Source organism: Muscardinus avellanarius (assembly GCF_963383645.1).
Source record: "Muscardinus avellanarius genome assembly, chromosome: 7".
Lineage (NCBI taxonomy): Eukaryota > Metazoa > Chordata > Mammalia > Rodentia > Gliridae > Muscardinus > Muscardinus avellanarius.
In genome coordinates, this window is record NC_137793.1 from 77649049 (window position 1) to 77721137 (window position 72089).

The 72089-nt window shown below is 42.5% G+C and overlaps 1 protein-coding gene and 2 pseudogenes across 3 annotated transcripts; 2 read left to right on the forward strand and 1 right to left on the reverse strand.

The window, feature by feature from the left end:
• Positions 1–7893: 7893 nt before the first annotated feature.
• Positions 7894–41408, reverse strand: FLVCR1 (FLVCR choline and heme transporter 1; the record flags this gene model as incomplete). Its single annotated transcript, XM_080698708.1, has 10 exons — positions 7894–7971; positions 8791–8858; positions 16912–17023; positions 17249–17354; positions 19687–19797; positions 21537–21640; positions 22641–22708; positions 25374–25514; positions 33522–33666; positions 40671–41408. 10 exons carry the CDS (start codon positions 41406–41408, stop codon positions 7894–7896), a joined length of 1671 nt encoding a protein of 556 aa, XP_080554834.1.
• Positions 41409–56382: 14974 nt separating this feature from the next.
• Positions 56383–57073, forward strand: LOC308264959 (large ribosomal subunit protein uL13-like; annotated as a pseudogene). Its single transcript has one exon. The product of its transcript is annotated as a large ribosomal subunit protein uL13-like (transcript).
• Positions 57074–67520: 10447 nt separating this feature from the next.
• Positions 67521–70429, forward strand: LOC308265110 (annotated as a pseudogene). Its single transcript has 3 exons — positions 67521–67649; positions 69281–69833; positions 70414–70429. The product of its transcript is annotated as an uncharacterized misc_RNA (transcript).
• The last annotated feature ends 1660 nt before the right edge of the window (positions 70430–72089 follow it).

Sequence of the window (72089 nt, forward strand, 5' to 3'; positions counted from 1 at the left end):
CATCATATCCATGCATTCTAAATGTATTTATTTATTTTTTACAGTACTGATGATGGAACCCAGGGGCATTCTACCTCTGAGCTGCACTCCCAGCCCTATTTTTTATATTTATTTATTTATTTATTTATTTATTTATTGTGGGTCTAGGGATAAAGCCCAGGGGCATTTGACCTCTGAGCTACACCCCCTGCCCTATTTTTTATTCTTTATTTTGAAACTGGGTCTCACTGAGTTGCAGAGGGCCTCACTAAGTAGCTGAGGCTATTCACGAACCTCGATCCTCCAGTCTCAGCCTCCCAAATGCTGGAATTACAAGCATGTGCCACCATGCCCAGCTCCTATGTTTTTTTTTTATTCTTTATTTTTTGAAACAGGGTCTCACTGTGTTTCAAAAGGCCTCACTCAGTAGCTGAGTCTGTCCACGAACCATGATCCTCCTGTCTCAGCCTCCCAAATGCTTGGATTACAAGCCTGTGCCACCATGCTTGGTTCATTCTAAAATTTAATACAAGTCCAATGTTTCCTTATTGGTTTTCTCTCTGGGTAACATATCTGATGTTGAATGTGGAATATTGAAATCTTCTAGTATTATTGTATTGCTATTTCTTCCTCTAGATATGTAAATATTTGCTTTATATATCTAAGTACTATAGTATTGGATACCAAAATAAATGCAGTATAATACATTGCTATGTTCTCTTGATGAGCTAACTGCTTTATAATTATTTTTTGTCCCTTGTTACAATTTTTTTACTTAAAGTCTATTTTACCTGATAGCTATCCCTGCTCTCTTTTGTTTTCCATTTGTATGAAATATTTTTTGTTGTTTTTAATCTCTTCATTTCCAGTCTTATGTGTATCCCTTATGATGAAGTGACTCAAAGGAGCATATATGCTTTGCTTTGTTTTGTTTTGTGGTACTGGGGCGTAAACCCAGGGGCATTCTACCGCTGAGCTATGGCCCCAGCCCTATTTTATTTTATTTTTTGAAACAGGTTTTCACTACATTGTGGAAGTCCTCATTACTTTGCAAAGGCTGGTTTTAACTTTCAATCCTCCTGTCCCAGCTTACCAGGTACTAGAATTACAGACATGCACCACTACACCCAGCTATTACTGTTTTGTAATCTACTCAGCCATCCTATGCCTTTTTATTTAAAAATTTAACCTATTTACATTTAAAGTAAATATTTATAGGTTAAAACTTACTATTGAGCTGGGCGTAGTGGCACATGCTTGTAATCCAAGTACTTGGGAGGCTAAGACAGGAGGATCCGAGTGCACAGCTAGCCTCAGCTTCTTAGGCCCTCCAAAACTTAGTGAGATCCTGTTTACAAATAAAGAATAAAAAATCAGGCTAGGAATGTAGCTTGGAGGTAGAATGCCCCCTGGGTTTAATCCCCAGCACACACACACACACAAAAAAACCCAACAAAAATGAAAACAAAAAACAACAAATCTAATAGTCTGATGGATATTCCCTTGTAGATGATGAGTCTTTTTCTTACTGCTTTCAAAATTCTTTTTGATGGTTAGAGTATAATGTGCCTTGGCAAAGTTTTGTTTAGGCTGAGCCTGATGGCCGATCTTTAAGCTTCATGTAGATAGATGTCTGTATCCCTTCCACATTTGGAGATTTTTTTCCACATTTTCAGATTTTTATATTTTATATTTTTAATTTTTATTTCATTTTATTTTTTGCAGTACTGGGGATTGAACCCAGTGACATTCTACCTCTGAGCCTCACCCCGCAGCCCAATTTTTTATACTTTATTTTGGAACAGGGTCTCACTAAGTTGTGGAGGGCCTCACGAAGTAACTAAGGTTAGCAGTGAACCTGTAATCCTCCTTTCTCAGCTTCTCAAGTACTGGAATTATAAGCACACACCACCATGTCAAGCTCAGAAATGCCAGGCCATTTAAAAATCTATTTCTTTAGCGTTTATTACTTGAGTATTATTGTGTTCTTTTGTGGTGTCATGTGTGCTGACTTTTCATGTTCCTTGAAGTCGTGCATTGCTGCGTTTGCATTTGAAGATGTAATCACCTCTTCTAGTCTTTACTTTCTGGCTTTTGAGAGAGAACTGCCTTTAATAAACAGCCTGGCCAGAAATCCTGAAATTCTCTCAGATCTTACCTATGGATTCACTTGCTCCATACTTTTTAGGGGTAATTATTAAGATTGTATATCTAGCCAGGCATAGTGGTACGTACCTGTAATCACAGTACGAGGGAGGCTGAGACAGGATTATAGATTTGAGGCCAGCCTCAGCAATTTAGCAAGGCTGTTTCAAAATATAAATTAGGGCTGGGAATATAGCTCAGAGGCAGAACACCCCTGGGTTCAATCCCCAGTACCGCGAGGGGGCGGGGAATGTATATCTTCCCTCAGTCCTGCAAAGCCAAATCAGTGCTCAGATCTTTTTCATTTTCCCTAGGATAAAGCCCTGAAACTTTCAAGTCTGGTGCCTCCTCCCAGCACTGCAGTTTGCATAAGACTTTTGCAGTCACTCACTACAGGGGTGTTTTCAAGGACCTGACCTCAGGAGAGTGAAGGGTGAGGTGTACAGAGTATTTGGGGAGGGAGGATTGATAGACAGGACTTTTTATAGCTCATGGACTGGCTTCCTGATGGAGTGTGTGGACTAGAGTACATTCTTAGACCTTTTTTCCTCTCCTAGTCCTTCTCAACACTCAGCCATGCTAACCACCTCAGTGTTTTGGTTGGCGCAAGAAAGAGGTGGGCATCTCAGAAAGCACTCCACATAGCTGGGGGAAGTAAGTGTGCACGCTCTCCTACTCTCCATGAGAGAAATCCAGGCGGGCAGATTCTCTCTCAGCATGTTCTTACCTTCAAGCATCTATTCTCAGATCTTTTGCTTGAACTGTGTGCTAAAACCCCTATTTAGGCTTGTGGACCCCCCAAAAGTTCTCCTGTCTGTGGGTAGTTATTGTAATTATCCTACAAGAAGATGATAGTAGTTGTTAGGTTTGCGTGGTAAAGAGACGAGAGAGACCAGGGAGTGCAGTGCCAATTTTATTGCGGTCCTCTCAGGGATGGGGGCGGGACAGTCCCTAAGACCTGCGGGGCCATCTAAGGCTAGAGAGAAAATGCCTCTCTTTTTAAGGTATGTGTCTTGGGGGCGGGACTATGTGTGGTTATACCGCTTCTCTCGCGATATCTATCGTCTGCCTCGCCATATCGCCTGCCTGCCTCGCTATATCGCCGGCCTGCCTAGCAGAGTCTCCTCCTCCTTCTCCAGAGTCCCGCCTCCTGCGGGAAGAGGGAGGGACCCCACTTGTCAGTAGTGACCTCCTATTCTGCCATCTTTTTTGACATCACTCACTGAAGACACTTATAAACAAATAAAATATTTCAGTTTCTGTTTTATTAGTGCCGACCCTGGTGGATTTTGTTTCCCTTCCTTTTTTCCTTTCCTTTCCTTTCTTCTTTCTTTCTTTCTCTTTCTTTCTGTACTGGGATGGAACCCAGGGGCATTCTACCTCTGGGCTACACCTCCACCCTTTTTTATTCTTTTTTAAAAAATATTTTTATGGTGCATTATAGTCAAACATCTCAATGGAATACAAGACTTGTGAGGATATACAAGCACACATCACCCAATTAGCCTTTATCCAGTCCCCATCCCACTCCCTCCCCCCTCGATCCCATGATTGATTTAGTGATTGACTTTGAAATGTTTGAGTACATCATGTGCTTTAAAGAGTTTCCATCTTCCCCCCTCCCATCCCCTCAGATAGGTCACCTTAATTGCTCCTCTATAGGGTCCCTTCTTCAACTGGAGTTCCTCCTTTTACCCATTTCTCCCTAGTTTTCGCATATTAGGAAAAGCATCTGATTTTTTATTTTTTTGTGACATTTCCCTGTGGATGCTACCCTGCAGGCTCTGTCTGGGCCTCAAAAGCCCCGGGACCAGCCTTGCCATATGGCAGGCTCCAATTCCGGCCTCACTAGCCCTGCCACTGGCCTCGCCACACGGCAGGCTCTGATCCCAGCCTCGCTGGCCTCGGCCTCACTGCCCAGCAGGCTCCAATCCCGGCCTCGGAGGCCCCAGCATTGACCTCACCTCACTGGCCCCGGCACTGGCCTTATTCTTTATTTTGAAACAGGGTTTCACTGAGTTGCAAAGGACCTAAGTAGCTGAGGCTGTCCGCAAACTCTGATCCTCCTATCTCAGCCTCCTGAATGCTGGGATTACAAGTGTGCACCACCATGCCTGGCTCTCCTTGTGTTTCATTAACTACCTTTTCTCTCCTTAATTCATTCTGAAGTCTTAATAATCCTTGTTACTCCCTCAAATACTAGAGTACCAGAACACTTTTTTTTTTTTAGTACTAGGAATTAAACCCAGGGGCATTCTACCTCTGAGCTACACCCCAGCCCTATTTTTTTTTATTCTCTATTTTGAAACAGGGTCTCACTAAGTTGCAGTGTGCCTCACTAAGTAGCTGAGGCTGTCCACAAAACTGCGATCCTGTTTAAGCCTTCTAAGTACTGGGATTACAAGCGTGTGCCATCACACCCAGCTACCAGAATACTTTTTTAAAAAGGCAAACAAATTAACATTAAAAAAATAAAATTTATTATGAGTCTAAAACAATGAAGAACAAGCATACAGATAAATTGTAAAAAGAGCAAAATTAGAACATGGATAATGATAAGAAACAAGACACAGGCATTCTTCCAACTATTATACACAAACATTTTTACATACAAACATTTTTTAAAGACACTTCTCCAATATCCTGATAAGGCAAAGGCTATATTTGCAACATTTACAAATACAATAGCTTTTGAAAGCATCCAATCTTTTTCCTAAATCATTTGATTAAAATTTATACAAGAGATGTTTACCTGCTCCATTTTCCCAAAGTTATACAAATTTGTTTGACGTATTCTATTTCCATACAAAATGCAGAAAAGAAGTTATTAATTCATTTTTCATTTTTCACACCATACTTTACCTCTTTCCATTGCAAAGAAAAATACAACATTATTCCCACTTTTGTTCAAAACTCTAGAACTCAACAAATACACGATTTTTTTTTTTTTTTTTTTTTTTTTGGTGGTATTGAGGATGGAACCAAGGGCTTTCTACCTCTGGGCTACACTCCCAGACCTATTTTATATTTTATTTGGAAACAGGGTCTCACTAAGTTGCTGCGAGCCTCACTAAGCAGCTGAGGCTGGCTTTGAACCTGTGTGATTCTCCTGTTTCAGCCTCCCAAGCGCGGGGATTACAAGTGTGTGCCACCACACCCGGCTTACAAATACATGAATATTTTAAACACTTACAATCTAAAAACAAAAACAATTATTTAGGAGAGGGACCTTAAAATACATTTTTGGGAATTTTTTTTTTTTTTTTTTTCGGGTCTGGGGATGGAACCCAGGGGCATTTGACCTCTGAGCTACATCCCCTGCCCTATTTTTTATTCTTTCTTTTTGAAACTGGGTCTCACTGAGCTGCAGAGGGCCTCACTAAGTAGCTGAGGCTGTCCACAAACTGTGATCCTCCAGGTCTCAGCCTCCCGAATGCTGGGATTACAAGCGTGCGCCACCACGCCCAGCTCATTTTTGGCAATTTTAACCTGTGATATAAATATCAAAAGAAGCTAGGGATTGCATATGTTCTGCCTGAGAACTGCAGATTGACTAAAAAGGCTAAACAGAGATATGAAGTCCCTTGTTTCCACAAGGTAACAATCACAATCATTTTTCCAATTGCCCAGAACATTTTTCTCTAGCTATAAATAAGTTCCTTTGATACAATGCTTTAGTCTACGCCATGATGACTGATATCTAATTTTTTTAAAAGATCTTTGCGATCAAAATGGGCACATTCATTTCATGATTCAGGAAACTACTGCCCAGAGAGATGAAGTTACTTGTCTACAGTTATAGCGCCAGACAGAAATGACCCAGGACATGGGACCACACAGTTCTTGATTCTTAGCTATGTTCTTTGACAATATATTTGCCAGCATCAGAATTTCATACATAGTCATTTGATTACAGAGAACACTATCATTTCAATATAAATCAATGCGTACATTCTGCCTAAATCAAAATGGCTACTCACTTCAAGGGTATTTATTACCTGATTGGCTTTTTTGTGTGCGCACATGGACATAATATAAATATTGTGATTATCAAATATCATTACTGTAGAGACAGTCCCCTATATAAGTTAGAATCAGGACGTGAACAACACTTATTTATATTTTTGTAGAACCAGGGATTGTACCCAGGAATATTCTACCTCCAAGCTACACCCCCAGCCCTATTTTATTTTTATTTTAAGACAGGGTCTTGCTAGGTTGATGAGAGTCTCCCCACTTGCTGAGGCTGTCCTGGAACCTCCGATCCTCCTTTCTCAGCCTGCCAAGTATTGGGATTACAGGCATGGGCTACCATGCCCGGCTCATCAACATTTCTATTCTCACTGTAAACAAAACACAGTGGTAGGCACTGTGGAAATACATTTGGTCCTATTCTCCTTACCCTGAGTGTATCAAAGAGCAGACTGTTCAACAGAGTGTTGGGGAGAAGCGGCCACCACCACCCCCAGCACACTAACAGAACATGTACTTGGGCACAGTGTTCCTCCAAGGAGAACGGTCACAAATTGACACTGCCAAACCAGATCAGCTGGCATTTCATGAGCTCCACTAAATGTGGCCACTTGTGCTACCGGAAGTTATTAAAGATTTTCTTACCTCAGGAATCTTCAAGGCAAAATATAGGATGCTGTACAAGAATTCATGAAATAACCAGTAATACATATAATGAAATTTTCTTGCTAGAAAATTACATACTGAAAAAAGATGACAGCAAAAAGAGACAATGGGTATAAAACTGCTCTACTTCAAGTGGGACTGAAAAAATATAGTGTTAGCATTTGTCTATGATAAGAAGGTGTCACAGAAAAGAACTCAATGTATCTGCGTCTGAGCTCCTTAGCTTAATTAGAACATAATTCTAAGATGAAAGCCATGATAGAATCTGTACACAGAACATTTTCTGTGGCCATTTATAGTAACTGTTACAATGTACTTTACAGCAAGAGTAAAAGAAATGGGAAAAAACCTTAGATGCTGTCTGGAAGCCCGATCCCAATGCTCTCTGCGGGTGAGTTAGTAGGATCATGTCGGTCGATGTCTCATACTCACTCTGAGGTGGCCTGGACAGTAGGTCAGTACTGTAGGAACCTAGCTAATTAGGAATATACTGGACACATGATCCTACTGAATATTTATATATATAAACTACATGTACTTTTATGTGTCTTATGAGGACTGGACTCCTGTATTATCATTTTAGAAAGTCCTCTAAGCTTCCATATTTTACAAAAAGAAAAAATAAAGAGAAAACCTTATTTTCTGAAAAACAAAAGCTGAGCGAGGCAGCATACACTTTTAATTCCAGTACTTGGGAGGCTGAGACAGGTTCATGGCCAGCCTCAGCTACTTAAGTGAGGCCCTCCACAACTTCGTGAGACTCTGTTTCAAAATAAAGACTAAAAATAGGGCTGGGAATATAGCTCAGAGGTAGAATGTCCCTGGGTTCAATCCCCAGTACCAGAAAAAGAAAAAGAAATATCAAGAAGGTTACTTTCAGACACAATATATGCCCCAAACGGGACACTAATTATATAAATGGTAGTGTTAACATGATGAAAGACAAAGTGTTTAAAGCAAAAGATTGTTTAAATGAACAATTAAGCAAAATAATAACTGTTTACAGTTCACATAGTGATTTTCAAGTAAATGTTAATCTCTAACACCTATAAACCCAGCCTACTGTTCCTAACAGTAAAAGTCATCATGCTCTATTCCAATTGCTGAAAGACAGTAACCTTTCCTTTCACTTCAAATTGATGATGATTCTGACTGCTTGGATAATGCAACCATTTCTGGTTTCTGATCAGTGGGACTATCAACTGGTACCTGTAAAAAATAAATCAGCATATAAAAATATATTATCACCTAGCAAATGATATATATACTGAGGGTGGAACCCAGGGGCTTTTCTACCTCTGGGCTATACTCCCAGACCTATTTTTATACTTTATTTGGAAACAGGGTCTCACTAAGTTGCTGAGAGCCTCACTAAGTAGCTGGGGATGGCTTCGAACATGTGTGATCCTCCCGTCTCAGCCTCCCAAGCGCGGGGATTACAAGTGTGCGTAACTACACCTGGCTATGCTTGGCTATTTTAACATGTTAAAAGTTGATAGCCGGGCATGGTGACGCACGCTTGTAATCCCCGCGCTTGGGAGGCTGAGACAGGAGGATCGCACAGGTTTGAAGCCAGCCTCAGCTACTTAGTGAGGCTCTCAGCAACTTAGTGAGACCCTGTTTCCAAATAAAATATAAAAAAAGGTCTGGGAGTATAGCCCGGAGGTAGAAAGCCTCTGGGATCCACCCCCAGTACTACCAAAAAAAAAAAAAAAGTTGACTCAGAGCCAGGTGTGGTGGCGCAGCTTGTAATCCCGGTGCTTGGGAGGCAGAGACAGGAGGATCGCGTAGGTTCGAAGCCAGCCTTGCTGGCTTAAGAGACCCTGTTTCCAAATAAAAGTATAAAAAGATAGGTCTGGGAGTGTAGCCTGGAGGTAGAAGGACTTCCAGGAACCCCAGTACTACCAAAAAAAAAAAAAGTTTAAAAATTGACTCAGAAAAAAATATCTAGCTAAATCAGAATGATTTCATACTTATTCTCTATAAACTTTTCTCAATAGTATAATCCTAAAAGTATTCATTACTTACAGCTTTAATTTCAGTGTTTGCAATTCCTATATTTATGTTGTGTCTTCTCAGATCTGACTTGATTAATGCTGAAACAAAGAGTCAGTGAAGTTACCATAAATTATGAATATTTTTCTTTGTGTAACACAAAGTCTTTTCTGGCATTATCAAACATAACACACCACAGTGCAATAATATTCAATAGTGTCTCCGTAGCCTGAAAAAAAAATTGCCTTGCTAAGCCTTTAACTTAATTAGAAATTAGTGAACAAATATGAGATTCAAGGATAAAAAGCCCTAAAAGATTCTCTAAGGAAATATTCACATGTAAACAATTATTATATTGCATGGTAACTGATAGTGCTGATATAACAGGGTACAGTGGGAGCACGGGAGAAAAAATACCCATGTCAGCCAAAGGAAACTACAGAAGGAGTGCCAGAGGAGATGCACCTGAATAGAAACCTAAGCCATAAAACAGTATATAAGAAAGCAAGGCAGGAAGAATTTAGCCTATTCTTCACACTAGAGGTGGTTTGGGATGGTTGGAGAATCAAGCACAGGGCGAGGCTGCAGGATGACAGGTGCTGTACAACATGGAAAGAGTTTGCCTTCACTGTCCGGCACCATGGCTCTACACTTCAGGAAGCCCTACCTGACAGCAGTGTGGAGGCTGATCATCAGTGACAGGACACAGGAAGCCCGCCAAGGGGCTGTCCTGCTAAGAGACAGTAAATGCCTGCGTGTGTAAAGACGCCTGTGATCTCAGCACCTGGGAGGCTACTTGTTGAGGACAATCTCAGCAAGCGGTGAGTCTCTCACCAACCTAGTGAGACCTGTTTCAAAATATCCGAGAGAGAGAAGAGAGAGAGAGAGAAGAGAGAAGAGAGGAGAGAGGGAGAGGGAGGGAGAGGGAGGGACAGGGAGAGAGAGAATATGAATAATATGAAATAATGACATTAGAGACAGGTTTCAGAGATATTTTAGAATAAAACCGGTAAGATTTGGAGACTTGATAGTATAAAAAAATATGGGGAAGAGAAGAAAGAAGATTATGAGCTTCCTTGCTTGGGCAACAGAACAAATTGGAGCCCTTTTTACTGAAACTGAAAATACAGGAGGAATACAGGTGAGGAGAAGGAGGTAATTCAGTTCTGGACAGTTTGAACATAAAATGCCCATGGAACATCCAGCTCAGAAGATATGATTGGCCTGAAATATAACAGAGGTCAGTGTCTAGAGATAATTTGTAGGTCACTAGTGTTAAAGAGATAACAAAAATTATAGACTAATAAAAAAGATTACAGAATAAGGAAAGGATAAAGCCAGCTGTGGTGGCGCACGCTTGTAATCCCAGCATTCGGGAGGCTGAGACCAGAGGATCGCGGTCCGCGGACAGCCTCAGCTACTTAGTGAGGCCCTCTGCAATTTAGTGAGACCCTGTTTCAAAATGAAGTATACAAAATGGGGCAGGGGGTGTAGCTCAGAGGTCAAATGCCCCAGAACCCCCCCCCATATACACACACACAAAAGAATAAGGAAAGGATGTTTGTGGACAGTTAGGTAATTTAATTAGTCATAAACCAAAGTAGAAATGAAAGATGAAAGTAAAATTATTTTACTTTCAGCATTCTAAAACTTAGCCTGATGCTTCCATTGCTGTGTTCTGCATCCATTTACTTTTCACCTATATGTATTTTTATATTAAAATGGGTTTCTTGTGGATAACATATAGCTGGGTCTTTTGTTTTGGTCAACACTGACAGTCTTTTAATTGGTACATTTAAGTTCTGATGTTCAAAGTAATTATTTATAAATTTGAATTAATATCTACTATATTTGTTACTATTTTCTATTTGTTGCCCTTGTTGTTTATCCCTATTTTTATCTTCCATATTTTGTCTGCCTTTTATAGGTTTGATTGAATATTTTGTGTTATTCCATTTTCTCTCCTTTTTTAGCATATTACTTTAGTGGTACTGAGGATGGAACCCTGGGGCATTCTACCTCTGAGCTACACCCCCAGCCCTATTTTTTATTCTTTATTTTGAAACGGGGTCTCTCTGACTTGCAAAGGGCCTCACTAGGTAGCTGAGGCTGTCTGTGAACCGCGATTCTACTATCTCAGTCTCCCGAAAGCTGGGATTACAAGTGTTCACCATCACGCCCGGCTTTTTAATTCTTTATTTTGAAAGAGGTTCTCACTAAGTTGTGGAGGGCCTCACAAGTTGCTAAGGCTGGCTATGAACCTGTGATCCTCCTGTCTCAGCCTCCCAAGTACTGGGATTACAAAGGTGTGCCCCCATGTTTGCCTTAACTCCATTTTATTCTTTATTTTGAAACAGAGTCTCACTGAGTTGCGGAGGGCCTAAGTTGCTGAGGCTACCTGTGAACCGGTGTTCCTCCTGTATCAGCCTCCCAAGTACTGGGAATACAGGCCTGCGACACCGTATCTGGCTTTAATTTTTTTTTTTTTTTTTAACTTTTTAAAGTGGTTACTCATGCTGCGTGTGGTGGCACATGCCTGTAATCCCAATACTTTGGGAGGCTGAAACAGGAGGATCACAGGTTTAAGGACAACCTCAGCAAGTAGTGAGACTTTCATCAACCAAGTGAGACACTCAAAATAAAAAATAAAGTAAGGCTGAGGTGTAATAGTTTGGAGGTAGAGTGCACCCAGGTTCAATATTCAGTACCAAAATAAAATAAAATAAAGTGGTTACTCTAGAGTTTACAATACATATTTATAGCTAATCCAAGTCCTCTTTCAAATAACATATTGTTTTACAAATAAAAGGAATTCCTTATATAATTAAAGAATCCTAATTTTTCTGACCTATCCCTTAAGGTGAATGCTGCCATCCATTTAGCTTATAAGTAAGCATAAATAACACATATAATCAAATACAATGTTATTATTTTCTGAACTGGTATCTGTTAACCCATTAAGTCTAATGTTTCCAATCTTGAAACTATTTCTTTTATTTTTTGTGCAGGTCTGGGGATGGAACCCAGGGGCATTTGACCTCCAAGCTATCCCTCCTGCCCTATTTTTTATTCTTTATTTTGAAACAGGGTCTCAATGAGTTGTGAAGGGCCTCACTAAGTAGCTGAGGCTGTCTGCGAACCGTGATCCTCTGGTCTGAGCCTCCCAAATGCTGAGATTACAAGCGTGGGCCACCACATCCGGCTCTTGAAAATATTTCAACAAAACTGATACGGTGTCTTAAAATAGTTGGAAATCACAATCTAAAGCTTACATATTTTCAATATACTTTCTCATATTCAAATGCTCTAATCTTTCTTCATCTTATTCTTTCTTTTCCATGGTACTAAGGATCAACCTTAGTACTCAGGTCCTTGTGCAGGCTAGGCAAACATTCTACCACTTACCTCGATTCCCAATCCTTTCTTTCAATTTTCTCTCTCTCATCTCTCTTTTTTTTCTTGTAGTACTGGGGCTTGAACCCCACCCCCCCCGGGGGGGGCATTCTACCTCCAAGCTACACCCCCAACCCTATTTTTTGGTCTCACTAAGTCATGGAGGGCCTTACTCAGTAGCTGAGCTGGCTGTGAACCTGCCATACTCCTGTCTCAGCCTCCCAAGCACTGGGATTACAGGCGTGCACCACCATGTCCAGCTCCTTTCATTTCTGAAAGGATAGCTTTATGGGACATAGTACTCTTGACTGAGAGCTTTGTTCTTTTACTCCTCATTATCATCTTATTCTCTCCTGTCCTACGAGTTTTCTGCTAAGACATCTTCCATTAGTCTAATGGGAATTCTGTTATATGCGATTTGAGATTTTTCTTTTCCTGCTTTGAGATTTCTCTTTGACTTTTCCAGTTTCATTATAATGTGTCTTGGAGAAGATCTCTCTGAGTTGAGTCTAACTGGAGTTGATTTGGATATCCGTATTTCTCCCTCAGACTTTGTAAATTATTAGCTATTATGATTATTATTTTTTTTTCGGCACTGGGGATTGAACCCAAGGGCATTCTTCCTCCAAGCTACATCCCTAGCCCTATTTTTTATTCTTTATTTTGAAACAGGGTCTCACTTAGTTGTGGAGGGCTTCCCTAAGTAGCTGGGACTGGCCTCAAACATGTGATCCTCCTGTCTCAGCCTCCCAAGTCCTGGGATTATAAGCATATGCCATTATGCCCAGCTTATTATTTTCTTAAATATGTTTTCTCTGGCTTTCACCATCTCCTCACCCTCTGGAGCTTTCTTCACCCTCTTTCATTTTTTTTTTTTTCTTCTGAATAGGTTAATTTAAAAGGCCTGTCTTTTTTTTTTTTTTTTTTTTGGAAATTCTTTCTTCTAATCCATTAGTCTATTGCTGTAGCTATCAACTATATTTTTAAATTTCATTCATTGAATTATTCAGCTATACAATCCTGTTTTTTTTTTTATGGTGGATTTCTTCTTCAGAATATGTTTCTTAGCCAGGCGTGGTGGCGCATGCTTGTAATCCCAGCATTCAGGAGGCTGAGACTGGAAGAGCTACTTAGTGAGGCCCTCCGTAATTTAGTGAGACCCTGTTTCAAAATAATTAAAAATAGGGCAGGGGGTGTAGCTCGGAGGTTGAATGCCCTGGGTTCCATCCCCAGACATGGTGGCACACACCTGTAATCCCAGTGCTTGGGAGGCTGAGACAGAAAGATGGCAGGTTCACAGCCAGCCTCTGCAACTTGGTGAGGCCCTCCACAACTTAATGAGAATCTGTCTCCAACTAAAAATCAAGATAGGCCTGGGGATGTAGCTTGGAGATAGAATGCCCCCAAGTTCAACCCCTCAGTCACACACACACACACACACACACACTTCTTGATTTCATTGTTTGATTATATTATCTTGGGTCTCACTGAGCTTCCTTCAGATTATTTCCAATTCCTTTTCTGATATTTCATAAAATTCCTTTCCTTTAGGGTCAATTACTAGGGAATTATTGTGCAATCTTAAGAGCTGTGTGTTTCCCTGCTTTTCCACATTTCCTATGTCCGTGTGTGTGTGTGTGTGTGTGTGTGTGTGTGTGTGTGTGTGTGTGGTACTGGGGATGGAATCCAGTGGCATTCTACCTTCAAGCTACACCCCCTGGTCCTATTTTTTAGTCTTTTTAAATTTATGATGATGATGATGATGATGATTACTACTACTACTACTACTACTATTATTTTGCGGGTCTGGGGATGGAACCCATGGGCATTCTACCTCTGAGATACACCCTCTACCCTATTTTTTATTTTGAAACAGGGTCTCACTAAGTTGAGGAGGGCCTCACTAAGGAGCTGAGGCTGTCTGTGAACCGCAATCCTCCAGTTTCAGCCTCCCGAATGCTGGGATTACAAGTGTGGGCACCACACCCGGCTAGCTGTTTATTAATTATTGTAGTCCCTTTTTGTGAAGGGGATGAGCAACCATCAACTGAGCCATTTTGCTGGCACAATGACACAGGTATAAACAAATGGACACAAGAAACATGGAAAAGCAAAAAACATGAAACCTTTGCCAGGAGACAGTAATTTTCTAGTAATTGACTCCAAAGGAAGCTTGTAAAAAAAAAAAAAATTGTTTTTTGGTACTAGGGGTGGGGCCCAGGGGCTTTTCTACCTCTGGGCTATACTCCCAGACTTATTTTATATTTTATTTGGAAACAGGGTCTCACTAAGTTGCTGAGAGCCTCACTAAACAGCTGGGGCTGGCTTTGGACCTGTGCAATCCTCCTGTCTCAGCCTCCCGAGTGCTGGGATTACAAGCGTTCATTTTATTTTCTTATTTTGAAACAGTGTCTAAGTTGTGAGGGCCTTGCTAGGTTGCTGAGTCAGCCTCTCAAGTACTATGAATACAGGCCTGCACCACCATGCCCGGCCTGCCCGTTCATTCTTGCATGCTGTCCACTTTACCCATTATGGCACTAACCATGTTAATCAGAGTTGTTTTAATACAGCAGCCTGATAATTCCAGCATCCATACTATATCACACTGTGGTTATGAAGTTTGCTTTACTTTTTCAAATTGTGTTTTTTGCCTTGTTATGTATCCTTCAATTCTTTTCTTCATGGCCAGATATGATATACAGGATTAAAAATACTGCTTTAAAAAAGCCTGTAGTAATGTGGTGGTAAGGCACGGAGTCCTCTAAGTAGGCCCACGCCTCTGACTGTGAACTTTACATGTGCTTCCTGTCTCTCGCTCACCTGCCATCATCTTAGATGGGACAGGATGGCTAGAAGGGCCTGGACTTGCACACATTTTTCCTTCTCCCATGTGGATGGCTAGAGTGAGCTGGACTAGGGTATTTCCCTTGCCCCAGGTTAGTTTGACTCTGATAAATCCCAGCAGGTTAGATGCTGGTTAAACAGTTTCTTCTGAGGACACATCTATTAAGAGTAGAGTGTTCTGATATATTCCAAAATGGTTTGTTTGTTTGTTTGTTTGTTCCCCTCCTTCCAGAAGTAGGAGGTAAGGAGGTAAGAGTCGCAGAAACCTGAGGGCCCTCATGGGTGGGCTTCCCCTGGGCTTTTATTTCTCCTGGCTCCAGAATTGAGCCTCCAGCAATTCATCAGTTACAGTCTAGCCTTGGTTCCCATTGGTTTCAGCTCCTGGGTCTCTGTTCCAGTAAATTGTGATTCTTCATTTTTATTAGTCTCACCAATTTTGGAGGCAATGGTAGAGACTATGACCTCATTTCCTGTATGGATCTAACAAGAGAACTAGCTAACCATTCCACATGTTATCTCCATGTAACTTCCACCACAGCTATCACATTATAGTTACAAGTAGCTAGTAAGGCCCTTTGCAACTCAGTGAGACCCTGTTTCAAAATAAAAAATAAAAAACAGGGTTGAGTGTAGCTTGGAGGTAGAATGCCCCTGGGTTCCATCTCAAGTACCAAAAAATAAATAAAAATAAAAATAAAGAAAAGAAAAGAAAGGCTTTTTAATACCCTATTACTATTTTAGTGAGGGAAACAGGAGTTCAGAGGTTGTGATAATATATATATTTTTAAATTTTGATGACAGTTCCTGATTCCTACTTCCTTCCCAGTACATAGAAACTAGAACTTTTCTTCCCTAAGATCGAGGAGAGAAACTCTAATCTTCTCCTACCTTCTCTGACCTTCCCTTGATAGTAGGGCATAAGGCTCCCCCACATTCCAGAGGGTTCCTGTTCCCTACGCTGGAGAGAGGACTGCTTCATAGAAGATTCCAAGAAGAATCTGAGCAGACAGGCCTTGCTGGGTTCTCGACCTGGTTCCCCCACAACTGTGCCTCTGCAATGACATCTCAATAAAACCCCGAAGCACGAGGTCTGGGGAGCTCCAGGGCACTAAACACATGGGGAGTCACTGGGAGGTGAATGAGAACTCACACATGTGCCGGGAGGGTGGCCCACCCAACTCCACAGGGACAGGAGCTCCAGCACACGGGTCTCTTCTAGACCTAGCCCTGTCTTCCTCTCCATCTGGCTCTAGACATGTGTCACTGATAATAAACTAGTAATGCAAGTATAGTGTTTCCCCGAGTTCTGTAAACTGAAATTAACTATATCTGAGAAGGCTGTCATGGGAACCCCAACTTGTAGCCCATCTGTCAGAAGTTCTACAGACCCAGACTCAAGACTAGTTCTGAGGTGAGAACAGTGTGGGACCTGAACTCTCCAATTGTGGGATCTGATGTGATCCCCAGTAATCAGGGGATTCTCAGCTGGCGTTCACTGCAGAATTGCCTCCTGGCTGGTGGGAAGAAATCCTCACACATTTCGAGTTCACAGCAATTATGTATGTTGTGGAGGTATGGTAGGAGAAACAGTACTTGAGTTGATTTTTCCTTCTGTATTCTTGGAGAGGTGAGTAACTTGTCTACAGTCACACAGCTAATGAGCAACAGAACCAGAATTCAAGGTTCTTCCTAATGTCAAGTCTTTACTACTCTTGTTAAACTGGTTTTGTTTCCTATGCAGAGTAACTGTATTGAATTTGAAACCTCTAAAATGAATTAAGAGATTTAATATCCCTAGAAGAAAACAATATGCTGCTTCTCCCCTCATTTGTAAACCTTGAGTTCTATAAAACCATTAGAAGGAATACACATCAATATAACACACATACTTTTGCAAGGTAAATACCTGTTATTTACCTGTTAAGATGATGCCTAGAAACATCCAGACACAAAGGAAAATGTTTCCTGCCTTGGACCCATAGTCTGATATGAGCTTTCCTTGAGCCAATGTGAACAAAATTCCAAATATCTAAAATAACATGAGAGAAATAATTTTTATTGTTTGCCTCTTTAAAACAAGTGTACATTATTATCCCAGAATGTTTCTCAACTAATGTTCCTCATATGATTAGGGTTTTAGAGACATTCATTGAAAACTGAGATTGTTAAAACAAAAACTCTGATCAAAGTCATTATTCACTAGACTATTTAGTCAGATACTCATCTCAAGGTTTAAAAGAAATCAAAGATTTACCTGTGCAGCAGCATTGAGAAGACCAGATGAAGTGCCCTCAGATTCAGGGTAAGTGATCTCAACAGCAAATTCAAAACCCAAGGGAAGGTAGCCAGTCATGAAGAAACTAGGAAAACAAACCAGAATTACAGAAAGAGTTACTGGGACAATATCACCCACTGAAGCAATCATTTTTATACATTGGGCTTATGCTGATGATTAACCAAACAGGTGAATATCTTGAGGTTGCTACGTGAAAGTAAGGAATTATTATTATTGACCAACCAGCTGAAAATCACCAGAACTAAGAAGCAAAACAAGCCAGGTGTGGTGGTGCAGGCCTGCGATCCCAGCACTTGGGAGGCCGAGACAGGAGGATCACAGGTTCACATCCAGGCTCAGCTACTTAATGAGTCTCTCCAAAACTTAGTGAGACCCTCTTTCCAAATTTAAAAAAAAAAAAAAAAAATAGAGCTGGGGGTGTGGCTCAGAGGTAGAATGCACCTGGGTTCAATCTCTAGTACCACAAAAAAAAAAAAAAAAAAAAGATACAAAGCAATTCCTAAGTTTTTTGTTTTGTTTTGTTTTTTGTTTTTTCTGAGAAAAAAATTACCTCTAGTTTTCTAGGTCAATTATCTTTAAAATTAAATGAAGTTTCTTGGACTACGTATGTTTTATCTTCTTTTTTTTCTTTGTACTGGGGATGGAACCCAAGGGCCTTCTACCTCTGGGCCATACCCCAAGACCTATTTTGTTTGGAAAACGAGTCTCACTAAGTTGTTGAGAGCCTCACTAAGCTGCTGAGGCTGCCTTTGAACCTGCAATCTTCCTGTCTCAGCCTCCCCAGTACTGGGATTACAAATGTGTGTCACCACTGGCTTATCCATTTTTTTCTTTTTACAAACAATATGCCAAAAACCAATTTTAAGCTATTTTTATAGTTCTGAAGAATTATATAGCCAGGCATGGTGGCGCACACTTGTAATCCCCAGGCTTGGGAGGCTGAGACAGGAGGATTGCACAGGTTCGAAGCCAGCCTTAGCTACTTAGTGAGGCTTTCAGCAACTTAGTGAGACCCTGTTTCCAAATAAAATATAAAAAAGGTCTGGAAGTATAGCCTGGAGGTAGAAAGCCTCTGGGTTCCACCCCTAGTACCACCAAAAAAAGAGAGAATTATACATTGATATGTACAGATTTTTTTTTTTTTTTGGTAGGTTTGGGGATGGAACCCAGGGACATTTGACCTCCAAGTTATACCTCCTGCCCTATTTTTTTATTCTTTATTTTGAAACATGGTCTCACTAAGTTACAGAGGGCCTCACTAAGTAGCTGAGGCTGTCTGTGAACCACGATCCTCCTGTCTCAGCCTCCTGAATGCTAGGATTATAACTTGTGATTCTTTTTTTTTTTTTTTGGTGGTACTGGGGTTTCTGGAAGCCCTTCTACCTCCAGGCTACACTCCCAGACCTATTTTATACTTTGTATTTGGAAACAGGGTCTCTTAAGCCAGTGGGGCTAGCTTCAAACCTGCACGATCCTCCTGTCTCTACCTCCCAAGCGCGGGGATTAAAAGTGTGCGCCACCATGGCCGGCACGAATGCTAAGATTATAAGTGTGTGCCACCACGCCCAGCTCAGAATTATCTATTTTTTTAATTTACTTTTTTCTATATGACTGTGTCTGCATGTGTGGTACCTGGGACTGAACCCAGGGTTATCTTACCTCTGAGCTACACTCCCAGCCCTTTTCATTGTTTTTAATTTTGAAACAGGGTCTTTTTTGTTTTATTTTTATCTATTTATTTTGGTGCTGGAGATTGAACCCAGGAGCATTCTACCTTTGAACTACACTCTCATCCTTATTTTATTCTTTATTTTGAAACAAGAGCTTAAGCCGGGCGTGGTGGCGCACACTTGTAATCCCCACGCTTGGGAGACTGAGATAGGAGGATCACATGGGTCTGAAGCCAGCCTCAGCTACTTAGTGAGGCTTTTGGCAACTTAGTGAGACCCTGTTTCCAAATAAAATATTTTTAAAAAGGTCTGGGAGTATAGCCCGGAGGTAGAAAGCCTCTGAGATCCACTCCTAGTACCACCAAAAAAAAAAAGATACAAGAGCTTACTACATTGTGGAGGACCTCACTAAGCTGATAGGCTGGCTACAAACCTATGATTCTCCAGTCTTAGCTTCCCAAGTACTAGGATTATAAGCATGCTCCACCATGCCTGACTTGAAACATGTTCTTACTAGGTTGCTGAGAATCTTGTTACTTGCTAAGGCTTGAACCTCTTAAGTACTGGGATTATAGTTGTACACTACCACATCCAGCTCAAAATGAATCTTTTAGAGTCTAAAATATTAAAGAATCATTGTATGAGTTTTAAAAGTTAAAAACCAGAGTAATAATATTCAGAATTATATAGCATGCTTTCATTTCTGCTCAGGCATTTTATACTTACCCCAGTATCCCTCCAGTAACAAACACAATGATAATGTATCCAAGGTCCAATGTGAAAGTAAATATAACCATTCCAATAAAAGACAAAATGTAAACTATCAGAATAGTCTGTCTAAAACAACAACAAAAAAATGGTTAGTATTTTTGCTAATTATCCTACATAAATAAAAATCATGTAAAATCATGGGTAAAGCAAACTAATTGCTTTACCCATACAGTAATCAATGTTTTTCAGAATATCATTCATTCTTCTTATCTGCGGAAAATGTATCCACCAAATCATGGATTTTAAGAAATAAATTTGATAGCAGTAGGCAACATAGGAGTATCCAACGCCCACATAGGAGGGGATATTCCTATGGATAAAATTATTTTTATGCCACAACTCCTATTTCAAGATTCAGATCAAATTCCACCACTTTTAAATGCCTTTCCTGGCTACTACAGCTTATAAGAGTCTCTCCTCCAAATTTCTTATCATTTATACCTGCACAATCAGCACTTACGACATTAGTTTTAGTCAGTTATATTACTATTTAACCTTTCATATGCGAGTGCCTTATTTTTCCCATTTAGGCCACAAGTATCTTAAGAACAAATATCACACATTCTTACCACAATTCCTAGCCAAGAGGGATCCACATGACAGGAGTCAGCAGTTACCCCGGAGAAGAACACATTTCTATGCCCACCAACTTTTCTAAGTATATAGTGGGACAAAGGCTATCATGAAATTTAATTATTTACATGTGGCCTTTTCATTCATGAACTGAATGAATTTCACCCTAAGATATAATTAATAATAATGGATCTATAGCAAGTATTAAATTATGGAAGAGATATCTTGAAGAATTTCTAGTTTTTGTAAAGGTTTAAAATAATAGTATATGCCAGGCGTGGTGGCACATGCTTGTCATCCCTGCACTTGGGAGGCAGAGACAGGAGGATCGTGCAGGTTCGAAGCCAGCTGTGCTGGCTTAAGAGACCCTGTTTCCAAATAAAAATAATATAAAATAGATCAGTGTAGCCCAGAGGTACAATGAATAAATAAATAAATAAATAAATAAATAAAGTATAAATATACTGGGCCTGAAGAGGTGTATGTAACACAGTTCTACATTTAATTTTTTTTTTTTGGTATATTTCATTCCATACACTCACAGTTGCACCCATTTTTATTTTCCCAAGCAGTTGAAGAAAGTTCTAGCCTATTAAAATACATGGCAACTGGGCGTGATGGCGCACGCCTGTAATCCCAGTACTTGGGAAGCTGAGACAGGATGATTATGGTTTCCAGCCAGCCTCAGCTACTTAGTGAGGCCCTCTGCAACTTAGTGAGACCCTGTTTCAAAATAAAGAATAAAAAATAGGGCTGGCGGTGACACTCAGAGGTAGAATGCCCCTAGGTTCCATCCCCAGTACCGGAAAAAAAAAGTATCCAAATTCTCAAAGTTGAAATAAATAACCAATAAAATAAAGGAATATGTAGATTATTTAAACATTTACCAAGTGAAAGAAACTTAAAAGTATTTAGATTAATTAATAATATTTTTTACTTTTTATTTTTATTTATTTTTGAAGTAATGGGGATTGAACTCAGGGGCATTTTACCTACAAGATATTCCCTGCCCTATTTTATTTTTATTTTACAGACTCTCACTTTCATCACTTGCTGAGGTTGTCCTTGAATCTGTGATCCTTCTGTCTAAGCCTCTCAAGTACTGAGGTTACAGGCATGAGCCACCATGCCCAAATCATAGTAATACTTTTTAAATCCCTTAAAATAAAAAAGTTTGGTTTTAATCAAAATGCCTTTGGTTACATACCATACATACATCTACTTTCACCTACTTGTATGTTTTGGTATAATCCAGCCATAAGCCACAAAGAATGGAGCCCACCATCCCAGCGACTACCAGTGTTAGCCCAATCCGCCCGGCATTTACTTCTTCTCCCTGAAAACAATTTTCAGAAGAAGCTAATTAGGTACTTCTAATTCAAACAGATCCTTCATATTCCCATACCTTTACACAGTTAATAGAAATAATCACATAAAAGTAGGCACACGAAGGAAGATTCAGAACATAAGTTAGATTTGGGGGATGTGACAGGTAAATCATGTTTTTATTCTAAAAATCATATTTTTATTCTTAAATCATATTTTAAAGCTAGAAACAGCATCTAAAATAATAGAAGAAATAAAAAGGAAGTTTTCCTTGTTCCTTCATGATTAAAGGGCAATAATTTTTGGTGTGAGACTTAATTTATAAATGTCTGAAAAGAGGTTAAGCGCATAATTTTTACATAGTTCAACTGTTTTAAAAGCAGGCCAATCAGAACTTCATATTTACTTCTCTGTATTTATTTTGACTTCCCTTAAAATGTTTTATATTTTTCCATATAATTGATTTTTTAAACTAAGGTTTTTTACAGTGTTATTTTCTGCTTTTGATAGTGTATGCTTTATAAGTTGGATTAAATGCATTTGATACAAATTATGAGAGATCACTGTTTTAGACTGAACTCCTACACTGTGCAAACAGATCAGACCACAGCAGAATGAAGTCACTCATTCCTGTGCCCTGTAGTCAAAATGAACTTTACAGTGCACAAGGAGAGTCACAGCATCCCAGTTCTAACCCTATGAGAAAGTAACTATAGCAGGACCAATCTGCTCTTTGTTCCTTGTTTCTGCTTTCTTCAGCCTTTGTCTACCTATAACGACTACCTCCTCTGCTCAGCTCATCTAGATCTGTCCATGGGATGCTGCCTGATTCGATTAGCTTTTTAAATTTGTTAAATTGATTTTTTTAAAATGTGTTCTCAGTCAAAATAAGTAAATATTTTACAGCAACTACATAATAATTCTTAATCTTATAATCATGCTAATGAGTACTATGTTGTTATAGAAAATTTCTTTGCCAGGCATGTAATATGATGAAAGTGGAGGCTTACCGGATAATGTTTCAATATAATTTGATTTAATAATGTTGAGACTGAATAAAATGCTCCTGTCATTATACCTAAAATAAAGAAAAAAAAAAGTCAAGTATGGTGTCACTTGCCTGTAATCCTAGAACTTGGAGGCTGAGGATCCCAGCCTTAGCAACTTAGGCCCTATTAAAAAAAAAAAAAAAAAAAGGTGGAGCACACTTGTAATCCCAGTACTTAGGTTGATACAGGAGGATTGCAGGTTCAGGGCTGGCTTCAGCTAGTTAGTGAGGCTCTGTTTCAAAATAAAGAACACAAAAAATAGGGCTAAGGGTGTAGCTCCAAGGTAGAATGCCTCAGGGTTCAATCCCTAGTACTGAAAAAAAAAAAGGTAAGAAAGAAAGAAAGAAAATTGTAGCCATGCATGGTGGCACACATCTGTAATCCTAGTACATGAAAGGCTGAGGAGGATCACAGTTGGCAGCCAGCCTCGGGAATTTAGTGAGGCCCTCTGCAACTTAGTGAGATCTTACTTCAAAATTAAAAAAAATAGGGCGAAGGTGTAGCTGAGAGGCTGAATGCACCCTGGGTTCAATCCCTGTATTACCAAAAATTAAAAAGAGACAAAAAAATAAATTTGCTTTAATAGATAGTAGTCAACAACTGCATTTTCTCTACTTCTTAGTTTAAACCTAGTTTAAAATATTAGTTTTTGCCGGGCATGGTGGCACATGCTTGTAATCCCTGCTGTAATTCCCGTGTTTGGGAGGTGGAGACAGGAGGATTGTGCAGGTTTGAAGCCAAATGCGCTGGTTTAAGAGACCCTGTTTCCAAATAAAAAAATTATAAAAATAGGTCTGGGAGTGTAGCCCAGAGTTAGAAGGGTTTCCAGGAACCCAAGTACCACAAAAAAAAAAAAAATTAGTTTTAACCTAAATGGCGGTTACCAGAAAAATTAAGAAAAGGAACTAGGGCATGCTTAAAAATGTAAAGATGAAGCTGGGCATGGTGGCCCACGCTTGTAATCCCAGCATTCGGGAGTCTGAGACCAGAGGATCGCGGTTCGTGGTCAGCCTCAGCTACTTAGTGAGGCCCTCTGCAACTCAGGGAGACCCTATTTCAAATTAAAGAATAAATAGGGCAGGGGGTATAGCTTGGAGGTAGAATGCCCCTGGGTTCCATCCCCAGACCCGCAAAAAAAAAAAAAAATGTTAAAGATGACATGATATAACACCTGAAATTTGTTTTAAAATGCTCCAGTAGAGCCGGGAGTGGTGGCACATGCTTGTAATCCCAGGATTTGGGAGGCTGAGACAGGAAGGATCACAGGTTCGAAGCCAGCCTCAGCAGCTTAGTGAGGCTCTCAACAACTTTGTGAGACTGTTTCAAAATAAAGAATAAAAAATAGGGCTGAGGGTGTCGCTCGGAGGTAGAAAGCCCCTGGGTTCCAATCCCAATAACTAACACACACACACACACACACACACACACACACACAAAATGCTCCAGGAAAAATGTAGAAAAGTAGATAATGCATGAATGTTAAGTTTTGGTCACTGTTGAAGCTGGCTGATGGTACACCAAAGTGGCAGGTCCAGAGGATTTGATTAGGTTAAATGTTCCACATCAGGTATAATTCCATTAAAAAATGAGAAACTAATTCTGGTAAAAAGGTAAGCGTTCAAGTCATGACACAATACAAGATATTAAAAAGAGAAAGAAAGAGAAGTAGAGAGTGACTTCTAAAGATAAAATAGAATCAAGGATTGTTAGTGGTTAATGTATAATGTAAACACTGTTCATGTTAGAAATAAAAGCAACTATCAGAAAATTCTAAAAAGAAGCCTGAAGTCAAATCTACAATGTTGGAGCTGGGCGTGATGGCACAACTTGTAATCCTAGCATTTGGGAGGCTGAGACAGAAGGATTGCAGCTTGAGGACAGCCTCAGCTACTTAGTGAGGCCTTTTGCAAACTCAGTGAGACCCTGTTTCAGAATAAAGAAAAAAAATAGGGCTGGGGGTGTAGCTTGGAGGTAGAAGTCCCCTGGGTTCAATCCCCTGTATTGAAGAGTTGGGGGTGCGCTACAATGTTGGGATAAGTATCCATCAGCCATTCTGAAAAATCTGGAAGGATCAGAATTATTTTTTAAAGCTAGAATTGGCAAAGCTGACTTTCTTAATATTTAGTTTTGACTGAATAGTCAAAACAGATGCCAGTCTGTACGGGATGAGAAACAGGAATTGTTGACAGCACTTCTGACATGCCCACAGTACTTACAACTACAGTCCCTAAAAGACCTCAAACACTCCATGAGAACTCACAAAAGAAGACAGCACTGTTCTGAGGTCTATTTTTCTTTTTCTTTGAAAACATGTAAAAAGATCATTTTAGCTTTTTTAAGGTTTAGTTCACCATTTAAGTCCATAATTATGCTATAGAGTAAACCAATCAATCTCATTCATTAAGGGTAAATTTTTTGTGTACGTGGTGGTACTGGGGATATAATCCAGAGGCATTCTACCTTTGAGCTACACCCTTAGCCTGCTTTTGCTTCTTATTTGGAAACAAGGTCTGACTAGGTTAATGAGTCTTACTACTTGCTCAGGCTGTCCTTGAACTTGCAATCCTGTCTCAGCCTCCAAAGTACTGGGATTACAGGTATGCATCACGATGCCGGGCTACAGGGTAAATTAAAAGAATCCACATTGCTCAAAGATTATACAGACATCAAAGAAAATACAAGACAACCACTTACCATAAGTGATCAAGAGAAGGACAAAAGGGAGATTTTTAAACAGGTTTCTTATTGACTTCTTGTAGGAGTACTCTTCAGGGACACTGTCCTGAAGGGCTGCTTGAGCCTGACTTGGTGGGTATGGAGGTTTTTCTTTAAATGCTGAGAATGCACATAAAAAGGATTATAAAATTAATGGCTATAATATAATGCCACATATAACAGAATTAATTATGTTTATCTTTCTTAGAACAGATAAAATTCGGTTTTAGTTTAAATAGGTAGTGAAAGTCTTTTATGGTGTAGTTTTTCAGTTTCACTGATTTCTAAGTGGAGACCTGTTTGGCATTACCATTTCAGCCCCCTGAAAGTGAACACAACTCTGAGATCTGGCCACTGCACATAACTGAGCTATAGAACCATCAGCAAGCAGAGCATGGTGGTGCCCACCTGTAACACCAGGACTTAGGAGCCTGACATAGGAGCTTGGCAGGCTGGAGAATACGTTCAGCAAGTAGTGAGACTCTCATCAACCTACTGAGACCCTGCTTCAAAGTAATACTAAAAATAGGACTGGGGTGTAGCCTGGAGGTAGAATGCTCCTGGATTCTACCCCAGTACACACACACACACACACACACACACACACACACACACACACACATCAGTAATGTGCCACCATGTTGCCCACTAATCATTTCCATTGTTAGTTAATCAAGGTTAATTTTTATTACACCAAGGATTCTTGTGTATGTGTGTGTGCGTGTGTGCGTGTGTGTGTGTGTTACTGAGGAATGAACCCAGAGGCAATCTACCTTGAGCTACACCCCAGCCCCTTCTTCTTTCTTTTGCTTCCTCACTCATGAGGATAAGCACTTTGCTGTACCACACTTTCTGCCACTGTCATCCTGCACTCCCATCAGAGGCCCAAAGCAATGAGTCTGCCCCATCATAAACTAGAGCCTCCAAAACGGAGTCAAAATAACCTTCTTCACTTGCAACAAGGGAGGCCTATTTTTTACTTTGAAAGTGGGTTAGATCAAGTGGGTTAGATCTTATGAACCTGGCTATCAACTAGAATCATTTGAAAATTTAAAAACAATATAGACTTTGAGATTCTACCCATGGTCTAATAATTTAGAACCTCCAGGATGGAACCTGAAAATCTATATTAAATATAAAATTCCCCAAATGCTCTCAATATAGCCAGCCAGGTTTGAGAACCACTGGGAAAGGAAGAAATCTTTCTTTCATAAAATACTGTAATTCTCCAATTCTCTCATTGCTTAACACACACACACACACACACACACACACACACACACACACACACTTAACGTTCTTTGCTGGCCATAAATATGTCATAATTAAAGCTTATAAAGCCGGGCGTGGTGGCGCACGCTTGTAATCCCCGCGCTTGGGAGGCGGAGACAGGAGGATCGCGCAGGTTCGAAGCCAGCCGTGCTGGCGTAAGAGACCCTGTTTCAAAAATATAAAATAGGACTGGGAGTGTAGCCCGGAGGAAGAAGGGCTTCCAGTAACCCCAGTACCACCAAAAAAAAAAAAAGCTTATAAAATGAAAACATATTCCTATTTTTACAGATTTCTGCATCTAATCAAGATGAGATACAACTCATATACTTATTACTTAGTATCCTTCCATTGGAGGGCCGATAGATTTCAAATATTTTAGTTGTTGCAATTCCTCCTCTTCTTTTCACCCTATCTTATCCTTACACTCTACAGGTCTCTGGGATCTTTTCCTGAATGTTTTTGTATCCTAGATCAACAGGAGACACCTCTTTATTAACATTGGTGATTCCTAACTCTCACAGTTTAAAACAAAGTTTCAGACTTTTAACAATTATGCTTACATGGTTGCATGAATAATTCAGTGAGTCAAGTCTCTTGCTTAGGTTTTCATCTATGATAAAATAAGTCTAATTTTAAGCAATGATGAAAAAAAGTCTTTAACCCTACTAAATTTATTTTCTGAATGTAAGTATTATCTTTTAGTTTTAGTCAGTCAAACTGTCTTTTAGCAAAATCAAGCCTGCATTTACCAGCTACACACTTTAATGAAGTCAGACTTAAGCTCATATAGAGAAATAAAGGAACAAAAAGCAATTTGTTTAAGACCTTCTTTACACTTTTTTTTTTTTTGCAGGTCTGGAGATGGAACTTCCCAGGGACATTCTACCTCCGAGCTACACCCCTAGCCCTGTTTTTTGTTTTGTTTTTGTTTTTGTTTTTGTTTTTTTTGGTGGTACGGGGTTCCTGGAAGCCCTTCTACCTTCGGGCTACACTCCCAGACCTATTTTATGTTTTTTTATTTTTGAAACAGGGTCTCCTAAGCCAGCGCGGCTGGCTTAGAATCTGGGCGATCCTCCTGTCTCCGCCTCCCAAGCACGGGTATTACAAGCCTGTGCCACCACGCCTGCCGTGACTTGCTATTTTTAAGGATGAAATATGAGTTTTCCTTTCTCCTAAACTGAAAATCAATAGCCTTCTATTTTTTCCCCATCAAAAATTTATAAAAATAAAATAACTGACTATTGAAGCAATTTATCTCCACTTTGGTATTAGGCATATAAAGTAACTAAAGAGCCAGGCATGGTAATACACGTGTGTAATCCTAGTACTTAGGAAGCTGAGACAACAGTATCAAAAGTTTTCAGCTACTTAGTGAGACCCTGTTTTAAAATAAAGAATAAAAATAGGGCAGGGGGTGTAGCTTGGAGGTCAAATTCCCCTGGGTTCCATCCCCAGACCCAAAAAATAGGAAGGAAGGGAGGGAGGGAGGGAGGGAAGAAATAAGGCTGGGGGTGTAACTCGAAGATAGAATGCCCCTGGATTTAATTCCCAGAACTACAAAAAATAAAAATAAAAAATAAAAAAATTAATAAAACATTGGTTGGAGGCAGAATGCCCCTAGGTTCAATCCCCAGTATTGCAAAATAGAAAAATAATAAATAAAGTAAGAAAGTAACCAAAGGATTCCTGGGCATCACACTAAATCTTTCCTCCTACGATAAGTAATGAAGCCATTGCCCTTTAGTGCAACTTGTACTTTTTGAACCCAGATTATAATATTATCTCTCAATTTTATTATTTGTCCCTATGTGCTTCAAACAGATATCATACATATTACCTTATTTTAAGACAAGTATAGACTTGAATCCTGGCTCTGCCCCATCTCACTGTATGACTTTGAGGGAGTCAGTTCCTCTGTCTCGGCTTTAGTTTTCTCATCCATAAAAGTGAATTAATAATGACAAACTGATATGAGGATTACATGATATAAAATATATATGAAAGAATTTTGTAATTATCAGTGCTACACTAAATATATTATCTTTCTTGCCTCTGTTTAAGAACATTAGCATTATTTTTTGGCATTAGTTTTGGTTTCTATCATCCACTCAATTTACTGAATCAGGAAAGAATTTCAACTTGTTGGAATTAAATGTAAATTTACTGCTTTGCTTCACAAGAACATATTTAAAGACAACAACATTACCACTAATACAAGAGAAATTTTTTTTGGGGGGGGGGTCTGGAACCCAGGGGCATTTGACCTCTGAGCTACACCCCCTGCCCTATTCTTTTATTCTTTATTTTGAAGCAGGGTCTCACTAAGTTGCAGAGGACCTCACTAAGTACCTGAGGCTGTCTGCAAACCGCGCTCCTCCTGTCTCAGCCTCCCGAATGCTGGGATTCCAAGCGTGTGCCACCACGCCCAGCCAAGAGAAATTTTAAATTGCAACAAAAGTTAAGGCCAAGTAAAACTTAAAGTGATCTGTGTGTCTGTGTGTGTGTGTGTGTGTGTGTGTGTGTGTGTGTGTGTGTGTGTGTATACATACACCATTTCATAAATGGAATTAGGCCATGCAGGCTTAAATTGTGACTTCAGGTCAATTAAATTTATTTAAGTTCTGTGACCCAGTTTCCTTTCTGTAAAATGGGAATGACAATGATAGCACCTTCTCAAAGGGTTATGGGGATTTAATGGAATCCAGCATGTAGTGTGTCTTTAATCACGTTTAACAGGTATCAACCAACCCAAGTATGAGAAGCTAATGCGGGGGTCTCTCAGTAAGAATGGGGTATTAGTGTGAAATTCAGTAGAAGACTTGGGTTAATTCCTAGAAATGTTAGATCAAAGACCCTCATATACAGGCTTCAAGAGGGAGGGGAGTAGGGCTCCATATTCTGAACTTTCAAAACCATATTTTAAGAATACTGGTACATACCAAATCAGTACATGTCATGTTGCCAAAAGACTTCAGCTAAACTAAGTTATTTTATAAGAAATTTGTTGGATTTCCAAAGTAATTACGGATGAAATTTCAAAGGATATACGGTCATAGAGTCATCTCTTAGTAATTAAGGAAATTCAAGTAAAGATTTTAAAAACAATCTATTTTTTCTCAATAGCAAATACTTAGGTATAAGGAAAACAGTAGAGTCCCCATTTAAAGGTCACAAATTTTAATATAAGGCTTTCATAATCATAACTATCTTATTTTTATACTATGCTTGGTATCATAAAATTATAGGTTACTAAGACACTTGACAATAAAACTTTAAAATTCCATTTTCCATCCTCCCCTCTCCCGTTTCTATTTCCACTCTCTACTCATAAGAAATGAGTACATAAATAACTAATTAAGAATATAAATAGCTCACTCTTTTAGTTTCTCAAATAACAGAGTAATGTGCCAATAGTCACACTAATTATTACTGTTCTTTGTTACCTTTCTCCAACAGATAAACATCTTATATTAACAATAGTTCAAGCATATACACATACATATTCTATATATAATTTCATACCTATAGATATATATAATTTACCACTCTTTCTTCCAAAGGGACAACTAATTTGAGATGATATAAAAAAAGGAAAGCTGAAATTTATGTGATGATTCATAGCAATCAAAGGAAAGAATTTTATACTTTAAAAACCCTTACTAGCCGGGCATGGTGGGCTACACTCATAATCCCAGTGCTCGGGAGGATGAGATAGGAGGATCACAGGTTAGTATCAGCAAGAAGTGAGACTCTCATTAGCCTAGTTGGGACCCTGTTTTGAAATAAAAATAGAATAGAGATGGAGGTGTAGCTCAGAGGTAGAATGCCCCTGGGTTCAGTCTCCAATACCACAAAAACAAAACAAAAACAAAAACAAAACACATCTTTATTGCTAATGGAAGGTTCATTTGTGAAAAAAACGCACACAAATAGTATTTCCTGTTTTATGTAGCAAATAAAATATGGCTAACAGAAAAGCAGATTTAAAGCACATACCAGCTGGGCATGGTGGAACACTCATGTAATCCCAGCATTCGGGAGGCTGAATCAGAAGAATCACAGGTTCACAGTCAGCCTCAGCAACTTAGTGAAGCCCTTTGCAATTTAGTGAGACCCTGTTTCAAAATAAAGAATTAAAAATAGGGCTGGGGGTGTAGCTCAGGTGTAGAATACCCCTGAGTTAAATCCCTAGTACTGCAAAAAATAAAAAATAGTTCCCCCCCACCATATAGATTTCTTTTAGATTTTTGTCAAATGACTAAAAACAGTACAGAAAAGCCAGGCATGGTGGCACAGGCTTGTAATCCCAGTACTTAAGAGGCTGAGACAGGAGGATCACAGGTTTGTGGCCAACCTCAGCTTACTGAGGCCTTCTGTAATCTAGTGAGACTCTTTTTCAAAATAAAGAGTCAAAAATCATACTTTGAAAGCCAGGCGTGGTGGCACACGCTTGTAATCCCAGGGCTTGGGAGGCTGAGACAGGAGGATTGCGCAAGTTTGAAGCCAGCCTCGGTACTTAGTGAGGCTCTCAGCAACTTAGTGAGACCCTGTTTCCAAATAAAATACAAAATAGGTCTGGGAGCTGGGATTCGCGGACAGCCTCTGCTACTCAGTGAGGCCTTCCGCAACTTAGTGAGACCCTATTTCAAAATAAAGAATAAAAAATAGGGCAGGGGGTGTAGCTTGGAGGTTGAACGCCTCTGGGTTCCATCCCCAGACCTGCAAAAAAAAAAAAAAAAAAAAAAAAAAAAAAATCAGGCTTTGAGCCAGGTGCAGCGGCTCATACTTGTAATTCCAGTACTTGGGAGGCTGAGACAGAAGGATTGCAAGTTCATGGCCAGCCTCAGCTACTTAGGGAGGCCCTCCGCAACTTAGTGAGATCCTTTTTCAAAATAAAGGGTATATCTCAGAGGCGGAATGCCCCTGAGTTCAATCCCCAGTATACATATAAAAAAAAAAATTAGAACAGTACAAAAATAATGTTTTTTTTTTCAGTAGTCTGTACTCTCCAAATATACCACTCCCTAGCTAAAAACTATGAACTAACCAGTTGCAGATCAGATATGTAAGAATATTTCACATGCCACCATGAGAGCATTTGTTCATTATCTTAAAGAAGAGAAGTAAGCACGTGGGCTGGGCTTCCTATACCTGGATCCTGCAGTGCATCTACCAAGACAGTCTCTATTGGAACACTCTAGACTCTTCAGCATACATTTCTCTGAAAAGTGAAGATTTCACATCTGGAGATCATAAAATATGAGTTTTTGATTACTATGATAGCCATGGTAAAAGTTAGTATATAAATTCAAGACCTCAAGCTATAATGCTAATTATCTATCTATCTATCGTGTGTGTGTGTGTGTGTGTGTGTGTGTGTGTGTGTGTGTGTGTGTGTAGTACTGGGGATTTAATTCAGGAGCATTCTACCTCAGCGCTACATCCCCAGTCCTATTTTTTTATGTTTTGTTTTCAAATAGGATCTCATTATGTTGAGGAGGGCCTCATGAGGTTGCTGAGGCTCACCATGAACCTGTGATCCTCCTGTCTCAGCCTCCAAGTACAGGGATTACAAACATACCACCATATCTGGCTTAATTATAAATATTTTTTTTTCTGGTACTGGGGATGGAACCCAAGAGCATTCTACCTCTGAGCTACCCCTCTAGTCCTATTTTTTATTCTTTATTTTGAAACAGGGTCTCACTTGGACCTTGCTACTTAGTAGCTGAGGCTGTCCAACCGCACTGTCTCAGCCTCCCAAATGCTGGGATTATAAGCGTGTGCCACCACCCCTGGCTTACTTAATTTTAATGACTAAAAATGGCTTTTCATCCAAGCATGGTGGCACACACCTGAAATCCCAGTACTTGGGAGGCTGGGACAGGAGGAATGCAAGATGGAAGCCAGCCTCAGCAAATTAGGAAGACTCACAGCAAGTCGGTGAGAACTTGTTTCAAAAGGGGGTGGGATGCTAGTGGTATAGCCCACAGGTAGAATTCCCCTTGGTTCTTTCCATTCTATCCCCACCCCCCAAAAAACATGGCTTTTTCAATTTTATAGTTCCTTTCTTCTTCGAATCCATTTACTATAAACTAAGTGCTAACGGGCATTATTATAGTTATGTTAGCAATGGTATTACTTACATCCACCTTACCTATCCCTGAAATCAAAACTGCTTCTCATTATAAATAAACTTTAAAAAGCAGACCTTCCCAAAGCTTCTTCCAAACTGGTGATGGCTGCTTGCAGCTGATTCTGACTGACTGCTTCAAGAGACAGGCCCAGGCGAGAGGACTCAGTGGCGAGTGGTGGCAGCCGTGCTTTGCTGGAGGGGCCTAGCAAGCAGACAGTTGCCACAGTTTGAAATTTTGCTGAAAAGCTTGCTGCCACCCAGGATCATTCACTGGTCAACATTTTCAGATCTAGTTAATTTTAAAATTGGGATCCTTGGGAGGATTTGTCATTAAAAGGAAGATGGGAGACTAGTTGCTTTATTTTAGAGCATGACAAGAACTTGTTCCTAGCTGCATAGGCCAACATGTAGGCTATGTAGACAAATATGGGGAAAAGAGGCAGATAATATGTTTGAAATCAACAATTATCAAGAAGAAAAGTTAGTAAGGAGATAAATGAGGCGGATTAGTCTTCAAGCCCTCTACAATATTACAACTTATAGTGGACTGAAACATGCCCCTGGAGTTGTACCATTCATTATCTCAGCAAGAGAGGATCCAGCGAGAACACACAAGCAAATGGCTTTTGCAACAGTATCAATAAAACTTTTCAGGGTTAGTTATTTTCGGCTCTTTATCATGCAATTTATCTAAAACTTAGAGGAAATAATTCACTTACCAATTACTGTTAATATAAATAAAAGTGTGGCTATAGCTGATGTTCCATAAAACATGGTGCTGATATTATAAGCCAAGAGATCTGTGTTATTTTGTGTGTTGGGCACCAAAACGGGTGGCAGTAAAAAGCCAACTGCAGTTCCAAGCTGTAAAAATGAATAAATGAATAATCCTGTTAACAGCTGGTATCATGATTGAAATCGGTAAATACTGGACTCTAATAGAATAGCTAATGTTTATAGAGGTGCATTGTAATTTGTGTGTGTGTGGGGCTACTGGGGATTGAACCCAGAGGCATTCTATTTTCAAGCTACACCCCCCAGCCCTATTTTATCTTCATTTTAAAACAGGGTCTCTGTTGATAAGAATCTTACTACTTGTTGAGGCTGTCCTTGAACCTGTGATCCTTCTATCTCAGCCTTTCAAGTACTGAGATGATAGGTAAGCACCACCACACTCAGCTTAGATGCACTGTAAATTCCAAAACTATGCCGACACTTTTGTTACTACAGTATTATTAAAAGTAAGTTGCTAGCTGGGCATGATGGCGCACCCTTGTAATCCCAACATTCATTGGGAGGCTGAGAATGAAGGATAGCTGTTCACCAGTGGCCTCCGCTACATAGTGAGGCTCTTTGCAATTCAGTGAGACCCTGTTTCAAAATAAAAAGAATAAAAAATAGGGTAGGGGGTGTAGCTTGGAGGTCAAATGCCCCTGGGTTCCATCCCCAGACCTCCCCCAAGAAAAAGGAAGTTGGTGACAGACATATATTTGTAATCCCAACATTTGGGAGGCTGAGATAGGAGACAGGAAGATCACAGTTCACAGCCAGCTTCAACTACTTAGTGAGGCCTTTTGCAACTCAGTGAGACCCTGTTGCAAAATAAAGAATAAAAAATAGGGGTAGGGGTGTAGTTCAGAGGTAGAATGCCCCTGGGTTCCATCCCCAGTACCCCCCCACACACACAATACAGCAGGGAAAAGGCAATCTACATATGAGAGAGAAAATATTTGTAAGCTACATCTCTGATAAGAGACTAGCATCCAGAATAAAGAATGCTTACAACTCAATAACAAAAAGGCAAACATCTCATTTAAAAAACTGGGCACATGACTAGACAGGCATTTCTCCAAAAGAGATATACAAATGCCAACAAGCATATTAAAAAAAATTCTATTTATACCATTAGTCATGAGGGACATGCAAGTCAAAACCACAGTGAGATTCCACCTCACACCCACTAGGATAGCTGCAATAATAATAACAGCAGCAGAAAATAGTAACTGTTGGCAAAGAATGTAGAGAAAGAAGAACTTTTGTACAATGCTGTTGGGATTATAATGGTGTAGCCAGTGTGGCTAACCATTTGGAAAATCCTTTAAAAGTTTAACACATAGCCGGGTATGTTGGTGCATGCCTTTAATACTAGTACTTGGGAGGCTGAGACAGGAGGATTGCAGGTTCAGAGACAATCTCAAATAGACTCTCATTAACATAATGAGACTGTTTCCAACCAAAAAATAAAGGAGGGCTGATAATGTACCTCTGGGTTCCATCCCAAGTACCAAAAAAAAAAAAAAAAAGGCTTGAGCTAGGCATGGTGGTGCCCTGCGCTTGGGAGGCTGAGACAGAATTGTACAGATTCAAAGCCAGCCTCAGCTACTGAGTAAGGCTCTCAGCAACTTAGTGAGAACCTGTTTCCAAATAAAATATAAAATAGGTCTGGGAGTATAGCCTGGAGGTAGAAATCCCTGGGGTTCCACCCCCAGTACCACCAAAAGGAAGGAAGGAAGGAAGGAAGGAAGGAAGGAAGGAAGGAAGGACAGACTTAACAGAGAATATATAATCCAACAATTCTACTACATAGAATTAGGTGCATAACCCCAAAACTAAAAACAAATTGTTAAAAAATCATGCTACAAATATGAGTATTTGCCCCTGGCCCCGACCCTGGGCGGGTGGGCAGGCGCTGGTGGGGCACCCTTCGGCGACCCCCTCTCCACCCGTCGGGGCCTCTGGCCCCGACCCTGGGCGGGTAGGCAGGTATTGGTAGGGCACCCCTAGGCGAACCCCTTTCCACCCAGAAGGACCCTGTAAAAAAGGAAAAGAAAAAGAAAAAAGGAAAATATTGGAGAGGGGTCAAGGAGGTGGCGGATGCCAGGATACTGGAGATGCAGACAAAACTTATCCAAATGAACTGGAATTATTGGAAAAATTCCCTGCTAAGGAGGACTGCTTCTTCTCTACATTGTTAAGAATCTTGGACATCACCTGTAAGGAGAGAGACTTTAGCTTAGACCAAGAAGAAAGACGGTGGAGACTTGTATTCAAGAGAAGCGGAAATCGGAGCCTACCAACCTTATTTTTTTTTTTTTGGAGAAATTACACCAAAGGTTGAATGTTACCGTCACGCATGCTTAGGAAAACTGGACAACATTCAGAGTGGAAAAAGAGCTTGGGAAAGATTTGAAATGGTGGAGGCAGTGGCAATGGCAGTGGCCAGTACTCAAGGGAGGCAGAGATCTGATGCATTACACCTGGAACCTTTGAAATAATGACCCCAGAGGCAGAATGCTACCACCACGCACCCTCGAGAACGTGGGACAAATGGTTGGGCGAAGAGGGTGCTCAGATTAGAGCCTGCCGAGGGGTGAGGCCAGCGAGGGACACAGCAAAGCTGGGATTGGAGCCTGTCATGAGGCAAGGCTGGTGCTGGAGCCTCTGAGGCCGGGATCGGAGCCTGCCAAGTGATTAGGCCAGTGCTGGGCCAGTGAAGCTGGGATTGGATCATGCCGTGAGGCAAGGCCGGTGTTGGGGCCTTCGAGGCCGGGATCGGAGCCTGCCAAGGGGTTAGGCCAGTGCCGGGGCCAACAGGGCCGGGATCGGAGCCTGCTGTGAGGCAAGGCCAGTGCTGGGGCCTCCAAGGCCAGGATCGGAGCCTGCCAAGGGGTTAGGCCGGTACCAGGGCCAATGGCCGGCATTGGAGCCAGCTGTGAGGCAAGGCCACTACTCGGGCCTCCAAGGCCAGGATCAGAGCCTGCTGAAGGGTTAGGGCGGTGCCGGGGCCAACAGGGCCGGGATCGGAGCCAGCCGTGAGGCAAGGCCAGTGCTGGGGCCTACGAGGCCAGGATCGGAGCCTGCCGAGGGGTTAGGCTGGTGCCAGGGCCAACAGCTGGCATCGGAGCCTTCCGTGAGGCAAGGCCGCTATTGAGGCCTCCGAGGCTGGGACCGGATCCTGCCGAGGGGTTAGGCTGGTGCTGGGGCCAGCGAGGCCGGGATCGGAGCCTGCCATGACACAAGGCCGGTACTGGGGCCTCCAAGGCCGGGATCAGAGCCTGCAGAGGGGTTAGGCCAGTGCCGGGGCCACTGGCCGGCATCGGAGCCTTCCATGAGGTAAGGCCACTACTGAGGCCTCAGAGGCCGGGATCGGAGCCTGCCGAGGGGTTAGGCCAGTACCGGGGCCAGCGAGGCTGGGATCGGAGCCCGCCATGAGGCAAGGCCGGTGCTGGGGCCTCCGAGGCCAGGATCGGAGCCTGCAGAGGGGTTAGGCCGGTGCCAGGGCCAACGGCCGGCATCGGAGCCTTCCGTGAGGCAAGGCCGCTATTGAGGCCTCCAAGGCTGGGATCGGAGCCTGCCGAGGGGTTAGGCCGGTGTTGGAGGTAGCGAGGCCGGCATTGGAGCCTGCCGTGAGACAAGGCAGGTGCTGAGGCCTCCGAGGCCGGGACTGGAGCCTGCTGAGGGGTTAGGCCGGTGCCAGGAACAGCGTCCTGCATTGGAGCCTGCCGCGAGGCAAGGCCGATGCCGGGGCCTCCGAGGCTGGGATTGGAGTCTGCCAAGGGGTTAGGCCGGTGCCAGGACCAGCGGCCGGCATTGGAGCCTTCCTTGAGGCAAGGCCACTATTAAGGCCTCCGAGGCCAGGACTGGAGCCTGCCGAGGGGTTAGGCCGGTGCTGGGGCCAGCGAGGCCGGGATCAGAGCCTGCCGAGGGGTTAGGCCGATGCTGGGGCCACTGGCTGGCATCGGAGCCTGCCGTGAGGAAGGCCGGTGCTGGGGCCTCCAAGGCCGGGATTGGAGCCAGCTGAGGGGTTAGGCCAGTGTCAGGGCCAGCAAGACCAGAATCGGGGCCTCCCACAAGGCAAGGCCGCTGCTTGAGCCAGCGAGGTCTGGATCAGTCCACCAGGTAGCCAGGCCACAACTGGGGCCGTCAAGAGTGGGATTGGTATTTGCAACGCGGCACGCACAAAGAAATATCGCATAAAATTAAAACCAGATGCTTCCCCTAATCAGCAATAACTAGGAGGAAAGGGGCAACAGGAAGTGGTTGAGCTATAGAAAGGGCCCTATAGTGAAGCTTGGAAGTAGAATGCCCATTCATTCCCCAGCACCGCACCACACACACACACACACACACACACATACACACACACACACACACACACACACAATAGTTAAGCTGGGTGTGGTGGCATATGCTTGTAATCCCAGTATTTGGGAGACTGAGATGGAGGATCACAGGTTTTCAGCAGGCCTCAGCAACTTAGACTATGTTTCAAAAATAAAAATAAAAAATAGAGCTGGGCATGGCGGCGCATGCTTGTAATCCCAGCATTTGGGAAGCTGAGTCAGGAGGATCGTGGTTCACAGTCAGCCTCAGTTACTTAGTGAGACCCTGTTTCAAAATAAAGAATAAAAAATAGGGCTGGGAGTGTGGCTTGGAGGTAGAATGCTCCTGGGTCCCATACCCAGTACCACGAAAGAAAAGAAAAGAAAAGAAAAGAAAAGAAAAGAAAAGAAAAGAAAAGAAAGAAAGAAAGAAAGAAAGAAAGAAGAAAGGAAAGGAAAGAAAAGAAAGAAAATAATTACAATAACAACAACAACAATAATAAATAAAAGAATTGATTTTATGTTACATGTATTTCACCTCAATGAAGAAAATAAGGCTAAATTTGATAATTGTGGCAAAAGAAATATAACTGAAATAACTTTAGTAGTAGGAGATGAGTCTGGAGAACATGGAGGTGAGAAGGAACAGCCCAAGAAAGGCTTCAGGGAGGCTGGGGCAGGAATAGTAACTTTTACCAAATCTTTCTATTTATTTATTTAGTGGTACTGGGGACTGAACCCAGGGGCTACATCCTCAGCCCTATTTTTTTTAATTTTTATTTAGAAACAAGGTCTCCCTAAATTGATGAGTCTCACTACTTGCTGAAGCTGTCCTGTCAGTACTGGGATTACAGGCCTGTGCCACCATACCCAGCTTTACCAAATATTTCACTTGCTCCTTTTCAAAAAGCTAGACAGAAACCATCAGATATAAAATTATAAGAGAGTGCGTTCATACAATACCATACAATACCGTGATGGAGAATTAGAGTTCAAAGTCTAGGGAGATCATGTAACTTATCACCAAACCGGAACACTCTTCAGAGTGAAAAGGACTCCAATAGTAATTGTACCAGACAACAGATGTACACCCAGACTGATCCAGGTAAAATTATCCAGGCCTAATCTGTTTAAAAAGGTTCTTTCTGGTTAGAGACCCACAATATAGATGCAAAATTAAAAACTAAGAATTCAGGAACAAGACTTTGAGTGTGAATGTCACTGCTAACTATCTGTGTGACCTTTGGGAAATAATTTCACTCCTTCAAGTCTCAGTTTCTATATCTAACCAAAGGGGAAACTAATAATATTAAGTATTATTACCTTATAATATTAAGTGACACAATACATGTAAAGCACTTAGCATGTTGCCAGGCTTAGTGAGGGCTCAATAATGCTGAATATTATTATAAATGTCACTCCATAAACTAGGTTGAAAATGCAACTTGGTAATAATAAGCAACTATATACCTACTGGAGCCAAGAAAGAGATAAGAATACAAAGCAGAATGTAGGAAGAGCCGGAAGTGTGCTCTTAAAGGGCAGTCTGCCTATAAGCAAATATTTCTATTTATTATCCATAAAATTAGTAATCCGGAAATGGAGTTGACCAATATTTTTGTTATGCTTAATGAAGTATTCATCTTGAAGTAATTTTATAAATGTAAAAACTTGAAAGAAAATAGCTCCTATCCAAACATGTAAAAGCAACCATCTAAAGTATCAGTCATAAAGTATTTTGTATATATAGTAACTACATCCAAGCTACCCTTTCTTCTGTACTGTTAGAGAAAGGAAATAAAACAAGAATTAGTCTTCCTGTATTTTAACTCTTAGTGTGACTTTCAAACAAGTTTGAGACTTGAACACACACACACACACACACCCCCCAAAAAACCATTTTACTTAGTAACATTTGTGGAATGCTAAGGTCATTTGAATCTGTAGTGTTAGGAAAGATAGGTCATTTCTTAGAAGAGATTTGGCAAATTAAGCAATCCTATTCCAGAATCAGTGGTTTCTCTTGCACTGTCTTACTGTTAAAAATTAGTACTTGGAGGTCAGGAATGGTGGTGGCAAGCTATTGTATTCCCAGTACTTGGAAGGCTGAGATAGGAAGAATTTGCAGGTTCGAGGGTAGTCTCAGCAAGTAGTGAGATTCTCATCAACCTAGAGAAACTCTGTTTCAAAATAAAAATTAAAAAATAGGGGTAGGGGTGTACATCAGACAGAGATAGAATGCCTTGGATTCAATCTCCAGTGTCATATAAATAAATAAATAAATAAATAAATAAATAAATGCAGTCATTGATAAGTGCCAAGCTCCGTGTTGACTAATAGATAAAATTAAACAAGGGGTCAGATGTGGTGGCACATAATCCCAGTCCTTAGGAAGCTGAGACAGGAAGGTCTCAGGTTTGAGGCCAGCCTCAGCAACTTAGTGAGACATTGTTTCTAAGTAAGTAAAGAAATATAAATAAAAAGGACTAGAAGTGTAGCTTGGAGGTAGAATGCCTCAGGGTTCAGTCCCTGGTAATAAAGAGAGGCTGTTCACAATGACCGCTCAATATGGAAACAAACTTCCCGGAATCCAACACTTCTTTTGCTAAAGAACACAGAGGAAACAATAATACCTATGCAAGTCTAATTCACTGTTTTGACAATTGTGTATGTTGTTAGATGCTTACAGGCCAATAGTTGATAGACCTTTTTTTTTTTTTTCTTGTCCTGTAAAGATTCGATTTCCCCCCTCACACCAATCCTTACCTGATTGCCCAGAACTGCGGTGGCACATGCTGTGGACACCTCTTTGGGCCCGAACCATACTGAGGCGATGCGGGAGGGCAAGCCCAGGATGAAGACCTGGGCCACGGAGCACAGGCACTGTCCCAGCATGGTGACCCAGAAGAGATGCTGCTGCACGCTGCCGCACTTGACCCACGCACCCAGAGAGTTGAGGCCCGAGCCCAGCAGGGCGGTGAGTCGCAGGCCTCGGGTGTCCAGCAGCCAGGTGGCCGGGAAGATGAGGGGCACGTAGGCCAGCATGTACACCATGGACAGCCAGTCGATGTGCAGCGAGGAGACGCCGTAGAAGCCCTCGAACACGTTGCTGATGATGCTGTACTGGATCCACTGAAAGGCGTTCACCAGCGAGTACAGGCTGAAGATCAGCAGCACCACAAAGCGCCGCTTCGAGAGCGCGGTGCGGGGCAACGGGGTGCCCTCCACCCCCGGGGTCTCTTCTCCAGAGCCCGCGGGCAGCAGCCGGGCCTGGGTCTCCTCTTCCGGGGCCAGCAGAGTCTGCGGCCCGCCTCGGGCTCCCGAGCCGGCGGGGGGGCTGTCCCGGGGAGCCCCATTCAGCAGCAGGCAGCCAGCCTTGGGCCCATTCTGCGGCTCCGCGCTCGCCTCCTGCTCCGCGGCGCCCCTCGGCACCGGAAGGTATCCTTTCGAGAGCGGGTGGCCAGGTGCCACTGTGGCCCCCTCCTCATCGTCTGGCCGCGCCATTTCACTGGGCTCCCGGCCGCCGCTTCGCGCCCCAGCCCTCCTCCCCGGCTCGTACTCCAACCCCTCCGGTCACCCAGCCCCACCACCCCTTCGCCCCACCACTCCAGCTACCCGCGACCCAGGGGCGCGCGTCCCGCCCAGCCAGGGCTCAGGTGAAGGTGTCCTCTCCAGGCGCCGCCGGCCGCTCCCGGTCAGGCCCCGCCCCAGAGCGTCGCGTCTGGTGCTGTGACGGCCCACCGGCCAATCAGAGGGCGCTTCACTGATATGGGAGCCAATCAGAGAGCTACTGGTAAGGGCGGAGCTGGAGCAAATGAGCAAAAGTATCAACTGGCTAGAGAGGAAGACCGGATGGTTTCCACTCCTAGGAACTATGGAGGGTCCCACCTCCGTCCCCAGCGGTGGCGGGTGGGTGGGGGTCCGAGAATGGGGCTTCTTGGACCTGGGAAAGAGGGATGAAAGGGCGATGAGTCTTTCCCTCCAGGGGAGTTTTCCAAGGTTAGAGAACTTCCCAAGGTCTCGCGCCCTAGCACAACTGACTGACCCAAAGGGACCCTGGTTCTAGAACAGACAGACGATGTTTCATAAATTCGTGCAGAGGTGTTCCAGTCCAACTAAAGAAAACGATGCCGTCCGAAATCTGCCTTTGAAGTTTGAATCCCCCCCCACCACCTCCATCACTTGAATAAGGCGACTGAGACGTGCTGCGCCTGGGTAGTCTTGGACCACGATCTGTAGTTAATAGAAAGACTCGCACATTCATTGTGTTCAGTGACATCCAGGTACCAAATCTATTTTGAAGGGTGTGTGCCAGATACTGTTACGGGCTGTAGGAAATTTAAAAAAAAATTTTTTTTTAAACAAGCCATAGTCCCTGTATTCCAGAGTGCGCAATAGCCTGGGATCTTTCTGTACTAGAGAAAAAGTCGTCTCTGATATTCCTTGGGAAATTATATATATATATATATATATATATATATATATATATATATATATATATATATATATATATATGAAGTCCCAGCTGGGCGTGGTGGCCCACACTTTTAATCCCAATACTTGGGAGGCTGAAACTGGAGAATCGCAGGTTCACGGCCAGCCTCAGCTACTTAGTGAGACCCTCGCAACTTAGTGAGACCCTGTTTCAAAATAGTTAAAAATAGGGTTGGGGGGTATAGCTCGGAGGTAGAATGCCCCTGGGTTCAAACCTCAATTCTGCAAAAAATAAAATAAAATAAGTCCCCAAGTATTCATTACTAAAATGAAATTAAAATGCTGATATCTAGAACCCTAAAACCTTTATACCTTTTTATTGCCTCTTACATTATTATTGTCCAGCCTCAGCTACTTAGTAGACTATCCACAACTTAATGAGACTCTGTTTTAAGATAAATTTAAAAAATAGGGCTGAGTGTGTACCTCAGAGGAAGAATGCCTCTGGGTTATATCCCTAGTACCAAAAAAAAAAAGGAAAAGAAAAAAAAGTTTATCAGAGCTGGTGCAAGCCTGTAGGTTGGAGACCAGCCTCAGAAATTTAGTGAGACTCTCAGCTGTAATTTACCAAGACTTTGTTTCAAAACAAAACAAAACAAAACAAAAAGCTGGGTGTGGCTTGTAATGCCAGCACTTTGAAAACGGAGACAGGAGGATCACAGGATTGAGGACAGCCTCAGCAAGTAGTAAGGCTCTCATCAACCTAGTGAGACCCTGTTTCAAAGTAAAAATATAATAGGGCTGAGGATGTAGCTCGGAAGTAGAATGCCCCTGTGTTTAATCCCCCCCACACATGAAATCTTAAAAAACAGCCCCCCCCAGCATGATTTTCTAAACGTTGATTTGGCAATTATTTTAGACTACTGAGTTTTCTGCATGAATTAAAAAAGGAAAGATCCAAAGGACCTCACTCTCAGATGTTTATTTTATGGATTTCTGGAAAACTCTAATTGCATTGCTTCATGTTCAGGACAATTTATAGTCAATATTCACATATATTTTATTAATACATTTATATACCATGAAACTTTTTTTCTGTACTGGGGATGGAATCCAGGGACATTCTACCTCTGAGTTATACCCCCAGCCCTATTTTTTATTCTTTATTTTGAAACAGAGTTTCATTGAGTTACAAAGGGCTAAGGCTGTCCGTGATCCTCCTGTCTCAGCTTCCCAAATGCTGGGATTACAAGCGTGCACCACCACATCCAGCTTTCCATGAAACCTTTTATGTAGCTTTAAAAAAACAAAAACTGTTCAAGCTGAAAGTAGTGGCACCTGCTTATGAGTCCCAGCTACTCAGGGGCTAAGGAGGAGGATTACTTGAACATAGGGCTTGGAGGACAGCCTGGGCAACAGAACAAGACCCTGACTCAAACAGACAAACAGAAAGCTGTTCTGAAAGGGAATCCAGCAGATTGAATTTTCTTTGCTTGACCAGTCATAGTAAACATTCAGATATTTGCAAACTTTTCATCCTACCCACTTCCTGGAGCCAGAAACTGGCAAATTATATTTGATCTCATTTTCCCATCATCCCTTGGGAGTTGAAGATCATCTTTTGCCAGATCTGTGTGGGGCAGCTTCCGGAATGTACTCCTACAGGGAGGCCATTCTTGCTGATTGGTTAGGCTCCTTGTAATTAGAGGTTATTTTCTTCTCTCTGTCCTTAGTAAGAAGAATTGGATTGGGAGGGAGTTCCTTGGGTGTCCTACACAGCTAAGCTAGCCAGCTTCTAATTTTCCTTCATATTCTTACCAGCTGGCATCTACCCTACTTTCTAATTTTTATTTATTTATTTAGGTCCTAGAGATGGAACTCAGGGGCATTCTACTATTTTATTATTTTTATTTGGAAGCAGGTTCTCACTAGGCTGAGTCTCAGTACTTGCTGAGGCTGTCCTTGAACCTGCAACCGTCCTGTCTCAGCTTCTCAAATACTGGTATTGCAAGCTCATCCATCTTACTCTTGTTTACCTTATCTTGTGCCTTCCCTGCACATGACACAGGTATCTTCCTGGAACCTACCACTAGGGCTATAGCAGTGGGGGATGGGCAACAGATCTAAAGAGCAGCTACCTGGATCTGCAGCCCAACTTTAGTACTCACTATGTGACCTTGGGTAAGTCACTTAGCTGTTGATAATAGGGTAATGGAATCCTGCTTTGTAGGACTGCAACGAAGATGAAAAGATTGAACAATGCGGGGCACGTGGTAGGCATTCTCAGTTATAGTTAGTAAAGTGGTCTACTGTGCTGGTTAAAGATCCACACTCCAAAGCCAAATGGCCTGGGTTAAAAATCTTAGCTCTTTCACCTTCTAGCTGTGCAACCTTGGACTAGCCACTCGTGTGTGTGTGTGTGTGTGTGTGTGTGTGTGTGTGCACGTGCACACACACAACTATAAAATAAGGTCAATGTTCTACATAAGATCATTGTGAGAAATAAATGGCTGACAAATGCACTTAAACAGGGCCTGACTTCTTATCTAAATGAATACTCAGTAAATATTACTCATCACCATGATTAGCTCATGTCTTTGATTTCTTTCAGTGATACCTCATTGATTATCCATTCTCACTGTATTAACTTGGTTTTGACTCCATCTTGTCTATCTGAGCCTACTTCATTGTCCTGCAGTTGTTCACTCCAAGCTTTTTCATACTAAATGTATGATTGCAGCGTCCATCCCTAGAGGATGCTCTCAGGGTGGTCCCAAGGGCCACACACAATGGCTTACCCTAATAGCCCCTGGTCTAGCAAGAGGTCGTTTTCATATCAGCGAGGTCAGAGGTAGAATTCCCCTGGGTTCAATCCCTAATATCACACACACACACACACACACACACACACACACACACACACACACAAATTGTCTTCTTTCTCTTGAAGCGTCAGAAATAACTGACTTAGGCATGAATCATGCGTTATATCATATGTTTGGATGTGAACAGCATGAACCTTTATATGTCAGGAATAACACTACTGGGAGAATCAGTTGGCTAGGAGTCAGGATGAAGTTGAGCTATATTATAAGTAAGGAATGCCAATTTGGAAAGATCTGAATAAGTAACAGTTCAGCGATAAGAGAGCTGAACAGCATCTATGAGGCAAAGTCCAAGATACCATTACTCATGATGTGGCTATTCCCGAGCAAAGGTTTCTTATGGTCTAAATAAGAGCTCTGGAGGATATGATGCAAGCCAGCACAATGGTATCAGATATACACAATCCAGCAGTGGATAGATTTTGGCAACCTTCGGTCTCTTTGTGCCACTATCACTATGCTCTGTCCACCTGAGCAACAGATGATATGCGGCTCTACTCTGTGAGAAGATGGAGTGAAGAATGGAGAGGTGGAGCCCGGTGTGGTGGTGCACACTTGTAATCCCAGCGTTTGGGAGGCTGAGACAGGAGGATCAGGATTCTCGGAAAGCTTCAGCCCTTTGCCACTCAGTGAGACCCTGTTTCAAAATAAAGAATAAAAAATAGGACGCAGCTGAGCCAGGCATGGTGGCACACGCTTATAATCCCAGCATTTGGGAGGCTGAGATGGGAGGATCGCAGTTTGAGGACCGCCTCAGCTACTTAGTGAGCCCTTTGCAATTCAATGAGACCCTGTTTCAAAATAAAGACTAACGCTGGGCGTGGTGGCACACACGCTTGTAATCCCCGAGCTTGGGAGGTGGAGACAGGAGGATTGTGCAAGTTCGAAGCCAGCCACGCGCGGCTTAAGAGACCCTGTTTCAAAAATATAAAATAGGTCTGGGAGTGTAGCCCAGAGGTAGAAGGGCTTCCAGGAACCCCAGTACCACCAAATAATAAAATAAATAAATAAATACTAATAAACAGGGCTGGGGGTTTAGCTCGGAGGTAGAATGTCCCTGTGTTCCATCCCCAATACTACAAAAAAAGAAAGAAGAAAAAAGAATAGAAAGTTAAACATTGAAAATAAGAGTTTGGGGAAATTTCAAAGGAGGGAATCACCAACCAGGTTATTAACGGCTTTAATCAGCAACCCGGCACCTTCGCTGGCTGTGGGGTAGTCCTGGAAGAGTCATGGGTAGTCCTGATGGCCCGCTGAGTCACCAAGGCGGGGAAGGGGGTAGAAAGTCCCGAGTTTTTAAGGGGGGTTGGGGGTGGGGCTAAGTGTGGGAACACTGATTCTTTAGCACTCTGGAGCCTCGTGATGCTTGGGATCTGCTTCGTGATGCCTGGGATCTCACAATGCCTGGGATCTTGCAGCACCTGGATTCTCACGATATCTCCACTTCTAGTTTCCAGGGTTCTGCCTCCTATCCTCCGTTCAGGGCCATGTGAGGGGAGGGGGGACTCAACCTAATGTACTGGTATTGGGAAGAGGGTTTAAAATGTATTAATGTGTCAATACTGGGAAAGATGTCCAATCTTGAAATATGTCTTCTTTACTAAGAAAGCCAGGGTTAGCTAACATGTCCTTGCATTCCTAAGAACAATTTAACATATTTTGGGGGAGAAGACGAAAGGTAAAAGCCTGTGTCTGGAGACAGAGATGCCTCCCCCTCCGGCCATAAATCTGGGCCTGTGTTTGGAGACAGAGATGTCTCCCCCTTTAGGCCATAAATTCGGCTGGAGAGATAACAGAAGCAGAGCCGGGGTTGGAGATAAGGAGTAACATGATCTCCAAAATCAGAGAGACCTGCTGGACTTAGACAGGTTAAAAACTCAGTAAACTGGAGTTCATTGGTATTTTCATTCGAATTGCCCCCCTGTGCCCCGCTCCGGCACAGGGCTGTAACTATTGAAAGGGTCCAAGAATTGCCCACCAACCCAAATACCGAAGGACTCACAAGAGATGTAAAAATGCAAGCGAGGTTTATTGTCCCGGCTAGCCAGGGGTCGAAACCTCTCCCTCCTCCACACTCTGAATTTTATAACCTTATGAGGGAGTGGTTACACGCAAGGGAGTGGTTACACACGTCAGAGCCCGCCAAAAGTTTGAGCCCGCCAACCTTAGAATACAACCAATCAGATACAAGGACAAACAAGTACAACCAATAATTTTAAAACATGCATCCACATATGTCAGAGCCTGCTAAGGACTGCTTATCTCCCTTATGGTATATGTTCGTTCCCTAGGGCTGTCTTTCCCACCCACCTAGGCTGGGCCAGGCTTATCTCTGCACTGGAGATTCTGCCTGGAGAGCAGATTAGCCTGGCCTTGTTTGCTGATCTAGCTCAGAGATATGGGGATGGGGTCCCATTTACAAAGACCTTGGTCGGCAAGCTGGAGATTAGAGACTTTGACCTTGTGGGTCCTACCCTCGTCCTTGAATCCTGCAACCTGGGCCACTGGGCTTATGGATCTTCACTCTATTTCCAATCCTACCTTACTTCTATATCTTGACTTTATATTTTAATATCTTATTTCTAATCCTAATATGGAAGAAGACTTCTCTAGTTAACTTCTCATATTGGGGGGAAAGTGCTTCTTCCAGCCTGCTTTCCAGCACCCCTACACTATCTCTATATTTCTATCTTTTTAATAAACTTTTTTAAATCTTCAGCAGCTGTCCAAGCGATGAATACTTATTCTTAGCTTAGGACAAGAATCCACGGTTTTTCTGTTTGTCTGTCTGGGTGGTGGTGGGGGGGTACTTTTCCACACACACACCACGCACCTTTCCCCCCCAACCTATCCCCCGCAACACTATCAGAGAGGTGTAGCTGGGCATGGTGGCACATGCTTGTAACCCCAGTACTTGAGAGACTGAGACAGCAGGATCATGGGGTTGAGGCCAGCCTCAGCTACTTAGTGAGGACATCTGCAACTTAGTGAGAACATGTTTCAAAATAAAGGATAAAAAATAGGGCTGGGTGTTGCAGGGGATAGGTTGGGGGGGGGGGAAGGTGTGTGGTGTGAAATAATCCCCCCCACCACCAGACACACAGAGACAAACAGAAAAACCGTGGATTCTTGTCCTAAGCTAAGAATAAGTATTCATCGCTTGGACAGCTGCTGCAGATTTAAAGAAGTTTATTAAAAAGATAGAAATATAGAAATAGTTACAGCCCTGTGCCGGAGCAAGGCACAAGGGGGCAATTCGAACGAAAATGCCAACAAACTCCAGTTTCCTGAATTTTTATCCTGTCTAAGTCCAGCAGGTCCCTTTGATTTTTGGAGATCATGTTACACCTTATCGCCAGCCCCGGCTCTGCTTCTGTTATCTCTCCAGCCGAATTTATGGCCTAAAGGGGGAGACATCTCTGTCTCCAAACACAGGCCCAGATTTATGGCCTGAGAGGGAGGCATCTCTGTCTCCAGACACAGGCTTTTACCTTTCATCTTCTCCCCCAAAATGTGTTAAATTGTTCTTAGGAATGCAAGGACATGTTAGCTTAACCCTGGCTTTCTTAGTAAAGAAGACATATTTCAAGATTGGACATCTTTCCCAGTATTGACACATTAATACATTTTAAACTCTCTTCCCAATACCAGTACATTCCCCCCTCTGTCTAGTAACTTCCTGACATCTGTCAGGCCAATGATAGATACAGAAAATATAGTGTGACATCTATAATTTTACAAACATTTAACATGAGCCCAGTTTTCATCTATGTCACCCCATTATGATTACATACATACATGTACCCCTAGCAAAGGAATCAGGGCGATGACTCATCGAGCTGCTTCGAGCTGAACAGGGGCGATGTAATGGGGCCCCGGTTTAGGGTACATATGTATGAAATTGGCATGGGGAGATCAGATGGGTCCATGTCGCGTGTGTCTATGACGAGTCAAAGGCCTCGGTAGATGTCTGCCAGGTTTTGTCTGTCAGAAAGCTTTGATTCTATGAGATAATATTTATGATACAGGTTAATAACATAGCATTTAAATGAGAAATTAAAACTGCTTTGTTGACTTATCACACACCTTTTGCAATGTGCTTTAATCTTTTTGTTTTATCCTGTTTTTTACTTTTCCCATCTGAGACAATTTTGGGATAAAACTTATAACCAAACAAATTCCATCCATGCTTTATACCTTGCTTTAACCCTCTAACCTTTTATCTGGTCCTTTGTTTCCCTTAGGGACAACCTTAGGACAAGCCTCACAACATGCTTTTTTAGTTTCACAAAACCTTCTTTTTCTGTATTTACCAACATATAAAGAAATATATAGACTTTTTAAATCTGTCTTTTGTTGTTACATACAAGCAAACCCAAAAAGAGCATATATTTAATGTTGTTCACATACCAGCAATCAAAAAAAAAACATTTAAAAGACTTAAGTGTTACTTTAAACCTCATGAAGTTAAGAGCCTTTTAAAGCATTGCATTTAACATTTTTTTAACTCAATTGAAGTATAGATTACATGGAAAAATAAGACAGTAGATAAATATCACTACCACCTTAAAACCGTAATTTTGCAAAAGGAGTAATATTAAAGACACTGTATATTTTATTTGACCACACACCTTAAAACTGTTGTAAATTACCACAGAAATTTATGACATCATAAAAGCATCCCTAGTGTCTTAAAACATTGATTGTGTTAAAGAAAATAACTTTATTTAATCACCTTTTACAGGAGTCTAATTGGACAACTTTCTGAAGTAACCATTTTAGCTAAGACTGATTGAGATAAAAATATCTTTGAGCAATAACTTTAGTGTAACCAGCAAAAGAAAAAAATTTTTTTTTTTTTTTTTTTTTTTTTTTTTGTTATCAGAGGAGCTGAATTTCCTGGTGTGGCTAAGAACGTAGAATGGAAGGTCATTCTAAACACCTCTGCAGGCTGAGTAAACAGATGGCTCAGGGCTGGTCTGTAAAGACTCCCACCCTGGCTAAGCTTTTGGTCCTTGGGCCAGGAAAGAAGGACACTGCCTCAGATCTGGCCTCCGGGATTTCACTGCGTGATCGCCTAGGGCTCTTTTTGTTAACTCAGGTGGTTGTAAGCGGGAGGACTCACTGGGAACGTAGGTCTGAGGACCCCAATTCCCTCCGGAACTGGGGGCGCTCAGCCGTTTAATGGTCCCCCTTTGCACTGTGAGCCAGGCCTCAGAGGGCCCTTATGGCCTCCTGGTTGAGAGCATTTTTTACAGAGTTGCGCTTGCTTTTCCACCTTAAACAGACTTGAGCCTAGGCTTTTGTGAGCAGCCAGAATCCTTAAATGGCTTTTGTCCATCTATCTTTTCCTTTTCAAGTCTCTGTTAAACCAAATTGGCAACCTGAAGTATTAGTCTGTCTGAGGATGGCCTTCCCTTCTACTGGGAATTGACTAATAACGTTAGCATCTATTCTTTTGAGTAGGTGTTATAGCCTTATATTTAATCCTCATGAAAGAACTGCATGTGGACAGATCGAACTGTGAACTTTCCTCTTCTCCAGGCCCGCAGGCAAAACCGATTGGAAACTAATCTGGCAGCACTAGGACCCTGCGGATCCCAGGCTGCTAAAGCTGCACCTGCAATGCACTGGCTTTACCTTGGTTAGGCTCAAGAATTTTTGCCTTTTGCGAGTTGTTCCTTTCTAGCAAGGGGCTGGGGTCTACAAGTGGCACTGCCAGTTCCCCTGTAGGAATATTCCGTCTATCCTCTGATTCCCATTTGTGAAGGCCGCAAAATAATCATCCCCTACTGCTTTAGCCTCTTTATATATCCTATCTCTTTCTATAGACGTCAGAGTTTGTTCAAGAAGTAATCTAACATTTCTCCAAGTAAGATCATACAACGAACTGAGTAACTTGAATGCCTTTATGTAATGGTCAGGGTCAGTAGTATAATTTCCCAAGTCCTTTTTAATTTCTTTCAATTCTGCTAGCGAGAAAGGCTGATGGACTCGCTTGGACCTGTTTTTCCCCCCTCCTACCTTTACAAGAGGAAACATTCCTCCTTGCCCCTGAGCCTCGGGCACCCCCTGGGTCTCCCGCATATCAGAGTTGCTACCCTGAGGTGGAGGGGCCTTCGTCTGGTTTGATCCCTTGGGCATGAGAGGGGGTCCTGTGGCTCCTATAAGGCCCTCTTCATGATTGTTCTGTCCCATTTGTGCTTTAGATTCTGTTTTAGCCAAAGCTGCCACAATAGCCTCAACCTTGCACCTTTTAAGTAACTCTGGGTGTTCCCGTAAGTAGAAAAACAATTGAAGATAAGCTATCTCTGTCCATTTACCCTCTTTTCTACAGAATAGGTCCAATTGCCTTAAAGTATTGTAATTGAGACTTCCCTGTGGGGGCCACGTGTCTTCGTCCCCTAGCGCATACTGCGGCCATACTTGGGTGCAAAAAAATATGAGAGCTTTCTTCTTTAGCATCTTAGGGTCACACTTCTCCCAATTTTGGAGAACACATGCGAGTGGAGATCCGGATTTCACCTTGGAGTGCTGGGAACCCATCTGAGAGGGAAAAGGGTGTGGTTTAGTGTCCTGTCTGAGCGGAGGTCGTCCCCTCCTCCCCCAGAGCTGTGCACTCAAACCGAAACATCCCGGCGTTTAGGACATGCTTGGAATCTCATTTTACGACAGAGAAGCATACGGTGCGCAGAAGGTTGTCCTTCTGACCCTGCACCCTGTGAAAGTGGGGGCCTAGAGGGTGGCCTCATTTCCCACGCTTTGCTGCCCACCGGGAGGGTCTTAAATGGGAAGAGGCTTTGCCACCCTTTCCCCTTGCCCATATTCCCCTGTCCGATCGAGCTGCTTGGCCCGTTCTCTGTCCGATGAGACTTCCTGTCCTAAAGCCATGGGTACAGCTGTGGACGTCCAGCTGTCCCATCCGTGGAGAAGCACGGGGCAGTACCTTCCACCAACCGAAATGGATATGGAGATTTAGCCCCCTTACTCCTGTTCCATTTCCCGCACTTTCACAGTGCCCCCCTTTTCCCAATGGGGTGTCTACTGCCATTTTTCACCAAAAAAAATGGTCTTCCTACTGTGTTTTCCTGTATTCACTTCACTCATTCAAGGCCTAAAATCCCCACGCCGGCCAGCGGCTGGGCGTTGCCTTTCTTTGATCTGCCTCCTCAGAGGGCTTTTCCATGCAAATTGAGCTTTCCCTGCCTGTTGAATGTCAAACAATTCCTGCTGAGTGCTGCAGTCACCTCGCAGACTTGCCTGACTGAAACTTTTCTTTTTGACCTCTTGAAAAAACTTAACCCTCCATGCTCTGAAATTTAGAACTATTACACGTGGCTCCAGTTGCCAATGGCAACGTTATCTAGATGTCGACGCTTAACCCTCCATGCTCTGAAATTTAGAACTATTACAGGTGGCTCCAGTTGCCAATGGCAACGTTATCTAGATGTCGACGCGCTAGCTTATCTCCCTAGAATCTGTTTCAAACTACAGAAAAAAAAAACTACCATTCACTAGCTTGAGTCTCCTGGTTGGAGAGCTTTCTCAGGGTGGGCCATGGGCATTTTAGATTTAACTTTGTATAGGGATTTTAACCGTGTCCCATCCATGATGTGGGCCTAATAGATGGGCACTCATTGGGCCTGACAAGACAATAGCGGTTTCCGAGAAGCCTCAATAAGGACCAAGCACTGGCCCTGCACCCCCTACGTGGGCATAGGCAGCAAAGATCTTACCCCCGTAGGGTGCGGATCTCAGATCGCGTACTGGCCGCCACTAAGCCTTGTAGTAGGCCGGGAGGAGGTTCTCAGTCCTCTATCGTCCCCTACACTATTTAATGGGAAATTTTCCCTTCCCCTGGAGATTCTGCCGTAGCTAGGCCGTGGCAGGGGGGTCTCCATGGTTCCAGAGAGTTCATTGGCGCCGGCAATCCAGTCATCCTCTGAGATCTGGTCCCATTTTAGGGAAGGTTACTGACCTTCAAGATGCAGTGGCTTTAGAACCACCATCGGCTGGAGTCACCTGCAGCTGTAGATATCCCCACGTTGGGCGCCAAATATGTTGCAGGGGATAGGTTGGGGGTGAAAGGTGTGTGGTGTGAAATAATCCCCCCCACCACCAGACACACAGAGACAAACAGAAAAACCGTGGATTCTTGTCCTAAGCTAAGAATAAGTATTCATCGCTTGGACAGCTGCTGCAGATTTAAAGAAGTTTATTAAAAAGATAGAAATATAGAAATAGTTACAGCCCTGTGCCGGAGCAAGGCACAAGGGGGCAATTCGAACGAAAATGCCAACAAACTCCAGTTTCCTGAATTTTTATCCTGTCTAAGTCCAGCAGGTCCCTTTGATTTTTGGAGATCATGTTACACCTTATCGCCAGCCCCGGCTCTGCTTCTGTTATCTCTCCAGCCGAATTTATGGCCTAAAGGGGGAGACATCTCTGTCTCCAAACACAGGCCCAGATTTATGGCCTGAGAGGGAGGCATCTCTGTCTCCAGACACAGGCTTTTACCTTTCGTCTTCTCCCCCAAAATGTGTTAAATTGTTCTTAGGAATGCAAGGACATGTTAGCTTAACCCTGGCTTTCTTAGTAAAGAAGACATATTTCAAGATTGGACATCTTTCCCAGTATTGACACATTAATACATTTTAAACTCTCTTCCCAATACCAGTACACTGGGGGTGTAGCTTGGAGATAGAATGCTCCTGGGGTTCAATCCCCAGGGTCATGGGAAAACACAATAACTTCTTGGTTCTTGGCTTCTGTAGAAAAGTAATTTCAGCATGCGCCAGTCAGAGATAAAGGCAGAGGTTTCAATTAAAGTAAAGATACATGTTCAGGGGAAATTCTGGCCATCTTGAAAAGCATGAAAGTTTCAAGGGCATGAGAGAGGCAGGCTTGAAAGGACCTAGAGTGCGGGCTGGGCTGAGTGGAGGTTTGGACTTTCACCTCTGGGAATCAATGGGTAGTGGCTGGGTAGTATCAGATGTAGTCCCTCCTAAGGATCTTTTGTTGACGAAGCGTCTTAAGAATCTCAGGTGAAAAGCCGGACATGGTGGCACATGCTTATAATCCAGTATTTGGGAGGCTTAGACAAGAGGATTGCAGGTTCTCTGCCAGCCTCAGCTACTTAGGCCCTTTGCAACTTAGTAAGACCTTGTTTCAAAATAAAGAAAAAATAGGGCTGAGGGTAGCTAAATAAAAAAATCGCTCAGAGGTAGAATGCCCCTGGGTTCCATTCCCAGTACTAAAACAAACAAACAAAAAAACTCAGGTGGGAAAAAGGGCCATTGTGATTAAGGATGTGGGCTCACCGAGACTTCTGCCTAAGGTACACCCTCTAGGAGTTAGACATTATGACCGTTCCAGATTTTAAAACTATTTTCCTTTCTAATTTGTCCCCTTTCTACCTAAAAATTTATTTTTCTATCCTACCTCACTAATACCGCAGGGGGCGGGGAGTGGAGGAGAAGGCTGGAGGAGAAGGCTGGAAATCAGATTCCTCCCATCTATTCTTTTTCCCCCATTGGGATATTTCATCTGTATGTATTTATTGCTTTTTTTGGAAGCAAAATCTCAGGATTTTTCCTCTTTTTTTTTTTTTTTTTTTTTTTTTTTGCAGTACTGGGGATGGAACCCAGGGGCATTCTACTTCTGAGCTACATCCCCAGCCCTATTTTTTATTCTTTATTTTGAAACAGGATTCACTGAGTTGCACGGGTCCTCACTAAGTGGTAGCTGAGGCTGTCCTCAAATTGTGATCCTCCTGTCTCGGCCTTCCAAATACTGGGATTACAAGCATGTGCCACCACGCCTGGCTAGTATAATAATTTTAAAAGAGTAGATGTAGGTCTCAAATTGATTCTGAAATAACTTTATGCAGCTTATAAAGAAACATGAAAACTAATTGTGTGTCTCCCCTCTCTGCTCTCTTCCATATTTTCAATATACAATATACTGCCCTCTCCCAGTATTTATAATACTGTTTTTAGCCTTAACCATATGCATTTGTCTTCCCAAACAACTATAAGTTTCTTTCTTTTTTTTTTTTTTTTTTTTTTTTTTTTTGCGGTACTGGGGATTGAACTCAGGAGCATTCTACCTCGGATCTACACCCCCAACCCTATTTTTTATTCTTTATTTCAAAACGATCTCACTGAGTTACAAAGGGCCTCACTAAATAGCTGAGGCTGTCTGCAAACCACAATCCTCCAGTCTCAGCCTCCCAAATACTGGGCTTACAAACGTGTGTCACCATGTGAGTTTTAACAACTAAGTTTCTTGGGACACCAACTGTCTAAGTCATCTTTTAATCTCCTGCCTCTAGCATCATATCTGGAAAATAAAGATCAATGACTATTCAATAATACTACTGGAATTGTAGTCTGACCCAAGTGTGGTGGCTCATGCTTGTAATCCCAGTATGTGGGAGGCTGAAACTGGATAATCACTGATTCTCAGCCAACCTCAGCAACTTAGTGAGGCTCTCTGCAACTTAGTGAAACCTTATTTCAAAATAAAATAGGGCTGGGATTATAGGTCAGAGGTAGAATACCCCTCCAAACTTAGTACCACAAAAAGAAAGGATAAAAGAAAGAAGAAAAAAAAGAGTGTTCTGTATTTATTAGCTGCTATAGCAAAACTAATTCCTGATCTCCAAGCCTGGAAGTATGAGGTTGCTAATATACTATCCCTTTAGTCTCAGAATGGTTAAGGAGCTGGTTGTGTTTGTTATGCAGTCTTCCTTGAATGCCCTGCTAGCAAATGCTCACCTATCTCCTCTCAATTAGCCAAATCCTACCCATCCTTTATGGTTCAAGTCAGCTTAATTCTTACCTTTTCCCACAGTCTTTCTCCAGGACTGGAGCCCAAGAGACCTCTCCTTCTTCAAGACCACTCACTGAATTCCCAGCAGTGTGACATCACATTTCCTTTACATGTTTTATCCCTTGTTGAGATCTTAACTTCTCAGATTTTGTTGCTAGAAACTGGATCTTATAACACACACACACACACACACACACACACACACACACACGATTAAACCCAGGGACCATCTATCTACAATCCACACCCCAGCCCTTTTTCGTTTGTCTGTGAGTGGTGCTAGGCATTGAAATATGCAGGGGTACTTTCCCAGGCAGCTGTCGAAGATGGCAGAGGGGCAGGTCCTGGTGCAGGATGGCCGAGGCCATCTCCTGGGCCACCTGGCGGCCATCGTGGCCAAGCAGGTACTTCTGGGCCGGAAGGTGGTGGTGCGTTGTGAAGGCACCAACATTTCTGGCAATTTCTACAGAAACAAGTTAAAGTATCTGGCCTTCCTCCACAAGCAGATGAACACCAACCCATCCTGGGGGCCGTACCACTTCTGAGCTCCCAGCCGCATCTTCTGGCAGACTGTACGAGGCATGTTGCCCCACAGACCAAGCGAGGCCAGGCTGCTCTGGACCACCTCAAAGTGTTTGATGGGATCCCACCTCCCTACGACAAGAAAAAGCGGAGGGTGGTTCCTGCTGCCCTCAAGGTTGTGCGTCTGAAGCCTACAAGAAAGTTTGCCTATCTTGGGGGTCTGGCTTATGAAGTTGGCTGGAAGTACCAGACAGTCACAGCCACTCTGAAGGAGAAGAGGAAGGAGAAAGCCAAGATCCATTACCAGAAAAAAAAAAAAATGAGGCTATGGAAGCAGGTAGAAAAGAACATAGAGAAGAAAATTAGCAAGTTCACAGAGGTCCTGAGGACCAACGGACTCTTGGTCTGAGCCTAATAGACTGTTTATGCCTCAAAAAGAAAAAAAAAAAGAGAGAAAATAAAAAAAGAAAAATCCAGGGGTATTCTACCCCTGAGCTACACCTCTATCCCTATTTCATTTCATTTTGTTTGTTTATTGGAAACAGTGTCTCACTGAGCTGCTGAGGAGAACCTGGGTAAATTGCTGAAGCTGGCTTCAAAGCTGCAATCCTCCTATCTTATTTTTTATTTTGAAACAGGGGCTCACAAAATTGCTGAGAGCCTTGCTAAACTCCTGAGGCTGGCCTTGAACCTGTGATCCTCCTGTCTCACCCTCCCAAATTACTAGGATTGCAGTTATGAGTCACCACATCCAGCTTATACCTTTTTAAACACCCCTCAGGACCTTTCCACTCAGCAGTTCATACCATACAAAGTCACTTACACTTAATAAATGTGTTTAGAGGGCAGCAACTAAGTTTAAAAAAAAAAAAAAAAGGCCAGCCACAGCAGGTGCTAGGGTTGTGTTTAAGGGATGAAGTCTCAATAATTTTTGCATTGTCTGGAGAACTTTGTTAAAAAAACAAAAAAGGCCAGGCATGGTGGCGCACGCTTGTAATCCCCGCGCTTGGGAGGCAGAGACAGGAGGATCACGCAGGTTCGAAGCCAACCATGCGCGCTGGCTTAGGAGACCCTGTTTCCAAAATGAAAATGTAAAAAATAGGTCTGGGAGTGTAGCCCGGAGGTAGAAGGGCTTCCAGGAACCCCAGTACCACCAAAACAAACAAAAAAAAAAAAAAAAAAAGAACAATGAGAAAAATTTCCTTGCATCCTTCACACTGCCCGCCTTGGTCTCTGTGGTTACTGCATGAGGCTCATCAGAGATGGCTGGCTTGGTGTGCTGTTGCTGAGCTATCAGGCATTTCTCTGGGTATTGATTTGAAACAGGGTCTCACTAAGTTGCAGAGGGTATGACTAAGTAGTTGAGGCTGTCTACAAACCGTGATCCTCTTGTCTCAGCCTCCCAAATGCTGGGATTACAAGTGTACGCTACTATGCCTGGCATTTGTTTTATTTTACTTTATTTTTTTTGTGGGTCTGAGGATGAAACCCAGGGGCATTCGACTTCCGAGCCACATTCCAGCCTTATATTTTACTCTTTATTTTGAAACAGGGTCTTACTGAGTTGCGGAGGGCCTCATGAGGCTGTCCACAAACAAGTGATCTTTAGGTCTCATCCTCCCGAATTCTGGGATTACTAGCGTGCACCACCACGCTTGGCTCTGGCATTTATTCTTTAATTTGAAATATTTTATTTCTTATTTGGAAACAGGGTCTTGTTAGATTAATGAGAGTTTCACTACTTGCTGAGGCTGTCCTCAAAACTGTGATTCTCAAGTCTCAACCTCCTACGTAGAGGGATTATAAGCATGTGCCATTACACTTGTGTGTGTGTGTGTGTGTGTGTGTGTGTGTGTGTGTGTGTGTGGTGGTACTGGGGTTCATGGAAGCCCTTCTACCTCCGGGCTACACTCCCAGACCTATTTTATATTTTTATTTGGAAACAGGGTCTTTTAAGCCAGCAAGGTTGGCTTCAAACCTGCGCGATCCTCCTGTCTCTGCCTCCCAAGCGCGGGGGGTTACAATCATGCGCCACCACGCCCGGCTCTACAGTTTTTTTTTTAAAACTGGAGTTCTCTTCAGTAAAAATAGATATAAGGCTGGGCATGGTGGCACATGCTTGTAATCCCAGCATTTGGAAGGCTGAGACAGGAGGATCGTGGTTCTCAGACAGCCTCAACTACTTAGTGAGGCCTTCTGAAAAATAGTGAGACTCTGTTTCAAAATAAAGAATAAAAAATAGGGCAGGGGGTATAGCTCGGAGGTCGAATGCCCCTGGGTTTCATCCCCAGACCTGCAAAAAGAAAATAAAAAGAAAATAGATAAAAGAATAAAATAATTATTTGTGTAAAATATGATGTTTTTTCTTTTGAAATGGCATCTCACTATGTTGCTCAAGCTGGTCCCAAACTCTTGGGCTCAAGTACTTCTCTGGCTTCAGCCTCCAGAATAACTGGGACTACAGGTATGCCACCACACTTGGCTAAAGATGTTAAGAATATTTATAAATATAACCTCCAATTACTGAGAACCTCTAATGAACCCTTAAATTAGAACTGGCCTTAAGCGAGTATATTGTTGCATGCCTGTAATCCTAGTACTTGGGAGGCTGAGACAGCAGAATTGCAGGTTCACAGCTAACCTCAGCAACTTAGTGAGATCCTGTTTCAAAATAAATAAAACTAAAATAGAGTTGTAGCTCAGAGGCAGAATGCCCTTAGGTTCAATTCCCAGTACCCCCCAGCACACATACACACATGCAAACGCGTGCGCACACACACACACACATACACATACACACACACGAACTGTTTTCTCTCTTAGGGCAAATATTTGTTTGTTCCTAACAACCACAACAGCACCAGGCACATTATCAGTGCTCAATAAATATATGTAATAAATCAATGGCGGGCACGACGCGCTGAGCTTAAGTGTATACCCCATTTAATCTCAACTGGCTTCCCGTGATCAATCACACAACATACCCAACTTAATGCAATAGGTATTTTTATTCCCACTTTACAAATGAAGAAGAAACTGAAACTAAGAGAGGTTGGATAATTTATCCAAAGACATAGAGACATATAGTTGGTAAGTTAATGGTCTCTTCTTTTTAAAAGCTATTCTCTATCTATCTATCTATCTACCTATCTATCTCTTTGATACTGTAGATGGAACCCTAGAATGTAGGGCATTCTACCTCCAAGCAACACCCCCAGCCCTAGTTTTTATTCTTTATTTTAAAACAGGGTCTCACTGAGTTTTAAAGGGCCTCACTAAGTAGCTGAGGCTATCCACGAACCACGATCCTCCTGTCTTAGTTTCCCAAATGCTGGGATTACAAGTGTACGCTATAACACCCAGCTTTTTTTTTTTTTTTTTAAATACTAGGAATTGAACCCCAGGCTGATTTTATTTCTTATTTGGAAACAGGACTTCACTAAGTAGCTGAGGCTGGCCACAAACCTGTGATCCTCCTGTCTCAGCCTCCCAAGTACTGGGATTAGAAGCATGTACCACCAAGCCTGGCTCAAAGCTTATTCTATTAACCAGGGTTCTATGAATAGAACCTAGTTGGGATGGAATATATGAGAACATTCCATCACCAGGGGAATATCCCAATGGGGTGATCCACACTGATGAATTTCAAATAGGCATTGGTCTGCTGTACATTAAAGGTAATTAATAATAATGTTCCTGTAGAAACAGTCATATGTTTTCTATATATGTATACAACCAATTCTAATTACTGTCATACTTATATTCTATAAAATCATTGAATTAGCAAATACAAATCATTTCTCCTAAGAAGGTTAAATTATTATGAGTTGCTGTCACAAAATTTTTATCAGTTAATCATTATGTAACTTTATTTCATGTATGCTTCTGGTTTATCTGTTTGCTTGTGTTTATTTTTTTATTTTTTATTTTTTTGCGGGTCTGGGGATGGAACCCAGGGGCATTTGACCTCCGAGCTACACCCCCTGCCCTATTTTTTATTCTTTATTTTGAAACCAGGTCTCATTGAGTTGCAGGGGACCTCACTAAGTAGCTGAGGCTGTCTGCAAACTGCGATCCTCTGGTCTCAGCCTCCTGAATGCTGGGATTACAAGCGTGCGCCACCATGCCCGGCTGCTTGTGTTTATTTGAGATGGTATTTCCCTATGTTACCCAGACAGGCTCTAGCAGTCCTCCCACCTCAGCCTCCTGAGTGGCTGCAGGCTCACACCACCATGCCTGGTTTATATTTCTGTTTAAAGACATCTTATTTAATATATGATTGATTAACAATTGAATAACTGAACTCACAGCCAACAGCATGTAACTCATAACTACACAAAGCTTATTCAACACCTACATTTCTCTACAAGGCACATCTCAGCTTTCTGTGCTTGGGAACACTTGATAGCACTCTAACATACATAATGCCACTGAGAAGAGTGGAATTAATAAAACACAAAAATGAGCCGGGTGTGATGGTGCATGCCTGTACTTCCAGTTTTGGGGAGACAGAGACAGGAGAACCACAGGTTCAAGGCTAGCCTCAGCAACTTAGTGAGACCTTGTTTCAAAATAAAAAATAAAATAGAGTTGGGTGTGGTGGTGCAAGCCTGTAATACCAGTACTTGGGAGGCTGAGACAGGAGGGTCTCAGGTTCGCGGCCAGCCTCAGCGACTTAGGCCCTCCGCAACTTAGTGAGATCCTGTTTCAATATAAGGAATCAAAAATTGGGCTGGAGGTGTAGCTTGGAGGTAAAATGCCCCTGGGTTCCATCCCTAGTGACACACACACACACACACACACACACACACACACACACACATCATCATCATCATCATCATCATCATCATCATCATCATCACCATCATAAATAAAATAGGATTGCCGGGCATGGTGGCGCACGCTTATAATCCCAGCATTTGGGAGACTGAGACTGGAGGATCGCAGTTCACGGATAGCCTCAGCTACTTAATGAGGCCCTCTGCAACTCAGTGAGACCCAGTTTCAAAATAAAGAATAAAAAATAAGGCAGGGGCTTTAGCTCGGAGGTCGAATGCCCCTGAGTTCCATCCCCAGACCCGCAATAAATAAATAAATAAAACAGGACTGGGGTGTAACTCAAAGGTAGAAGCTCCCTCGGTTCAATCCCCAGTACCAAGAAAAGCATAAAAAGCACAAAAATGTGATAAAATGACACTAAATACTAAATAGACCATAAGAAGTACACTCGTTTTATTTATTTGTTTGTTTGTTTATTGCGGGTCTGGGGATGGGACCCAAGGACATTCAACCTCCGAGCTACACCCCCTGACCTATTTTTTATTCTTTATTTTGAAACAGGGTCTCACTAAGTTACAGAGGGCCTCACTAAGTAGCTGAGGCTGCTCACAAACCACGATCTTCCAGTCTCAGCCTCCCAAATGCTGGGATGACAAGCGTGTGCCACAATGCTCGGCAGAAGGACACTTGTTTTATTTTTTATTATTTATTTATTTTTCTTTTGCTGGTCTGGGGATAGAACCCAGAGGCATTTGACCTCCAAGCTGCACCCCCTGCCCTATTTTCTATTCTTTATTTTGAAACAGGGTCTCACTAAGTTGCAGAGGGCCTCACTAAGTAGCTGAGGCTGTTCGCAAACCATGATCTTCCAGTCTCAGCCTCCTAAATGCTGGGATTACAAGCATGTGCCACCACGCCTGGCAAGAAGGACACTTGTTTTAAGCATGAGAGCTGAAACAGGAAAGCAGAGAGTTGCCATATTTAACCTCAGCAGGCAGTGTGAACATCAAGACACTCAAATTTTTTGCTGCTCTGTACATGTCTCTGATAGACTGTGAAAGTGCCTCCAGTATTGATTCATGGTAACATACATTTTAGTGAGTGGGAAAACTTGCAAAAATGGATTCCACAAATAATTAAGATCTATTATACTTGCATGCTTAATATTTTCAAATCTGTTTCCAAGGAGAATTTATGCATATAATTTATCTCTATGTAAGAGATTATAAAACTGGATGAACTAGCTGCCAACATTGGCCTCTCTTTCTTCCTTCCTCCCTCCATCCCTCCCTCCCTCTCTTTCTTTCTTTCTTTCTTTCTTTCTTTCTTTCTTTCTTTCTTTCTGTCTTTGTTTTTGTCTTTCTTTCTTTCTTCTTTTGTGGTACTGGGTATGGAATCCAGGGGCATTCTACCTCTGAGTTACACCCCCAAGTCCTGATTTTTATTCTTGCTTTTAAAACAGGGTCTCACTGAGTTGCAAAGGGCCTCACTAAGTAGCTGAGGCTGATCCTCCTGCCTCAGTCACCCAAGTACTGAGATTACAAGTGTGGGACACCACACCCGGCTCGAAATTGGCTCGTTTCTAATGTCACATATTGAGCCAACTTCATAGGCTCGAGACTTTAGTCACAAGGGACCCATGAGCAGAAAGGCCTTACACATGGCTTACCACTGTCAACCTCTTGAAAGTCTCAACTGTTGTTTTTTATTTTTATTTTTTTATTTTTTGCTTTGCTTTGTTTTGTTTTGGGTATTTGAAATTGAACCTGGGCGCATTCTACCTCTGAGCTAGGTTGCTGAGAATCTCACTATTTGCTGAGGCTGTGCTCAAACCTGTGATTCTATCTCAGCCTCCTATTACTGGGACTATAGATGTGCACACATACCGAGCTTGCCTCAACTGTTTTTTCAAAAGGGGTCCAGCGTTTTAATTTTCACTGGGCCCCACAGATTATAGAGTCAATTTTTATCACAGGAGTAAATCGATGAGTAAGTGCAGAGACAAGAAAATACTACTTATTTAGAAAATTGAGCAAATTCTTTTTTTAAAAAAAATAGTAAATTAAAGCTGAGCATGGTGGTACATGCCTGTAATCTCAGTACTTGGGAGGTTGAGACAGGAGGATCCTGGGTTCAGAGCCAGCTTCAGCAACTTAGTGAGACCCACAACAATTTAGTGAGACCCTGTTTCCAAATAGAGTTGGGAAGCTGGTGGCGCATTACTTATAATTCCAGCATTCGGGAGGCTGAGACTGGACGATCGCAGTTCGCAGGCAGCCTCAGCTATTTAGTGAGGCCCTTTGCAATTCAGTGAGGCCCTGTTTAAAAAAAAAAAAAAAAAAAAAGAGCCGGGCATGGTGGTTGTAATCCCAGCACTTGGGAGGCTGAGACAGGAGGATCGCACAGGTTTGAAGCCAGCCTCAGCTATTTAGGCTCTCAGCAACTTAGTGAGACGTTTCCAAATAAAATATAAACTAGTTCTGGGAGTGTAGCCCGAGAGTAGAAGGCCCATGAGTTCCATCCCCAGTACCACACACACACACACACACACACACACAAAGATTGAACCCAGGGGCATTCAACCTCTGAGCTATACCCCCTGCTCTATTTTTTATTCTTTATTTTGAAACAAGGTCTCACTATGTTGCAGAGAGCCTCACCACATAGCTGAGGCTGTCCACAAACCAAGATCTTCCCATCTCAGCCTCCCAAATGCTGGGATTACAAGCGTGTGCCACTACGCCTGACTTTTTTTTTTTTTTTATAATTTTGAAACAGAGTCTTACAAAGTTGTAGAGAGTCTCCTCATTAACTTGCTGAGGCTGCCCGGAGACCTCCTGTCTTAGCCTCCCAAGTACTGGGATTAACACACACCAGCCTCCCCTCTTAGCTGCCATATCTGAGTGCTTATGGGAAATTCTTTAGATCCTTTAGTCTCCTGCCGGGTTTGCCACTTGTCCCATCCACAGCCCAGTTTTGCCAGGGCAATGAGGCAGGTTGTGGAAAGGCCAAAGAAAGTGCTCGGAGATGAGTGGGAGGCATGTAGTTCAGCAGGGAAAGCTTACAAGGGATCTATCTATAGGCAAGTGTGCCAAGAAGAGTTCAGTGGCAACAGGAGACAGAGTACACCTCTGCTACTCATGGTGCTTAGCCAGGTGGCCCCTCCTCTCCTTCGTGGTGTTTTGTTTTGTTTTGTTTTTCGGGTCTGGGAATGGAACCCAGAGGCATTTGGCCTCCGAGCTACACCCCCTGCCCTGTTTTTTATTCTTTATTTTGAAACTGGGTCTCACTAAGTTGCAGAGGGCCTCACCAAGTAGCTGAGGCTGTCCATGAACTGTGATCCTCCAGTCTCAGCCTCCCGAATGTGGGATTACAAGCGTGCGCCACCACGCCCGGCTTTCCCTCGTGGTGTTTTGTCTGGCTGTGGCCGGCTGGGCAGGTGACAGGTGCTCTAGCTCCTCTCTCATCTCCACTCAGAGAGGGATTTGGTACGTTGGGCTGCAGAAGCAGTGACCTTCTCAGCATCAGTGTGATTAGTTTGCTTGTATGTCCAAGGTCCTGGGGAGCATGCAAGAAAGCTTATACTTCTGTAGATACTACTAATTAGCCTTAGTTCCCTGTGTACATAAGAGAAAGAATATCCTTCAAGATAATATTTATCTGGACTGTTTGGTCCAGGTTTGTTCTCATTGTTCCCTTAATTTGGCTTAGTTTGTGGGAACAGAAAGGTGACATTCAGGGACATGGTGTTTTACTATCCTCTTTTTCTTTAGGGACAATTCAGCCTGGAGTACTGGTTTTGAGAAAAATAGCATTTCTTGTTTCTCCTACTTCTAAAATTTTGGGAGCTGACCCAAGGTTAACAATCCCCAGGCAGATGCCAAACCCAGCCAGAGCCTCCACCTGGAAGAGTTCTCAGGTGAGCCCCGCCTAAATCAGCCAGTCCACTGCCGAACAGGAGAGTAAAGGTTATTGTTGCAAGCTGAGTTTTGCGGTATTATTATGGCAGTAACTGCCTGAGCCAGTTCTTTACCAAGTTTCAGAAAATCTCAGTCCTTTGCGTGGCTCTGGAAAAGGGTAAGGAACAAAAAGTCCGGTTTCACTCTCCTCAAAGCATTTATCTCTTTTCAGGTACCACTATTTTCTTTCTGTTTTTTTTTTTTGTTTGTTTGTTTGTTTTTGTTTTTGTTTTTTTGTTTTGTTTTGTTTTGTACTGGGGATGGAACCTAGGGGCTTTCTACCTCTGGGCTACACTCCCAGAACTTATTTTTATATTTTGTATTTGGAAACAGGGTCTCACTAAGTTGCCAAGAACCTCATTAAGTAACTGAGGCTGGCTTTGAACCTGTGAAATCCCCATCTCAGCCTCCCAAGTACTGGGATTACAAGCATGTGGCACCATGCATGGTTAGGCATGATTATTTTCTTTTATCTTCTGTGTGTGTGTGTGTGTGTGTGTGTGTGTGTGTGTGTGTGTGTAGTGCTAGGGATTGAACCCAGGGCATTCTACTTCTGAGCTACACCCCAAGTCCTATTTTTTATTCTTTATTTCTTGAAACAGGGTCTCACTAAGTTGCAGAGGCCTCACTAAGTTGCTGAGGCTGGCTGAAAACCTGAGATCCTCCTGTTTCAGCCTCCCAAGTACTGGGATTACAGGCATGCACCATCACCCCCAGCTTGCCTTTTACACACACATACACACACACACACACACACACACACACACACACACACACACGGTGCATGTAGTTTCATATCATAATGTAGTTCAGAGTGATACGGACCTACATGCACACCATACTTGGCGAGCTTCCCCTGGCTCCCTGATTGCCTTTAGGAGTTCTTTTTTTAGTTATTTAACTTTAAATTCTTCACTGTAATCTAAGTATGGATGTTTTAAAATCCTGACTGACTAAACTGGGCGTGGTGGTGCATGCTTGTAGCTTGTAATCCCAGCATTCAGGAGGCTGATCGCGGTTCGCGGGCCTTAGTGAGGCCCTCTGGAACTTAGTGAGACCCTGTTTCAAAATAAAGAATAAAAAATAAAGTAGGTGGTGTAGCTTGGAGTTTGAATGCCCCTGGGTTCCATTCCCAGACCCACAAAAGAAAAAAAAATTCCTGACTGTCATTCCTTGAGTTCCTTGAAGCTCTGGACTGATATCACTCACCTGCCCTGCCTATTTTGCAACAATCTTCTCAAACCCACCTCTACCTCCTTCTTGCTTTCTGAAACTCTCATTCCACGTAGGGAGACCTTACTGTGTGCAATGTTGAAACTGAATCAGGGGTTGAGGGTCCAAAGGAGGTAAACACCAGCCAAGTTATTAAAGGCCTCTTTGACTAATCCGCACCTTCTGGTGAGATCTGCCGATCTGCCGACTGTGGGGGAAGGAACCAATGATGGAGCAGCAGAGCCACATGGTCAGCAGAATCATGTGGCAGAGAGGAAGTATGAATATGTATAGCGGGAGGTCTTGGGGTGGAGATAGCAGCGTGGGAATGCTGATTCTCTTATGACATCTGGAGTCTCACGGCACCTGGAGTCTGTCTCGCGATGTCTGTAATCTCATTACACGTGGAGTCTCACAACATCTCTGCTTCTGGCTTCAGGGGTTCCGTCTCCTGTCCCTGTTTGGAGTCCCATGGGGGAAGGGAGGGACCCGACCTATCACTGTGTCCTTCAACTTTCTTATATTTCCACCTTTTTCCTGTGCTGCTTTCAGGATAATTACTTTTCATCTCTATTTGGTTCTCTAATTCTCTTTTTTGCTAAATCCATATTTGCTGCTTAGTCTATATGGAAAAATTTAAATTTATTTAATAACTTCCAAAATATCTAAGCCGGGCGTGGTGGCGTAAGCTTGTAATCCCAGCATTTGAGAGGTTGAGACCTGAGGATCACGGTTTGTGGACAGCTTCAGCTAGTTAGTGAGGCCCTCTGCAACTCAGTGAGATCCTGTTTTGAAAGAAAGAATAAAAAATAGGGCAGGGGGTGTAGCTCAGAGGTCAAATGTTCCTGGGTTTCATCCCCAGACCTGCCCCCCCAAAAACATCTAGATATTTCTCTTTTTGTTTGTTTCTTTGTTTCCTGAAGAGTTGCAAACTTGGGTTTTTGTTGCTTTAAAAGTGATATGCTGGAAGAAGAGGTACATCCAGTCTCAAAATGGAGGGCCATGACCCAAAGGAACCAGAGCAGCTGAGGAAGCTATTTATTGGTGGTCTGAGTTTTGAAACGACGGGTGATCATTTAAAAGAACATTTTGAGAAATGGGGCACACTCACGGATTGTGTGGTAATGAGAGACCCCCAAAGAAAGCATTCCAGGGGCTTTGGAGCTGTGATTTACTGTTGTGAAGAGGTGGATGTGGCAATGCGTGGGGCCAAAGAGAGCGGATTCTAGAGAGGATTCTGTAAAGCCTAGTGCCCATCTAATAGTGAAGAAAAGTTTTGTTGGTGATATTAAAGATGATACAGAAAAATATAATTTGAGAGACTACTTAGAAAAATATGGCAAAACTGAAACCATAGAAGTTGTGGAAGATGCCAGGTGTGGTGGTGCACGCTTGTAATCCCAGCATTTGGGAGGCTGAGACAGGAGGATCACGGTTCTCAGACAGCCTCGGCTACTTAGTGAGGCCCTTTGCAACTTAATGAGAACTTCTTTTAAAATAAAGAATAAAAAAATAGGGCTGGGGGTGTAGCTTGGAGGTAGAATGCCCAGTACTGAAAAAAAAAAAAAAAGTAGTTATGGAAGACAGGCAGAGTGGGAAAAAGAGAGGATTTGCACTTGTAACTTGACCCCCCACCTTTTTTTGGTGTGTGTGGTGCTAGGAATTGATCCCAGAGGCATTCTACCTGCAAGCTACACTCCCAGCACATTTATTTATTTATTTATTTATTTATTTATTTATTTATTTATTTTTGCAGGTCTGAGGATGGAACCCAAGGGCATTCACCTCCAAGCTATACCCCCTGACCTATTCTTTTACTCTTTATTTTGAAACAGGGCCTCACTAAGTTGCAGAGGGCCTCACTAAGTAGCTGAGGCTGTCTACAAATTGTGATCCTCCTGTCTCAGCCTCCCAAATGCTGGGATTGCATGCATACACCACCACGCCTGGCTTTATTTTCTTTATTATTATTATTATTATTATTATTATTATTATTATTATTATTATTTTGCAGTACTGGGGATGGAAATCAGGGGCATTCTACCTCTGAGCCATACCCCAGCCCTATTTTCTTTCCTTCCTTTCTTTTGTGGTACTGGGGATTGAACCCAAAGCATTCTACCTCTGAGCTACACCCACAGCCCTATTTTTTATTCTTTATTTTGAAACAGGGTCTCACTGAGTTGCTAAGGGACTCACTAAGTAGTAGCTGAGGCTGTCTGTGAACCCAGATCCTTCTGTCTCAGCCTCTCAAATGCTGGGATTAGAAGTGTGTGCCACCATGCCCACCTTCTTTATTTATTTTTATTTTTATTTTATTTTTGGTGCTCGGGGTGGAACCCAGGGGCTTTTCTAGCTGCGGGCTATATTCCCAGACCTATTTTATAAAGATAATAAAGATTTGGAAATTTTATAAAGATAATAAAGATTCCAAATAAAGATTTGGAAACAGGGTCTAAGTTGCTTTAAGCCTCACTAAGTAGCTGAGGCTGGCTTTGAACCTGTGTGATCCTCCTGTCTCAGCCTCCCAAGCGCTGGGATTGCAAGCGTGCACCACCACGCCCAGCATGCTTCTTTATTTTTTGATAAAGGATATCACTGGATTGCGGAGGGCCTCACTAAGTAGCTGAGGCTGTCTGCGAACCTTGATCTTCCTGTCTCACTTCCCAAATGCTGGGATTGCCAAATGGCTGGCTCTATTCTTTTATTTGAAACAGGGTCTCCATCAGTTGCAGAAGACCTCAGTAAGTAGCTGAAGCTGTCTGTGAACCTGGATCCTCCTGTGTCTGCTGGATCACAAAAAGGTCATGGAGGTGGATCTTGAAACTTTATGGGCTGTAGAGAAAACTTTGGAGATGGTGGAGGTGATTTTGGCTGTGGTAGAATCTTTGGTGGAAGAGAAAGCTATGGTGGTGGAGGTGGTGGCAGCACAGGCAGCTATGGAGAGACCATGGTGGATATAATGGATTCGGAGGTGATGGTGGTAACTATGGTGATGGTCTGGTTATAATAGTCAAGGAGGCTATGGTAGCAGTGGACCAGGATATGGAACCAGGTGGTGGATATGGTGGTGGTGGAGGAGGATATGGAAATTTTGGTGGTGGTAACTATGGTGGTGATGGTAACTATAATGATTTTGGAAATTACAGTGGACAACACCAATCAAGTTATGGAACCATAAAGAGGGGGAGTTTTGGTAGAAGAAGCTCTGACAGTCCCTATGGTGGTTGTGGATCTGGTGTTGGAAGTGGTAGATATGGTAGCAGAAGGATTTATTTATTTATTTATTTATTTATTTATTTGTGGCACTGGGGATGGGAGCCAGGGGCATTCTACCTCCAAGATACACCCCCAACCCTATTTTTTTTTATTATTTTCTTAAAGCAGGGTCTCACTGAATTACAGAGGGCCTCACTAAGTAGCAGAGGGCCTCACTAAGTAGGTGAGGCCGTCCACCAACCACGAGCCTCCTGTCCACCACCACACCAGGCTCAGTGAAGGTTTTAAAAGCAGCAGAAAAGAGCCTGGTATGGTGGCACATGCTTGTAATCCCAGCATTCAGGAGGCTGAGACAGGAGGATCATAGTAGGCAGACAGCCTCAGCTACTTAGTGAGGCCCTCTGCAACTCAGTGAGACCCTGTTTCGAAATAAAGAATAAAAAATAGGGCTGGGAGTATAGCTCAGAGGTAGAATGCCCCTGGGTCCCATCCCCAGTACCAAAAAAAAAAAAAAAAAAAAATACTGGGTTGAAGTGTGGAATTAGGAGCACAGTGGCAGTAGGATTCCTTTGGAGGAGAAAAAGAAAAGGAAATTGTAAATGTGATTGTGAATATCGGTTTCTAAATCAAGCAGGCAACCAATAACATTTTTTCATTTGTTTGCAGCACAAGAGTCACTTGACAGTTGGTTCGTCAGCATAATGGCATCCATAAACAAAACCAGTGAAATCATTAAAAATCTTAAAGTAACCAGACAACGTCTCCTACAGGAGATTAATGAAAAGCGCGAATCCAACTGTTTTGTAGAAAGAAGCAATGAGGTCAGCTTCCTAAGAGTTCAAAAGAGGCATTTCAGTAATGCCCATCAGTCCTTTGGTTTTACCCGTATCAAAGAACCCATTCCTGACAGCGGCAGGAGCTCCTGGGTGGAACTGAGTCTTCATGTTCACAAGGAGAAAAAGCACTTCCCACCAAAAAGTAAGACATTGTAGGATTTCTAACCAATTCATAGAAAGGATTTATAAGAAAATTTAACAAGAATTTCAAGGGTTGAAAGAGGTTCCTAGGTACTGGCCAAGATAGTTTGAGAACAATTTGTCTAAGCCGAATATGGTGGCACGTCCATGTAATCCCAGTACTTGGGAGGCTGAGAAAGGAGGATTGAGCGTAGGTTGGCAGCCAACCTCAGCTACTTTGCAATTTAGTGAGACCCTGTTTCAAAATAAAGAATAAAAATAAGGGTGAAGGTGTAGCTTGGAGGTAGAATGCCCCTGAGTTCAATCCTCAGTACAGAAAAGAAAGAAAGGAGAAAGAAAGAAAGAAAGAAAGAAAGAAAGAAAGAAAGAAAGAAAGAAAGAAAGGGAAAAGAATTTGTCTGAAGACAAAAGCGTCAGTAAATTAGGCTAGTGAATATAAGATCTACCATAGACCAGACCCATTTTCTGTGCCTTTAGAATCCTAGACCCCAAATTCAGGCAGGCTCATTTGGTAGGATGGGCCCCGAAATCTGCATCCTCAGCTGACTAAGGTGATTCTAATGCTGATGACTCAAGGGCTATATTTTGAAAAAGTAGTTACACATAATTGTGATAGACCACGAAAACATCAGAGACCTATCTTACCAATTTCTGTTGCTTTTGCCAACATTTCATGGGAAAAAATGAAGTAAAATGGAAATGATTTTGTTGACGATCATCACATAAAAGTCTCTGAGAAGCACTAACAAAAATGTGGAGGGAGAGCTGGGCGTGATGGCGCACACTTGTAATCCTCATGCTTGGGAGGCGGAGACAGGAGGATCGCACAGGTTCGGAGCCAGCCTCAGCTACTTAGTGAGGCTCTCAGTAACTTAGTGAGACCCTGTTTCCAAATAAAACATAAAATAGGTCTGGGAGTATAGCCCAGAGGTAGAAAGCCTCTGGGTTCCATCTCCAGTACCACCTAAATAATTAAATAAATAAAAATAAACTACACCCTCAGTCCTATTTTTTATACTTTATTTTGAAGCAAGATTTTTTATTTTTTGGGTGGTACTGGGGATGGAACCCAGGGGCATTCTACCTCTGAGCTATACCCTCAGCCCTATTTTTTATTATTTATTTTGAAACAAGGTTTCACTGCATTGTAAAGGGCTTCACTAAGTAGTAGCTGAGGCTGTCCGTGAACCCGAGATCCTCCTTTCTCAGCCTCCCAAGTACTGGGATTACAAATGTACGCCACCACCCCCATCTCAGTGTTCCTAATTCTAAGGAAAAAAGCATCATCTTTTATTTTTGTTGAATTATTTGGAACTGGAAGAGTTAAGTCACAGTTGGCATGTTAGTTCTCACAAGTTTGATGGT